Consider the following 72,089-nt stretch of genomic DNA (forward strand, 5'->3'; position numbering starts at 1 on the left):
GGAGCAAATATAAGCACAAGAATTCACCAGAAACTCTTATCCTCCAAAGCACAGATAAACATATCAGGCAATAGCTCACCCCCCCACCCCCCACCCCAGAATGTTTGTTTAAAGGTAGCCCTTGGGATATTGGATAGACAAATGATGGAAAGGAAGGATATCATAGCGAACAAGTACACAAAGACCATCCGGTGTAGTCCAGAACATGTAATTTAAGCACCAGATGATTCACTCCTTAATGTTTTTATCGTGATGCAAGATTTTTTGGTAAGCAGAAAAGATTTTAGACCATAAATGAGCTCACTTTGTCTCCCCAGAGAGATGTTTTGCTCCTCTTTTCTTTGTATGTGTGTGTGTGTCCTTATGTGGGTTTCTACGATTGTTGTGCCACTTTGCTTCAGTGGTTGTGGTACTTTAATGACAGTAACACCGTGCTGCGGTGTTATGATGTTACTTGTTGCCCAGGACTACATTTCCACTCTTGCATGATGATGTCATTGTCCACAGAGTTTCCACCACAGCAAAAGGGCCTGCGGAGATGAAGCGAGTGGGTGTGTGAGTTTGTGACGTGCAGTCAGACCGGCTGCGTTTGCACAGGGAAGAGGGTCGTGCTGAGCAGAACCACAAGAGAGAGGTGCTGTTTTCTTTGGTCTAGTCTTCAGGGACTCACCGTCTGGGTCAGTGTTATTTAAGTCAATAATGAACTCTGTAGCACACACGAGCAGCTCTCCATTTTATGGTATATTTACTCTTCGTCCTTTAATTTAGGGTTACATAAGTTATTCTTCCTCCCAAAATGGCAGTATGGAGATGTGAATAGTTCACAGTGCATGGGAAACAGAAAGAATTGCATAAGTGATGATGAATGCTGTCTTTAATATTTCTATTGTATTACATTCAGTGGTATAGCACAAAATTGTGGGCCCCCTTCTGTACTTTTTACTGTTTTATGTGCAGAGTTAAGGTGAATTCGTTTCCAAGTGCTAGTTGAGTCTGCGGTAGCACATAAGTTGCATAATAAAACATTAGATAATAAAGCATTTGATGTAAAGGCACAATCCATATATCCATATATACAGAGGAGGTAGATTCAAATTGGGCTTCAAATTTTTCTACTTTTCCGACTACAATCTAACATAAATTTTAAAGGAGCATAGTGCTGCAGTCTTGCATAGCTACACTGCAGCACTATAGCATAGCTATCTGTGCTTTGCATATACACACTTAATGATATAAAACCATAGGTTTGCTTTGAATTTCTACATTACATGTTTGAGGTACTGTATTATTCCATAATTCTGCCAAAATTATTCATGACAAGAGTTAGCTTTGAGGAAGCTTAAACCTTTTGAAAAAATACAGGTGGAAAATTGGGTCAGACAGACCCCCTGGTTTACCTCCACCTCTTTCCTGTGAGTTGGAAAACAGTGCCAAGAGAATCCAAAATGTCTGCTCAGGAGAATTTATTAGCCTAATATTTCTGCCAAATAATGAGTCTGAGCCACTAGTGAATATTTTGGATGATGCCAAAAGTAAGATGTCTGTGCAGTTCAGAGAAACAATTTAGAACAATTTCATCTGACAGAGAGAAAAGATTAGATTGGGTTAGAAAAGGCTGAACAACTCTGAAATCCGATCAGTTTGACACATTCCTACTGCTGAGGATAAAACTGATTACTTCAGAAACAAAGAGTAATTTACTTAACCTCTGATCTCCTGCTCCTTTTTTCCCTGAACTTCAGTTTCGTTTCCCAGTTCCCTGTTCTCTGTAGGTGCCCAGTATTTACAAGAAAACTAAAAGCATAACCTTTTTCTCCTTTCCTCTAAAATTTCCAGTTGTTACTCCTTTGTTCCCCATTTCCTTCTTTTCTTTGTACTTTCATTGAAGTACCAGTAGGAAGTACTGAATATTTTATTTGTACCTGATTCATAGAATGATATTACACTGTATTATAGTGTTACCTTTGACTCTTTTTACTTGAACTGTTGTGGACTGTATGTATATGTTACATTTCTATTTGTTGGCTGGACTACACCTTCGCTCCAAACTAAAATATCTCAGCAGCTATTGAATGGATTGCCATGAAATTATATACAGACATTCATGTTCCCAGAGGACGAATCCTACTTCCTTTGGAGAACCCTCTCATCAATTCGCTGGTACCACCATGAGGTCAACATTTTTAAATCTTTTTGAAAAATCCCAACAGTCGTTGAAATCATTGCTGTAACATTTGGTACAGACATTTAAGCTTCACAAAGGTGAATCTTGCTGACTTTGGTGATTCCCTAATCTTTCATCTATCACCACCAGCAGACCACATTTTCATTTTGTCCAGTACTTTATTTATGAACAAATACCTTCAAACTAATGACGCACACCCCTAACTCGCTGCATAGCTGTGTGGCTACATTCATAGTGAGGGAAGATTTTATCTATAAAATCTGAAAAGAATAATATATAATAACATTTTGGGAGGACTCCATAAGACAGTCTTAATGATGATAGTAAATTCTTGTCTTCAGATGTGACCACATTTGGCTGCATGGCAGTTAGATTGCATTTGTGCACAAAACTGCAAATTTAGATTTTTTTTTTTTTTTTAACTTGGAATCGATAAAAACTGATTTTCTTCTTAACTTCCTATTTTCACAGAGTTTCACAAAGTCCCCTCAGAAACGTCTAGACATCCTCTTTGGTAATAAGACCAAAGCATCTCCACAACAAACAAAAGCGCTCACAATGCGTCACCATGTCATTTCTACATTTGCAACAGCAGAAGTTGTATTTAGATTGCACTGTATGTGATTCACATACTTTGGTGTCTAGAGGCCTTTTATTTCATTTCTGCAATGTAAAGTTCAACTATAGTTCAACCTGATATACTGTTTCTACATAAATATCAAGAGAAAAGTTGGTTTTACATACAGGTAGGCATTGAGAGGTGGTTAATCACTGATATGTTACTTTCTTTTACTTGTGCATGCACTTCATACCTCTTGTTGTGTCAGAGTCTCCAGTGAGTCAGATGACCTACAGATCACATAAATCTCTATAATGTGCGAACACGTTTGGATGTTCCAGCTTTACACCTTTAAATAACCAGCGGACTTGTGGTATGTCTGATGTCATCTGCTGGATTCCTTCAGGGCACGATGAGCTGTGTAATTAGATGAGATTAGAAATGGAGAGAGACATCAAACACATAAAGACGCACAAACACACACATGTATGAACATACACACTGTGATGATGTCATGCTTGTTTCCTAGGACCTTCTATCATCTGTTTATTGGTCTTCAAGGCTGCAGGACAAGACAGATTACCCAGAGCTGGCAGTTTGTATTTTGTCTGACAAATAATTACAAAGTCAGCCAAAGTGGATGTGAGACAGAGGTCAGATGTTTCAAAGAAGGTCTTATTGTTTTGGGCCGCAATTCCTTTGTGGTTTTTGCAGCTTTGTTGTCCTCTTGTTTGTTGCTTTTTCTCGGCACAGATCAGAAATTTCAGTTACCGGCACAACTGAGTAATGAAATACTAAGTCATACATTAACTATTCTGGCATTACAAGATCATTTTGTTTCCAAGAGTGTGGAGGTTTTTTTTTTCTTTTTTTTTTTTTAACAGGCTTGTAACTCTGTGTGCAGTGGTGAGCTGTAATGGTGTGCCTTCTTTGCTACTTAGAGGGGAAAACTTCAGGAAACTCCTTTCAGTTCATTCTTTCTCCAATAAGAAAAGTTTTTTGCTGGGAAATAATGTAATACGTTTTGCCACTGTGCCCATCCACAGACTGTGAGTCATTCTCTCACAGTTTGCTTTTTATGTGCTGCCTTGCGATACATGTAAGTCACAGGCAACCTGGAGTATTGTTAGAGCCATGGCCAAATGAGCCCTGGAGTTCATTGGTACAATAATTTTTGCCTTATTCGCCTGTCAGTCTGAGAAGTCAAAGATGCACTCCAGCAAACCATTAACAGTCACATTCAGGTAGCAAACAGCTACTTGAATGTAGCTTAAAGTGTTGTGGTTATAGTGCTTGGCTCTCTGTGGCACAGCCAGTAAAACATTCTGGCATTTCCCTCGGAAGGAGCACTGTGGCAAATGGTCTAAGGAGGGCTGCAGTCTCACATGGAGCCAAATGGAGAGAAGTGTTCAGACTGAGACCAAAAAAGGTAGTGGAGTGGAGTGCGGGGGATGGTGAAATGGGAACCAAAGGAAGAAAGTATAATACAAGACAAAGGTGGAATGATATCCTCACCCACGTGAAATAATTCTTTGATGATGCTGCTGTCATGTAACTGCCTCCACTTTCTCCTTGCCTTAACACTATTTAAATCACTGCCTCTTAGTTTAAAGACCAATTCACTACAAGTCATGATTATTCTACATGAATGGCAACTTTTTTTCCCAAATCCCAACCATTTTAAATGTTCTTTTTAGTGAAAATCTGAAAATAAATGTCTATAAAGATTCTCAGTGATACATGAGGGCGTAATGTGACAACTATGTGTGAACGGCCCATAAAGTTATAAATGTCTGGGAACTTACCCCCTTGTCAGAAGACTGTGGCAGCTAAAACATTCTGAGATTTTTCTGAGGGATTTTTTTGCATTATTTTATATAATGGAAATATGTAATTGTTATAATATAGAGGTCCTAGCATTTAGCCTTGGGGAACTCCTTGCTTGATGAGACAAAGTTCCTGCCCCTTAAATAGGATTCGAACCATTTTACGATTGTGTCAGAAAGTTTAGTCTTGTCTTCCACTCTGTTAAGTGCTTATGCAGTGTGTGCAAGTGTACCTTTATGTAGCTTAGGAGAAAGCAAGGACATGGAGGTCAGCTTGATGGGTAGGCTTGTAGCTTGAGAGACTGGAGTTTGTGCCCTGCCACAGACTTGCAATTAACAGATGCCTTTTAATTAACTGTAACCACAATCTTTCCCTATCCTTAACCAAGATTTTTCCTGGTATACCTAAAACATAGTTCTGCCATAACCACCACCTTTCCTTTACCTTAACTGAACAGAAGTTGACATGAGTAGATACTGAAGGAATAAAAGAATGTTGCGGTTAAAATAAAAATAAAAACAACAAATTAAACTTTGTTAATGTTATCCAGGGTTTAGTTCAGTTTTCCAATATCACTGTTCTTGTTTGCTGAAAGGGTTGTAATATCAGCACTTGATGTCTTGGCAGCAGAGATCATACTTAACAGCTCCAACATCATCACCACCCTACCAATGCTGAAGAAATGCCATTATATCCCTCCTGTTAGCCACTGGTAGAATCATTGTCTGGGTGTGAACTGTGACCCAAGCTTCACTCAGCAGCTACAGCTGACTGCTCATCCACAGGTCTGCCCATCTTCCACCATTGCCCCCTCTGAATCAGGCCTTCCCATCCCTGCTGTGCTCATGTTGGCACGCCTGATATGGAGGCCAGTGTATCATTTCTAGTAGTGGTGTCAAAACAGAATCTTAACACAAGTGTGTCTGCAGAATCAGAGCCAGGGAATAAAGATTTTGCTGTGGTAAGGGTTACGCTGAAGTGCTTCTTGAATTCCTGTTTCATTTACAAGATCCTTTGGTGACCTCAGGCAACGCACAAATGTGACGGGCTGTGAACAAACATTGCCGCACTTTGCAGACTGTGTTTATTGAGGTGTCTGTATTCCTGTGCATGTGTATATTTGTGGCGGTGTCTAACTGTGTGTTCGTTGAGGGGGCTGTGGTGGTCAGTACATGAGCACTTTCAGTACTACGCCACTCAGACCACTGTCGGTGCAAGAGAGCAGAGCTTTTCCAGGAACGTGCCACACTGGTCGCCAGTGTTTCCTGAACTTGACCCTCAAATGACAGAGGTTTTCTTTCTCTTGATCATTAATTCCCACCGACCCATGCCATATAATGTTAATAGAATCAGTGGGACTTGTCATGCATTTCCCGAAACAGGCACCTGGGATGGGGGCAGGTAGGCGTCCCTTTCCTCCTGTATGGCCCCAGGTGAGCTGGCATGTCCGTGTCATCTAGACGGGAATGGGTGAGTAATAGTGATGCTCACAGCAAGGTACAAAGAATGATATTTTCCCTCACTTGTTTGGAAAGTATATCTCCACAAACAGGGCTCATTTGCAGAACATATTTTGGGGTGACACTCTATGTAAGGCTTAACGAAATCGCATTTTTGTGAATGTGGGTGGGTTTTGACAAAGGATTGCTGCTTTGGCAGGGAAATAAATTTGCTTTTTATTCCTTACATGTACACACTGGCAGAGAGAGAGGGAAAGTGCCGACAATGAGAAAAACACATGGCAGAGAGAGGGTGAGACTCCAAATTAAATTTTTTCACTTGCTAGAGTCTCATAAACCTTCATTCTTCTTCCCTTTGGGCTTGGAGCTGGGAAAGTCTGCTTTACGTCGGTTGTGTCGTCAGGAAGTTTTAGGAGGCAGGCAGGAGTGCGGGAATATACCCTCCTCTGACCTGCTGTGATCTAGAGAAAACAGTCTATTGTCTAATAAAACTTAGTGAAACAGAGCATAATGGAAATTGCTCACTCATTAAGGCTTAATGTTTTAAAACATGGGGGAAAAATACCACAAGTAAAACAGCTAGGATGAGGCTCCAAATTGGCTCAGTGTTTCTGGCACAAACAGCTTGTACTGCAGAATGGAATTAATGTATTTTCTAGTCAACAACAGTATCTTTATGTTTCCCTGCATATATTTTGTCTGATTGCTTTACATTGGACTGTTGCAGACACTTGTCTGATGGCCAGCAAAGGGTCTGGCCACTCAAAGCCCCTCTTTGTCTGCTTCCTCCAGGAGCTTTTGAGGACAACCTTGTCAGTGAGAGATGACGAGGCAGGCAGGTTGTGGCGAGGGGGGGCGGGGGGCTGCGCATAAACGCACGTCGCAGACACACACCAAAAGTGTGAGTAAGAAGGTTGACCAAGGTCAAGGCAGAATGATTCTCCACCTCAGTGCCTTTGGAGCTTACTGTAAGGCTTTTGGAAATGTGCCCTGTGTGTGCGAATATCAACACCTTTCCACTGGCAGCTTAATCAGGAATTCATTAATGAAATGAACTGTAGCCTCTGTTTCATAAGACAATCAGTCCTAGTTAGTGTGACAACAGGAAAAGGCATAGACGTTTTCACAAGGGTCCCAAATTCTGTGCACGTCTGTGAAGCTCATTTTGCAACACTAACAAAGTGGCTATTTTTTCATTCTGGTGGGTAAACAAGATGCAGACTTTATTCCTCTACTTTTCCCAATGGCCTTCTTAAAACCACGATGCAGTCTGGGGAAATAACCCCACAGGAAAAGGACAGCTCCTCCCTTCTGTGTTGGGTGAATATACTACGGTCATACTGTGGACCATGTGTGAGAGGGCATATGTTAAAGAAGAGTCTCACACAAACACTCCAACACACAGCAGAAAAGGGAACACACATGCTACCCTCTTAAGGTCATGCTTATTTACACCTCATGTCACGGTGTGAAACCCAGACAAGGTTTCCACATCCCTGACTGAAGGAGAACTGCCTTCCAGGAAGATGCAGCACAGCTACTGTCAGGTTTGACTGGTGGAAGTATAAACAGTGACTGAACTGAGGACACACAGCTGTCTGCAGAGGTGGAGGGCGTAGGTCAGCATTCACAAAGCTTTGCAATGGGAGTGTCGTTCTTGGATCAGGATGACCCCTAAAAAAAGGGTCAGAGAGGTGGAAGAGGTTGGAGACTTCCATTGATATTCCAGTGATGAAAAAACTACCTTTTGAGGTTGAGACTGTTCATCAAGACTTGAGGAAACATTGATGTTAAAGAGCACTGATGGCCACATTCAAATTCTCGAGTCTTGATTCTAGAAAGTTAAATAAGACAATGACCCATCAGGTCCTGCAAGCTTTCACTCACTGGGCCTGTGCTTTGCTTATGAACTGGCTTGTGTATTGACTTGAACTTGCCCACTATGGACAACATACTTGACTTCAATGTCAATTCAAATGATCTGTAATGATCTGTGTCTGATCCCTTTGCTCCTCTGCTGGTCTGCTGACACTGAGGTTAGCTCATCTCAAGGGTGTGAGAGTGTCTTGTGTGACTCAACACATAATTCAGTCGATGCGGCGCAGCCATCAGCACCCCTCACTTGTCAAGTTAAACCGCTGTCACTCTCTAAATGACCCCACCCGATCTGGTTTCCAGGGTAACTCTGTATTGTAGCACTGTGTTGTGGAATCTTGGAGAAGTGCTGCGTCAGAGTGCTCGTCTCTGCATGGGCTGCCCGCTCTCAGCCACCTCTAGCCTTTGTCGTCAGCAGAGCAGCAGATGCTCTTCACATCCTGTGCATAAAGTTCAGGCTGATTCAGACTTGAGCGATGACGAGGACAGCTGAAAATGCTGACAACCTCAAATTATGTTGCTCAACCATTTTACATTCTTCCCGTAGGTGTCTGGAATATGAACTTTTGCATAAATGCATGTTTCCTATGGCATGTAGTGTGCAGTGCATTCTTCTGTTCATATTTTTACTGCAGAGCTACAAATCCCACCACTTTTACTGCTCCAGCAGGAGAACAGCCAGACATGGGTGTGACAGACAGGCGGTCATGGTCCCACTGCTGCTCATGTTGCTCTCCACCCTTCTAGTATATATAATCCAGCCACCTTGCCTTCTCACTTTCTACCTCGATTCTAAACCCTCTCAACTTTCTTTTCACCTATCACTTCACACATCCCCCGGTCCTCCACTCCCCACCCCAATTATTCCATCCAGCTGTGGCCACCTGGCCCTCACTCTCCAAACTGCCCTTCCACAGTTTGGTGAAGCCAAGGTGAAGAAAACACACGTGTTAAAGCTTGGCACATATTACAAAAGCTTTTTTTAGGTTTGGAAATTGTAGGAGACTCCACACAAAACATTGCTGTTATATCTCTTTTAGTACCTGAAGCACTAAACACATGACTCATATGGCTAATCTAACTCTTGACAAGAAAGTAAATGTTTCCTAACAAAAAATGTCTTTTAAAATTACAAATGCTAAAAAAAAAACTTTTTTGCTTCTTTTTTTCAGCTTGCAGTAGTTCAAATAATACATGCAGGTGAACATCATTCTTGCTTTCAAAGATGCATTATTGTTGCTTGACAATGCATTGCAGGCTTTTCAAATCAATCTAACTTAGAACTTCATGTCCATCCAAATGAAATGCAACTTCGACAACAACAAATACAGACTGCAATTAACTGCAAGTCAAGCAATTTTCAGTGATGAAATTAATGGAAAATGATGACTGACGGAAAAGTAGGAAAACCAAATCTAAAACACATCGTGCTTTAGAAAACGTTAGAAAACAGTAATATCTTTCCCAGTTCTCAAAAATGATCAGATCAGGTTTTCAATCAAAAATCACCCAGGGTAAACAAAGGAAAATAACTGCTAAAACATATTAAGTATGGAAAAGAGAGAGAGAAAGAGAGAAAAATAAGAGGTGAAGTGAATCACTTTGATATAAGCCAGGCTGCCTTCCAGGGGCTTCGGCGGAGACAGCTCATAAATCTGACAGTGAGACCTAACAGCCCAGGAAATTAAGTCATACCCCAAATACACCATTCTAGTAAGAACTGAATGTCTCTTTTGTTCACAAATATTTATTCCTTCTTTTACACCAGTTTCACCACTATTCTGCATGAGTGCACATTTCAGGAAACATCCATTAATATAGGAGGTATACTTTTTTTTTTTTTTTAAAGTAGCTGATACTTAAAATCTTGCGGCTTGAAACTGTCCTGTGTTTTGATCCTCCACGCTCTGGTGCTGTTTCATAAGTGGAAAGTATGTGGCGGCTGTTTCCACACGGGAGAGATTGGTGACTCAGTTTCACTCATTTTAAAAACAAGGACAGTGTTTTTGCTGTGTTCTTCCTCTGTTTCCCCAAAACCGTCTGCTCACTGTTTCTGCCCTCAGGCACAACTCGTTCTACGAGCTCTGTGACAGGAATTATTAGACCACAGTCTCACACACTGTAGCTGCTCTCCAGACCAGACCTATGAGTAAGTTTGGTGCAACCAGCAGCTCCTTTCCTGCACCATAACAGGATGAAGACAGCATGCTGTGGTTGGGTTTACTCTCATTTTGCACATTTCATGTTTTTGAAAGTATTTTATTTCTTGGCAGAGAAATTAATTTTCCCACAAATTAACCCCACAGACCCCTTGTTGGTATATAAGTGTGACCAACCAGTCATCAACCATATTATGTGTAGTTTTCAAAAAATACAAAATACAATGTTGTTTTTGGGGTTAATTACAGGATGAAGTGATGTAACCTGGAATTATCCACTTGATGCAAAGGTGCAGCCTACAAGTAGCATATAGAATATTAATATTTCACTCATATTATGTGTAATAAAACTTCAATTGTGAAACAGGGGAAAAAGCCGTTATATAGGATGTGTGATCAATGTTATTTAACTTTGAGGTCAGTTAAGGAGATATTTGGGCGATTAGGTGCCATGATGTGACAGTTTTTTTCATTACAAAACACATATTAATTTGATAATCAAGGCATATTTAATATGACAAGGCATATTTAATATACCAGTACTGAATTTATGAGTGGAAATATCTTTTTTTTTCCCCCGGAATGGTGGCTACCTGGCTTTAAAATGGAATATTGCTCTGTCCATTAAACCTTGAAACAGATCATGTTTGCTGGGAAAAGTTATGCAGACTGAATGTGAATTACAGACAAAGGAGAAAACACTTTGTCTTTTTCTCTCAGTACACACTCACACACTTGGCTAAACCAGACAGATGACAAATAAAGAAAGGAAAAACGCTATGATGGATGTAGAACAGGTGGAGGGGAAAGAGAGAGACTGTGTGTGTGCCTGTATATGGTGGATAGGATTGAGCTCAGACTGGTGGATTTGTTAAGTCATGGCAATTACAGCATGCACACATTCACTTAACAGATTTTTGTGCAACACTTTTAACAGTAGACATTAGTTCTAGTGGTATCCAGAAGATCTAAACAAATTTTTTAATTGAGGAAATGGTGGAAAAGTGGCTGTTAAGCAATGACTCAACAGACAGTATAAAAACAAAAGATGATTGTGTATTATTTCTCAGCATGGACAGAACGGTTAGCTCCTGTCTGGACAGCAGACACTCTGGCGTTTGGAGTCTTCATTATTTAGTAACAAGCTGCTGTGTTCTGCCCCTGGATGTTTTTGCTCATTTAGGACACAACAAAGTACATGTACTGTAATAACCAGAGCAAATAATTTTTAAAAAATCCTTTGTTCTTCTATTCAGTGTTTAATCATAATTTATTGTTAATGAAATATATACTCCCTGACCTCGTTATAGCTCCCAATGGACCACAAATCAGTAATTTGTAATTTGACTATAACAGATTTGGGGGCTGTATATATACAATATCAACATCAATATCTCTTACTCTGATGTTTTTACGTTACATCAACTATTACAATCCTTGATGGAGAGAGAGAAAGAGTGTGACATGCAACAAAGGTCCATGGCTCGAAACCAGCCATGGTTATGTGGCATGCGCTGTAACCATCCAGCCACCAATGCGGTCAGACATTATCTAAGATTTGTTTTCATTTAATGCAGGCCCCTGACCTTCTGTGTCACAACTTTCCATCCGGTCACAGTGGATGGGATCCCGGTGATATCTCACCTGATGCCATTTTACCCATCTAATCTCTGAGTTGAACAGTTTTGAAATGGTCATCCATCTTCATAACTTAAGGTTTTTTTTTTCTTGTCTTAAGGCTTTTTTCGTTCCTTGAGAGTTAAGTGTCGAATGTCAGTATTGCTCACACTAGGGCGGCTTATCCCATCTCCAGTTAAAGCCCTCCCCTTCAGCAGGCTGCGGCCGTGTGTATAAATCCAGTGAGCTTCCCTCTCCTCAGTCTGGTGCATCAGCTGCGAGGCGGCAAACCGGTCCGCCTGTAGGAGCAGCAACGGGGAGCTGATAATAAGGGACTCCAATCTCTCCAAGCAAAACTTAAATTCTGCGCTTGCTTCTTGTTTTAAAGTTTGCTTTATAACTGTACCATTCTCTGCTTTACCTTAAAGTCCTTATTTTTCCACAAAATGACTGGTAGCCCACTGACTGGGTTGCTGGTGGCGCTGTGCGTAAGCAGCGCAGTCCACGGCTTGCCAAAGAAGAGCAAAAGGCAAACTGGCCAATATCAGGTGTATCCTGAGCTCCACGACACAGCTGCCCTTACTCCAGGTTGGTATAAGGACTTTCATGACCATTTAAAAACATTCTCTCCTTAATGCGTAAAATCAAAAAGGATTTTATTTCTGCATTAGAAAGTGATTTCTAGTGCGTGTTGTGTGTGTAAATGCAGTGAGTTTACAGTAACTTATGTCGTGATTGATGATTTTACTCTGCATTCATCTGGTCTAACATTTCCTCTGAGGTGAGCCAAATCAGCCAAAACGTTAATGGTAATTTAATGGTTCAAAAGTTTGATAATCTTTATGTAACAGTGTTCCTATTATGTGATTTCTAGTCGGCTGTGAGGAAAACGGCCGCTCATTCAGACCGAACGAGCAGTGGGAGAAAACCTATCTTGGTAGTACACTGGTGTGCACCTGCAATGGAGCAGCAGGCATCAAATGTAAAACTAAGCCTGAAGGTCAGTGAGAGACCCACCGGTTTAACACAGAAATGTCTTAGCCATTAGGCCATTTCTTCCCAGGCTCACTTTTCACATCTGGAAACAAGCAGCCTGAAAAAACAAACAAACAAACAAACAACAACAAAAAAAAAAACCCTGTCTTTGGTTTTGAGATAGTTGCCTCCCTGCAGTTCAGAACCATTTGTTGCAGAGCTATTGTGTCAGTGTTGCTTCTTTACGCAGCAAGAGAAATACCCACAACAGGTTGAACGATAACAGCCTCTTAACCTTTTTGGCGTTTCCTCTGTTTTTCTCTCAGTGGAGTCCTGTTACGACAAGTACAATGACCGGACATACCAGGTCGGTGAAACCTATGAGAGACCAAAGGACGGGATGATGTGGGACTGCACCTGTATTGGTTCTGGTCGGGCCAAGATCAGCTGTACCATCGCAAGTGAGTTAAAAAAAAATCTTACTTTAAAATTAAAAACAGTGCATTTAAGTGGTTTTTAGTTCAAATTAAATTTGATTTGTGTGTAATTTAGAAAAGTTATATTCCTTGCTATGCTGTTATCCAGATAATCTCCCTCTTTGTTTCATGCATTGGGGAAAAATAGTTATTAAATCATGTTTTTCTTAAATTGTAATGACTGAAAATAAACGTTGACTGATGAGCATGTATTACAGTGTATATGAATATTACAGCCATCTTTTTTAAAGACAGTGGACTGAACTTTAAATCTTTGTCATTCACAGACCGTTGCCATGAAGGTGGGAGGTCTTATAAAATCGGGGACACATGGCAGAGACCTCATGATACTGCTGACTACATGCTGGAGTGTGTTTGTCTTGGAAATGGCAAAGGAGAGTGGACCTGCAAACCTGTGGGTGAGTTACCTTTACCTCATATATTTAAGCCTGCAGGGCAACCAGGATGTCAGTGCTTTCCACATGAGCTCTGGAATGCAGATAAATGTGAAAATACAACAACTTAACCATGCAAGCTTGGATTTTCAGCTGGCACCACACACGCATACAAATACACACACTTACAGCAGGGTAATTTCCCAGAAGCATGACTGTGTATGCTACTATTCTAAATATTTGACAACAGTGAAGGCAAACAAGATGTGTGAGAGAACACCCCTCTCCTCTTTGCCCAACTTACGCCACAGCTATTGATTTCCACATGGTTTATTTCTCGTGGAAACATCTGGAGTGATATAGATGATGTGATTTCAAGCCGGGTCTTACAGTATTATAACTGCATATGCATTAAAATAATGATTTGCTGTGTCTTCTGTGCAGCTGAGCGTTGCTATGACAATAACGCTGCATCATCTTATGTCGTGGGGGAGACCTGGGAGAAACCGTACCAAGGCTGGATGATGCTGGACTGTACCTGCCTGGGAGAGGGAAATGGACGCATTACATGCACCTCGAGGAGTAAGTGGAATATAAACACACACACTTTTACATACCCCAGTGGCAGCTCTTGACCACTGTTGTTCTGCCACCAGATCGTTGTAACGACCAGGACACCAGGAGGTCCTACCGTATCGGAGACACGTGGACGAAGACGGACACAAGTGGACACATCCTGCAGTGTCTGTGCTTGGGAAATGGTCGTGGAGAATGGAAGTGTGAAAGACACAACGCAGGCCGAAGTGAGGCTTAAAATATAAAAATCTTGCTCAAGTTCAGTTTTGCTAAAAGTGTTCACTAAATGTCAAAAACTTTATACTGATCTTCCCAGCATTCACAGTGTTGACGTTAATCTTTCTTTCAATCTGCTTGGTGTTGTACAGCCACAGGTACCGTCATGGTGACCCCCGTGACCCGGCAGCTTGAGCTCCCTGCCGAAGGAACTTGCCGTACAGACTCTGGAGCCACCTACTACGATGGACAGCAGTGGTTCAGAAGCCAGGGCAGCAAGCAGATGCTCTGTACCTGTCTGGGCAACGGCGTCAGTTGTCAGGAATGGGGTGAGCACAAGGAGGGAGGGAAGAAAATCAGGGGTGTCAGTGAGAAAAAGGAGTTTATTTTATTTATTTATTTTTATTTATTTTTATTTATTTTATTTTTTATTTTTTGCTCAAGATGTAACTTTTGCTACTCTAAACAAAACTCCAACCACTTTCCTCACTCTCCCCTCTCTTGTCTGTGTAGAGGCCAGGAACCAGGTGTATGGTGGTAACTCTAACGGCCAGCCGTGTGTTTTCCCCTTCGTCTTCATGGGGAAGACATACTACTCTTGCACTTCAGACGGACGCACAGACGGGCAGCTCTGGTGCTCTACAAGCTCAGACTATGAGAGAGACCAGCAGTACTCTTTCTGTACTGAGAGGAATGGTGAGTTGTAAACTTGGACTTGACCATTTTATTTGGTTTATTGTTGCTTTGGACTGATATTGGCCTTCTTATTAAGTAATGGCTGTGGGCATCCACAAAACAAGAACAGAAATAGTTACCACCCAATTTCTTACTTGTGCTACCATTTTACACTTAATCTTAATGTATCTCTGTGTTTGGTGCAAGTATTGGCAGATGTTTCAGACATCACAGTCTCCAAACTCAAATGAAGACATGGCACGGTTGAACTGTAAGTAGTGGCAACCAGATCAGAGAAGAATAACTATTGTGTCTCCTTCATAATTCCAGCCATTGTGGCAACACGAGGCGGAAACTCCAATGGCGCCCTGTGCCACTTCCCCTTCCTCTACAGCGGCCGCAACTACACTGACTGCACCTCTGACGGGCGCCGCGATGGCATGAGGTGGTGTGGTACTACCCACAACTACGACACAGAGCAGCGCTTTGGATTCTGCCCCATGGCTGGTGAGTGTGTGTGCACTGCTGTTACTTGTTCCACCCCATGCAGTTACTGTGAAGATTGTCAGTTAAGTGTCTAATAATGTTAATTAATTGAATATTTTTTCTGGAGCAATGGCTTTGAAATGATTCCAAATGTTTATATACACAATAAAAAAAGGAAAATGATTACATAAGTGAATATATCTACAGAACAGCCACCTGAAGTGCAATTAAAGCATCTGTCAAATTATTATGGAGGCGTAACTTTTTGTTTTTTGGTTTAAAAATGTGACAGGTTGCAGTCTATGAGTTCCTTTCAGCCCATTTACACCCAGTGAACCTGGGTCGTATGGCCAAAGTCAGAAATGTTCAAATGCTACACTAACATGGTATAGATGTCTTGCTTTTGAAGGGCATTAGACTAAATGCTTTGGGCCTTATCTTGTTCTCACAGATGATAATGACTGTCGGTTGCATGGGCCACTTGTAGACAATTGGGAACTAAATAAGTGGCTTTCAGAGGAGAGGGGGTTTATGGTCATGGGAGAGGAATGACTCTATCCAGGCAGTTACATAACACCATTACAGTACAGAGTCTTGGCTCTGAGCTGGACTGGGCCAAGGAGAATTCCATGTTTGAACACACACAGCAGCATGTGAACGCACAGTGAGATGCATCAGAAACATGTGCGTGGCAAGCACACAGAGCAAAGTATTCTTTGTTTTTATTTTTTATTTTTTCCTGTCTTTCTTTATGTAGCACATGAGGAGGTATGCACCACCAATGATGGAGCAATGCACCGTGTAGGCGACAAGTGGGACAAACGCCATGATGTCATGGGTCACATGATGGAGTGCACATGCCTGGGTAACGGCCGTGGAGAGTGGAGCTGCATTGCTCATTCACAGCTGCGAGGTCAGAGAGCTAATTCCATTCCAGTCACAGTCACAGTCACAGAAGTCACACAATTTGACATTAAAGCATAAAAGGCATATTTTTGTCTCTCTCTTGCCTTTGCATATGCAGATCAGTGTATTGTTGACGGCTTTACCTATGAGGTAAATCAGGAATTCTCCAAACGCCACGACGAGGGCTACATGATGAACTGCACCTGCTATGGACAGGGACGTGGGCGCTGGAAGTGTGACGCTATTGGTGCGTTCATAGTTCAATAGCTCAGCTGTTGGGGAATTAAATACTCAGCCCTTTGCAGCTGAAAATTACAGCCCCACCCGCCTCTGCCACATCCTATCATCTCTTGTGTTGTCTTGTGTTTTCTACAACAGATCAGTGTCAGGAGCCACAAACCAGGGCGTTCTATCAGATTGGAGAGACATGGGACAAAGTCATCCATGGCATCCACTACCGCTGCTATTGCTACGGCAACGGGATTGGAGAGCTGAGATGTGAACCTCAGCAGACCTATCAAGGTAGGAGAAATAATTTTCCCAATATCACATTGAAGTCAACTTCAAAATAAAGCTCTGTAGTACACAGGGGGTAAAGTCGTACTCCGATCAGCTACAACATTAAAACAAGCTGCTGGTGTTGATGTGGTGGCTGAATGATGTATAAGAACTCGAATGGGAAAGTGGCTTCAGAGTTTTATTTATGGTGCAAACAGGAATTGAGAACAACTAATCTGACATGACCTTTCGTGGTACAAATCTGCCAAAATGTAAACAAATATAAGCAAACGTTCCCCCGCCTGGTGCTGAAAGTTGTTGTGCTGACCTGCTGGCAGGAAAGGGATGCTGGGCTTAGTCGGGGGGAAGGTAGCCTTAAACACACTTCCTGTCTCTCCCTCTGGTTGGGTAAATGTTGCTTAATATGATACTTTGTTCTGTAGTGCACTGAATGTCCTAAATCAAACACTGACCTAAAATGTTACAGTTCTTACTTTTATCTCTCCTTGATCAGTGGTAGAGGAAAAGGGTGTTGGTGTGTGACCGTAGCAGGGAGTGTGAAGCTGTTTTGTGTGTGTGTGTTTGTGTGTGTTCTTGAGGGTACAGAGGCTAGATAAACTGTGATGAATATAGTACTCCGGTGTTATGTGAGACTGTAAGTTGTCAGTGGGTGTTTGAGATGGTTTAGCACCATCTGGTATCTTGGCTTCTTCCCAAAACAATGAATCCGTCCGACAGAGCCTCACCGAAAAGTAGCCAAATTTCACCCACACTCTCTCCAGGTAACACTGTTATATTAAATGTCTCTGACAATGTGTGAGTCTTTTTTTCATTTGCTAACGGCATCTTTGTTCGTGTCTCTCCTACTCTCTCCTGATGTCTTCTCTTAAATCTTTTCCTCCGCCTGCTGCTCTAACTCCTCAGATGGCTTCAGACCTGTCCAGGTGATCATCGCAGAGGCAGGAAAACAACCAGACTCCCACCCCATTCAGTGGAACGCCCCTTCATCTGTTTCCATTACCCAGTACATCCTCAAATGGAGAATTGTGAGTGATTGTTTTGGTTCTTAATGTAGGTTGGAACTCGCCTTTGTAAATGCAAGTGAGCTTTTTTTTCTGAAAAGGGTGTTTTAAATTTGCTGTCCGGTAGCATTGGCAAAGGTAGGAAAACAGTCTGAATGAGGTCAAGTGTTTTGGGTAATGTTGACTGAAGTTTGGACAAACAAGATGATTAGAGGATACATGAACTCCATTTTACAGTCTGCGGTTTTTAGATATTCCAAGGAAAATATCCCCCTCCATGAGATTTTTTTCTCACACATTTTTTTTTTCCTCTGAAGACTTCAAAGACTGACAAGTTGGTTGAAATGTTTATGAAACTTAACTCAAGTGAAACATATTTCCTCTGAAGGGGTTTGTGTATTTAGGACAGCAAAGTCACTCAAAGTCCTCATCTGGCCCTCCTGCTGAGAAAGGCTGTACTTTTCCAACAGCGTGCAAACCCAGTCTAAATACTTTTTAAGCAGGATATGGCGGTAAATGTGTCTGAGCCGGTGTCCAGGACAAAATATACAGGATACCATATAAGGTCTTAATTTTCTAAATTAATGAATGATTCCAATAAATCCTCAGTCAAAAAATGCTGTCAAAACATGTCATTACTTTAAGGATTTTACAGGTAAGAAATCACATTATCTCTTTGTGAAAATAATTTCACCACAAGGTCCATTTATTAGCTATTCTAGAGCTTTCACTCGTATATAACATGATCTTCAGCGGCAGATGGAGTTTGCCTAGTTAAAATTTAATTGTAGATACTCAAATTTTTAGAGCACTTTAAAGTATTCTTGCCCATGCTTGATTAAAAGCTGAAGTTCAGAGTTCACTCTTGAGCTTGGAAACAGAAGTTGAGCTTTTGATCATATCACATGAACTTCATCAGCAGATGACGATTATCCACTTTTCAGTTTGTGTCTTACATTGTTGAATCTTGAATTAAAACCCATTAACTTTTTTTCCTTTTAACCCCTTCTGGCAGAAAAATGCCCGATCACCCTGGAACGAGGTCACCATCCCAGGCCACCTCAACTCCTACACCATCAGCGGTCTGCGTCCGGGCATAACGTACGAGGGTCAGCTGATCAGCGTCCTACGCTATGGACGCCGCGAGGTCACACGCTTCGATTTCACTACTACCCATGGCTCTTGTGAGTAAACATGAGCTTTAACATTCTGTTCAATCAGTTCCACAAATCTAAAGAAATATTCATATGAACATTATATCCCCTCATCTTTAAAGTGGAAACATCAGAGGGAGAGACGACCCAGCCTCCTCCAGTGGTGGACACTTCTGAATCGGTAACAGAAATCACCTCAAACAGCTTCGTTGTGTCCTGGACATCAGCCTCTTCTACCATCTCTGGCTTCAGGGTGGAGTATGAACTCAGTGAGGAGGGCGCCAAGCCGAAAGTGCTGGGTGAGATTCTTTGACCATCACTGAGACATTCATAATGGCTCCATAAGCTCACATGCAAATAATTGCATTGAATGATTAATTGCGTAGTTTCTCTATTGAGGTTCTGATTGATGTGTCTCAGGTCAAAGGTGATCAACAGAGTATAAATATTAAAATCATAGAATAAATGGTACAGCAAAATCATACTATACATAAAATAGCTATACTGGTACTGTATTAACTAACCTTTTGTCCGCTTCTCCAGATGTTCCCCGCACAGCCACCTCTGTTACCATCACTGATCTCCTGCCAGGACGTAGGTACAACGTCAACGTCTATGAGCTTCCAAATCAGGGACAGCCAAACCTCATCCTGTCTACCTCACAGACTACAGGTAGAAGAAGCTCTCTCCCCAACTTTGTCATGACAATAATCTCAGAATCATGCAAATCTTCTAGGTTTTTGCACAGGATATGTAGCATTCCCATTGTTTTCCTTTTTTCCCAGCTCCTGACACACCTGCTCAGCATACCGTCGATAATGTGGAAGAGACCTCCATTAGAATTAGCTGGTCCAGACCTCAGGCTCCTATCACTGGTAAGAAACTACTTTCTGTATGTGTCTATATGTAATTTAAAGTACGGTTCTGATACAGAAATCTGTTTTTTTCTGGCTGTGTGTAACTGTATGATTGTGGCTGCCAGGTTACCGTGTGGTGTACACGCCGTCAGTGGAAGGCAGCAGCACTGAGCTGACCCTGCCAGAGTCTGAGACCTCCGTGACCCTGGTTGACCTTCGCCCTGGTCTGCTCTACAACATCAGCATCTATGCTGTAGAGGAGAATCGGGAGAGTGAGCCTGTTTTTGTACAGGTCAACACCGCTGGATCCCCTCTGCCTGGTACACCCTTTTTATCAGATACTATTTCTTTTTGTAAACAAAGGAAGCAGAACTTAATGTAAATGGCTTCATAAATTATGTAATGTAGTACTTCATAACTACATTACATAAGTTGGTTTATTAAAACATCCGTAGTATGTTATTCTATGCTTTAGATGGTAAATGTTTCTTCTCTTTTGGCTGTCAGTGAAAGCTGAACAGATTAGGTTTATACTCACAGCTGAAGATTCCTTATAGGGCCAGGGAGCTTTAGGAAGGGGTTTTCAGTGTTTTGGGAAGACTGAGCATGTCAAAACATTGTTTTGTGAAAACATACTTACACAGCTATAGCTATACCATCACAATATTTAAGGCTTCTTATCTTTGACTTAGTCGATTGTGGCCCCTGAACGACCTCTCTTTAATTCATGATGGGCTCAGGCACCTGTTCAGATGTAGTTAAAACACTTATGAAAGCAAGCATGCATGTACAGCCCACACCCATACAGAGGCACACACACTTCATAAATCCTCAGTATATCTTAAGTGGGATTTCCATTTATGACTCTTTCCTCCTTGTGCCTGGCATGGCAGAATGTACTGTTTTATTATACTCAAAAAACAAACCCAGATGCTGTAGAAAATGTTTTTCACTGGTTTGGAATTTCTCTGCATCATCTGAGCCATTATTGTAGAGATCTGTAAATATCTCTTGTTAAAGCTTTTTATTGAACTGTTGCGTTTAGTTTGCAAAGTTGCCATAATGAAGACAAACAGATTTTTAGGTTATTTTACTATACTTAGCACTTGTTAATCTAAAGGTGTCCCGTGTGTTTTTTGTCAACAGAATTATGTTTACATACATTCAGTGATTTTCATGTGAATATATTGTCTGTATTCTCGAGCCCTGACAGATATGTTACATGCATTGCGTTTCTCCAAAAAAATGGGGACCCGCTCAATAAAACATTATTCCACAGTGTTACCAGTGGTCAAAAACTCCAAACAAAACTTTAAAGTGTGGTTCTGATGATCTTCCCTTCAATTTACCACTTCCTGTCCACAGAGGAGGTTCCGGCACCCACAGACCTGCAATTCTATGAGGTGTCAGATGTGAAGATCACCATCACCTGGACCGGTCCACCCAGGGAGGTGACTGGTTACAGGGTGGTCTTCTCACCTGTTAGCCCTGAAGGCACAGACATGAGGGCCATCCAGCTGCCCGTCTCACCCAACGCATATGCTGAGATCACCCACTTGCAGCCTGGCACACTCTACCGTTTCTACATCTATGCCATCAGTGGTGGAGTGGAGAGCAAGCCGCTTGTGGGAGAAAAGACTACCAGTAAGTATCACCACGGACAAAGGAGCCCAAACTAGACAAAGGGACGTGACACCAACTTCTCCCTTAAATGTTTTATATTGTCTAACCCTTCCAGAACCTGATTCACCCACCAATGTGCAGTTCACTGACATCGGCCCCGACGCTGCGATGGTCACCTGGGAGGCTCCCCACGCCATTGTCACTGGTTACCGCCTTTTCCTTAGCATTGGGGGCTCTAGCCCTATCGAGAAGAGGATCCCGGACAGGGTCACCCAGTACCCTCTCAGGAATCTGCGTCCAGACACTCAGTACACTGCCACCCTGCATTCTGAGCTAGACAATGTGCTTAGTGAGGCCGTCACTGCATCTTTTACTACTGGTCAGTATTGAGAGAAGCATCTGCAGAGACTAGAATAAATGGTGATAATGAATTAAATTTTTTTTGCCATTCTGCTCTCTTCCCAGCTCCCCAGATGGGAAATGCTCCACCTTTCAGCACCGAGGTCACTGATACCTCTATCATCATCACCTGGATACCTATCCGCAGATTCAGCTATAAGGTAGAAACTTGCCTCAGCTTTCAGTTCATAATCTAGAGACACAGCTGTTCATAATCAAATCAAAATAAACAAAGAAAGGCCACTCTAATAAATATTTTAATACTATCAATGGGTCATATCCCTAGTGACAAACCCAACTGAAACATTGTTGTCTTGATTCAGTCTCATTACTCAGACATATCACTCTGTTGGTGGAGAAGCAAAACAGAACTAAAAGGAGAGTGAATATTGGAAATAAATTCTTTTGGTGGCCTGACACATGACTCTAAATTAATGCTAATATTGCCTTGCATCTGCCAGATACGCAAATAGGCAACAGTTTGCTAACTTATTCTCATATCAGTAAGAATATGTCAACGTTGTGTGTACAGCTTGTTGTTCTGCCCCCATGTGTCCATTGATCCAGAGTATTTTATAGGTTTCTGATCTTTCCATGTCTGCCTCCTTCTTCCCAGCTGTCTGTGCTCCCCAGTCAGGAAGGCGAGTCTCCCAGAGAAGAGACCTCTGACTCTGGACGTATTCATATTCAAGATCTGATTTCTGGAAATCAGTATACCTACCGTGTTCAGCCCATCTTCAATGGACGCAACCGTGGAAACCCCATCACCCGCACCGTTGTCACATGTGTGTATCTAATTCACTTTAACTGAGAAAAAGACAGCCACGGTGATGACTGCTACACAAAAGACACTTAAAAGAAGCTGCATGAATAATCACCAGATTGATTTAATACAGCTCTTTGCCCACAGAACACTCCTTAAACCATTTGGCATAAGTTTGTGTAAGAAGTTACTGCTGCATGGAATCGAGTTTCTCATGCTTGTATCATGGTCCACTTTTCTGTCCTTGCAGCTGTGTCTCCTCCCACTGACCTTAGAGTTGAGTCCAACCCTAACACAGGAGATCTCACTGTCCACTGGGTAGCCTCCAAAACACCAGGTAAATATTGACTGTGCTCCCTACGCACTGCCAGGCCATTGGATCACGGCAAGTCTAGACCTTGGCCTTCAAAGGGGTTTTTTATTTTTCACCCGGACAAACGTCTCTTCCTGGTATTTCCTTTTCATTTCTCACAGTGACTCATAAATTGCAAAAATCTCTTGACATTATGTTCTGTCTCTTCCATATTTGTCATGTTCCCCCACCTTTTGCAGACACCACAGGCTACAGAGTGACAAGCACGCCAACCAACGGCCAGAGAGGAAACTCACTGGAGGAGTTTGTCCGACCTGACCAAACATCATGCATCCTAGAGAACTTGAATCTGGGGGTGGAGTACAACGTCAGTGTCTTCTCTGTTAAGGGCCATTTGGAGAGTGTACCTTTGTCCACTATTGTCACACCAGGTACGAGCCACGAGGAAGGCATTCAAACACACAACTGTGCACACGTAAAAAGACCAGTGTCTGTGTGTGAAAGAGAGGGAAAGAGAGAGAGAGAGAGAGAGAGAGAGAGAGAGAGAGAGAGAGAGGGGAAGGAAGGAGGATTAATTTGCCCTTAAAGGCTGGGTCCATGTAAAACTAGAGCCAACTCCAATATTTCACCACATTACTGTAATATTTTCATTTCTTTTCATTATTCCCACCCATACACTGTATTGCTCTTCATGCTGGAACTTAAATACAAATATGTTCTTTTTGAAATTGGCATAGCTTGAAAATGAAGTCTTTTCTCAAAGCTGCATTAATGGACTTTTGGCTGACAAACACATACCTGTGACATTACCACCTTCTAATGCTGGTATGGCTAATGGGTTAGCAGAAAATTGCCTTTTTGTACATTCAGCAGGCACAGCTGTCTGCTTCTGCTGGAAATGAGGTTAATGAGAGCAGTAAGACCGAACCAAGCAGTAAATGATGTGCAATAAAACCAAAACAATGAGCTGAAAGAGGCCAAAATGTTCAGTCAGCTCACACACTGTTTAATGCAGCTTAATTAATATTATCTACTACTAACAGGATCATGGGCTAACCTGCCATGCATGGAAATCATGTTTATTACTTGGGATGGTGCATTAATATATTTTTGCATGCCCAGAACAGTAGTATTAATCACTGCTTTAATTACAAAATATTTATAATATTGTAATTCTGAATGTTTATTGACTAAAGTAATTTGTAATTATCTTTATCTAGCATGGCTACTATTACACTCTGGACCCCTGACTGATTTTCTGGGAATGAAATTAATGTTACTGATAGAATCAGTGTAATTATTATGGCTTTTAAGTCTGTCTGTCTGTCTAATTTTGCTTGCGCTTTATAACCGGCCTAACTCTTTCAGACATCCCCACACCAAGTCACATTGACTTTGTCGACATTACTGACACCACCATTGGTCTGCGCTGGATCCCTCTGAACTATTCTACCATTACTGGTTACCGGATAACAGTAGTAGCATCAGGCGAGAGCTTGCCAATTTTTCAAGATATGGTGGAAGCAGCTGCTGGTTATTACACCATTCATGGTTTGGAGCCGGGCGTGGACTATGACATCAGTGTCTCCACTGTTACAGAGGAGGGGGAAAGCCAGCCGACCACACACACAAAGCAAACACAAGCTGGTGATTTCACTCTTTCACTCCATCAGTGGAAAGGGCTTGGGTTTTAATCTGAGAGGACTGATAAAGGCACATAAATGGCACTTTTATTAATTTATAACATACTACAGTAAACTTCAAAAATGTATCATGTCATTGCCATCGTAAATTTACTTTTATTTAGATAACATCTTTGTTAGTGTTAGCTATAACTTTTAACCCTTCGTTCTTCCAGCTATTCCACCTCCCACCAACTTGCATTTTGGGGGGGTGGGTCCGGACCACATTAGGGTGACGTGGACAGTCCCTCGTGTTGCCACACCAAGCGACATCTCTCGGTTTGTCATCCGTTACCACCCTGTATCCACAGACGATGACATTAAAGAGATTAATGTTGGCGGAGCCACCAACACCTTCCTGCTGCAGAGTAAGACGACATAAAGATTGTGTTAGAAAATGTTTGACAAAATGCTGAGCTTAAAGGCCAAAATGATTTGTTTTTCTTTGCATTGCTTCACGTCATTTTATCTGTGTAATTATCTTATCATCTCATTTAGACCTGCTGCCCAACACTGAGTACCATATCAGTGTTGTGTGTGTGTACGGTGAACGAGAAAGTGAACCAGCTACGGGCACTCAGAGGACAAGTAAGTATGACAGAGATTTACATAAATGTGTTTCTTGAGGAAGGGTCAAGGGTGCTGCAAGTTTTGTTCATGTCCATGTTTTACTGTACAATTCTAATAATATTTAATTACACAAAAATCTCTAATATTTACACTGTTGCTTTCAAATCTATCAAAACAGAACTGATAAACAGCAAGATCATCAAATCACTGTTTTAAAAACCCTTTTAAATATTATACCAATTATAACAATATTTGACTGCGAATGTGCACAACTGCAGCCTTCTTTTGTTCCTGAGTTATTTATTAAAAAGTAGACCTGTATATTAGACTATATATTTGACTTATATTAATGTTAGTTCATACAAGTCACTTCTTTACATTGTCATTTGTTTTGTGGATCATTTGTGTTGCCTTGCCAATTTTGCAATTGCCATTATCACTACATGCAATTTTAAATTTTTCTTCATCTCCACTACCTCTCCCTCCAGCCCTGGACTCCCCCACTGGCTTGGACTTCTCCGATATTCAGACCAACTCCTTCACTGTTCACTGGATAGCTCCAACTGCTGCTATCACCGGCTACCGCATCCGCTATCAGAAGACGAGCGGCGGGCGGACCAAGGATGAGAGGCTGCCCCCAACCAGGAACTACTACACTTTGACAGGACTGACACCAGAGACAGAGTACCTGATACACGTGTATGCTGTCAGCCGCAACCAGGAGAGTCAGCCTCTGACTGGCACACAGGCCACGAGTAAGTTTCCATACTGGTTTCTTTCATCACCTCTCCTTTTCTTTTCTTAGTCACTTTCTACAGCTGAATCTTGATTTTTTTTTCCTGTTTCTTCCAATCATTTTCAGTCTCTGATGCTCCCACTGATCTGGAGGTAACATCGTCCACCCCCACCAGCATCACCATCCGTTGGGATGCCCCCTCAGTCTCAGTGAAGAACTACAGGATCACCTATGGAGGGACAAGTGTGTACATGTGCTTTAATTCACAGCTTCTTCTAAACCTCAGCCATATTCTGAGTTCAACACTTGGCTCCTCTTTTCCCTTTCTAGGTGGTGAGTCTCCTCAAGAGTTCACGATCCCAGGCACTCAGACCACTGCCACCATTACGGGATTGAAACCTGGTACTGACTACACCATCACAGTCTATGCTGTCACAGGACGAGGGGACAGCCCTGCCTCCAACACCCCAGTCTACATCACACACAGGACTGGTAAAGCAAATGGAAGAAAACTGTTCCTGAAAAAAACCTGACTGTTGAGGGCTTAAACTAAATCTAAAGCTCGTTATGTATCCATCTCTCCTTCAGATACCGAGCCCCCCACTGACATGAAATTGACTGATGTGAGTGACAACGCCATCACAGTGCGCTGGTCTCCTGCTCAGGGACCAATCAGAGGCTACAGAATCACCAGTGTACCCAAGAATGGACAGGGACCTTCTTACTCTGAGGTGGTGGCCCCTGGTAAGATAGGACCCAAAAAAAACCAGCTGTTCAGAACCAGGCTGTAATCTTTATTTTATATAATTACATTTACAATAACATTTTTCCAATACAGTATCTTCTTTTCATTGGGGTCTTTTCTGCTTGTTTGAAACAGATCGGACAGAGATGACATTCACAGGTCTGATGCCCACTGTTGAGTATGTTGTGAGTGTCTATGCCCTGGGCAATGACGGACAACCCTCTTCCCCTGTGGTGGAGAATGCCATCACTGGTTAGTTTGACTCAGTTCAGTCAAATAAAGGCTTCATTTAGAAACTGTTTTGGCATAACTGGTGTGAGTTACTCTGCCAGTGTTATTCACTGTGTATACCTGCGCTTAAGTAGCCATGATATGTGTGTCTTTCAGCTGTAACTTTATTTCTTGTTAATGAGAAACCCGAGTTCCATAATTGGGATATGGGATTAGGTAAACTTCATTTCCCCAGCTAGATTTCTCCTGGGGAAAACCACGTATCAGCTGTGCATGACAAAGACTGCAGACAGAGAAAGTATCACTGTGACAGCAGAGTCTCCCCTCAAACGTCTATCTTGGTTTTGTTTGTTGAAAAATGCCAGTGTATTACTATGCATTGGAGCCAGTTTGCTAACCTGGCACCAATTCTGATGATGTACAGTATGTAAATGAGGTATTTTATGCAAACAATAATAATATACCTGTGTTTATTAGACAAAACAGTTATAGGAGAGGTCTCAAGAGGATGGTTGTATGGTTCAAACTTCCTTTTGCATGCTGTTTGCAGAGCCCAAAATGATTTTAGGCTCAAGTTTATTTATATAGTACCTATTAATTAAAATTAAATTCAAAGTGTTTTCACTACCAGAGTAACTCACAACAATTGAGACAAAACAAATCTGAAGTGTCACTTTAAGATGTATTTATAGCCTTAGATGTGAACATTCTTAAAAAAAAAACATACTGCTTAGAGCCAAAAGGAACACCCCCACCCACCTGTTTTCCTCCTTTCCTGCAGCTATGGATCATCCCAAGGACCTGACCTTCTCTGACATCGACTCCACCTCCATGCGCATCACTTGGGACAGTCCAGACGGCACAGTGACATCGTACCGTGTCCTGTACTCCAGCTCAGAGGAGGGCGAGAGGGAGCTGCGCCCAGCCCCCAGAGGAGACCAGGACAGTGTGGTGCTGACAGGCCTTCGCCCTGGGACAGAGTACACTGTTAAAGTCATCGCCCTCCATGGCCGCACACCCAGCACACCCTTGACGGGAACCCAGGCCACAGGTAGAAATACAGTACATATCAAACATCAAGACATTCATGACTTCATTTATGTGTTCCCTGACTCAAATTCTAAACATGTTTTTGCTTTCAATTGTGCCTTTCTGCCTCAGTAATCCCTGCTCCGACCAACCTGGTGATCTCAGAGGTCAGTCCCTCTGCCTTCACCGTGTCATGGCAAGCCCCCAACGCACGCCTGACAGGCTACCGTGTGGTTGTCATCCCTAAGACCATCAACAGCCCTGCCAAAGAGATGAATGTTGCTCCGGACACCACACGTGTCGTTGTACCAGGCCTCATGGTAAACAGGAGTTCTTGTCGCAGTATTTACATGGATTCATAGTAAACCAGTGAATAAATATCAACTATATTGTGTCTGCATATTGTAGGTGGCGACCACATACCAGATACATGTCTACGCTCTGAAGAACTCTGTCACCAGCAGACCACTGCTGGGAGAGACGACCACCCTGGAAGGTAAATGGCTGCACGATAAATTGTACACATTTCCAGTCATCACCAATTATCATTCGCTGCTCGGTTTTATGTCGGTTTTCTCTCCTCCTCAATGCAGATGTGAGCCCTCCTCGCCGTGTGCGTATCACTGATATGAAGGACACTTCTTTCACACTGAACTGGCGCACCAAGTTAGAAACCATTACTGGTTTCCTCATTGATGCCACACCCTCCAGTGGCTCGCGCCCCACTATCAGCAGGACCATACCAGGAGAAACACGCACCTACACTCTCACAGGTATACCACACCTTCTTGCTAAAACAAACCTTTGAAAAACTGGAAATGGTTTACGGATGTAAGTTTTGGAAGTGTGATTTTGGTGTTTCAGTCTTGCTTCAAAATGTTTGTTTGTTTATTTATTTATTTTTTCATTCATTCTAAGGTTTGCAGCCAGGCACCACGTACACTGTTAATCTGTACACTCTGAATGGCAACACAAGAAGTGCACCATTTACCCTCAGCATTCAAACAGGTAAAATGTTAATACAAGCAACGTAACAAAGAGATGTAAAAAACTAAGGCACACAATGAGCCATATTAGATGCATCCACTTTCCAAATATGGACAAAATGAAGAACAATACACTTTGGTCTTAAACTGTAACTAGACTGCAGGGACACAAATCACAACTATAGCCCTACAGTACACACAAAGATGCAACAAGCAATCAGATGATCTAACGTGATATTTTTCTTCATAGCTCAACCAGCGGTCCAAGCTCCCACCAAACTCCATTTCACATCTCTGACCCCCACCTCCATCTCCTTCACCTGGCAGCCACCTGCCACACACATCACAGGATACTACGTCACCTACGAGGAGTCAGGAGGAGCACCACGGGAACTCATCCCACAGCCACATGCCGGCCAAAACTACGCCACCATATCTGGTATGCACTTGTCATTTGGTCTGTTTTCACGACAGAGAATATTGCCAGCACATTTTATTTTTCATTTGTGCAACCTACTAATTCCATTATGTGATAATTATTCCTCAGGCCTAAGACCAGCCACAGAGTACATCATCAAGATCATTGCCATCCAGAACACACAGAGGAGCACACCTCTGGTGGGCAGAATCAGAACTCGTAAGTATTATGTGACTTCTGCTCTGTATTGTGACAAATGTGATGGTAAAAGTTATGCATTCAAATGATAATGATGTAATGAAGTGCCAACATTCAAATTAGTTACGGTTAAACATCTGATAAAATGTAAGTACTTGAATGGCAGCTTTAATTGGCTCAGCTGAATCAAGTAGTTTGGCTGTAACTGCTCAGAGGCCTTGTGATAAACTGTGCAATCAACTAGCATTAGTCTCTTAAAACAATAATACCCCTTCATATTTTGAATGCCTCCTTAGATGTCATTCAAAATATCTGGTGTGTTTGTAATCCTGCATTATGACACACTTTGCCATGAAGTAGTCCCCAGCATTGCTGCATATCTGTCACCTCCTGCTGGCTGAGATATGTTACAGCCCCGCCGCCGCCCCCCCCCCTAACCTGCTTGCTTCCCTAACCCCATCTCTCCTGCCCAGACCCAGATACCGTGCTTCCCCTGCCTCTGCCACATCGCCCTGGAGGTGTTGGTGACAGGCTGGATGTGCCTGAAACTGACTTGGACAACAGAGTCCAGGTAGTGGGCAGCAATGGCCAGGATGGGGTTAGTGGTCAGAGCCAGCATGTGGAGTTCAGCAACAATGGAGACAACAACAGATATAATGGGAACAATGGCAACCCACAGTATCCTTCTGGGCAAGTTCGTGAGCCCCTGGTCTTTGTGTCCCGTCACAATGCAGAGGGCCCCATAGTGAAGCTGAATGTGCCCATTGGATCCACGTTTGGTAACGAGACAGGAGTGCCACAGGAGGCCCAAACTCAGACCACCATCTCCTGGAAGCCTTACAGACAGAGCAATGCCTACCTGGTGACATGCCATCCCATCACACAGTTAAACGAGAATATGTTCCAGGTAAGAGACAAGGGCCTGAGTTTCCAGTTCAGCCCATCGTGTGGTCTGAACATTATTTATCAGTCCTAGTAGATGAAATCTCTTATTTCATATGGATTCACTCTACATGTTCAGGTCAGCCTGCCAGGCACAGCCACCACTGCTACCCTGATAGGACTCACCCCCGGAGCGAACTATAATGTGATCGTGGAGGCTCTGATGGGGGCACTCAAACACAAGATACTGGATCAGGTCGTCACTGCTGGAAACACACGTAAGCACCCTACAGCAGCTACTGTTAAAGTGGGCTGAACTCTCCTCATTGGTAGGGTACTTCAAAACTTTTGTGTTTGTGTACATGTAATCTGTACATTACATACAGTAATTCAGTAAGACACGTCATAGTCATCACTCTGCTGCTCTGATTTCCCCCTCTCCAACAGAAATACTGTTTTTGTTTACTAAAAATCCTCAAATATTCACTTACTGTAGCTAATAATTAATCTTCAAGTAGTTTACACATTTTTTTTTGCCATATTTCAGTCCCAGAGGGAACGTCCCCCATAAAGGACTCATGTTATGATGCCTTTACTGCAACCCACTATGATGTTGGTGCTGAATGGGAGCGGATGTCTGAGACAGGCTTCAAGTTGTGGTGCAGGTGCCTCGGCCTGGGAAGTGGCCACTTCAGATGTGATTCATCTAGTAAGTTTTTGGGATATTTTTATCCAGGAGTTTACAAGAATATTTGTAATTTGAAGGTAATTCACTTAATTTTATTTTGTCCATCTTTAGAGTGGTGCCATGATAATGGCAAGAACTATCGCATTGGACAGAAGTGGGACCGCCGCGCAGAAAATGGTCACGTAATGAGCTGTACTTGTCTGGGAAATGGCAAGGGAGAGTTCAAGTGTGAACCACGTAAGGCTGCTTAGTACCCAAAGAAATGTTCTGTCTCAAAAAGATGTGAAGGAGTTACATGTGAATTTTAACATGTACGTACACCCACACAGATGAATCACTGTGCTATGATGACGGAAAAACTTACCAGGTGGGCAACCAGTGGCAGAAGGAGTACCTGGGCGCTATCTGCACCTGCACATGCTTTGGAGGACAACAGGTACGACTCATCAGCCTCCCTGGATTTGGGCCTGATGTTCATTATGACTCGTGTTCATTCTGTGAGTTACATGAAGCACATTTAAATATATGCTTGTGTATGTTTTTTGTCTCATCAGGGCTGGCGATGTGAGAACTGTCGCCGACCAGGTGCTGATGTTGATGCCAGTGTGCTGCGGCCCGTTAGATATGGAGACAACACATTAAGCAGATTGGTTAGTGGAATTAAGATAATATTATATTAATCGTAAAGATTACAGTTTGTCCTGTTTTAGATGTAGTGCTGATTGCTTAGCTTTTTTTTGGCCCTATTAGGTCCCAAGCTTGTCAAATTTCCATATAAATTTAAATAAATCATATTTGCAAGGGCATCAGATAGATCAAACAAAAAGGATGTTTCTCAAACCCATTTATTTTTGGCTATCTATATAATTAAATATAAATTTACAAGTCTTAGTAATCAATTGCAGTGTTGTGTGCACGTCAAATGACCCCTTTTGGGAAACTGATGAAGAATGTGATCAAATGTAATGAAAATATAGGATTATTAATACCCAGGCATGAGATCTTACGTCTTCAAATCTTCCCCCAACTCTTCCTCCAGAATATTCATTGCCCCATTGAGTGCCTCCGACCTGACCTGCTGGCAGACGCACATGCTCCTCAAAATCCTCGGGAATAAAGGATCAGTCATCTGACATCTGCTTTGCTCCCTCGCCGTCCAATCGCTGCACTGTCTCACCCTGTAGAAGCCACACTGTCTGTGACTGAACCATACCCAAATGCCTTATCACCTTCTGACACGTTTAGCTAAAGATGTTACACCGCCTTGCTGCCTGATCAATCCCGATCCTTTTCTAAAGTCTTTTCACTGTTGACTGATTAAAGTCTCTAAATTCATGCTCTATTGGAAAATTAATATTCCTGACAACATAGTCTTCTTTTTTTTGTGTAACATGTCCTCCCACATACTTGTGCGTGGGCCTTAATGGAATTTTTTTTAGGGTTTGTCACCAGTCAGATTTAAATGTACACACTTGTCAAAGTGTGTGTACATTTGTTTTCCAATTAAAAATTCTGAAGTGTTTCCTAATCAAAGAGCAGAAACTGTCAGAAAGTAAGCACTGTGTTAAAGAATGTCAATGTAGTTATTAACAATGTCCATGAAAATGTGCTTCTCTTTTCTGTAGCCCCTCATCTGTCCCCGAGGGGTCGCACTGTGTGTGACTGACACATTCTGAATTCTGTGTCTTTCTACTAATTTATCCCTTAAATCTCAACGTGTGAATGTGTGAACCGGGATGTGAGAATTTGAACCATTCTATTTTTGTACTTTGTTGTCGGTGCCAAAGTTGTTTCTACCTTTTACAAAAAGAAGTCCCTTATTTTAATAAAGCTGGAGAAATCCTGAAACCTAAGCACAATGTTATGTTTATTTTTGGTAAATAAAAGGTTTCAGGACATGCTCTAGCTTTACACTGTGTATGAAAATGCTTAAAGAAGACTTCACTGTCAACAGCTTGACCCTGAATGAAGACCCATATTTGCTATCTCTCTCCTCCATCATTTCCATCTCTCTACCGCCCACTCTCAAGTAAAATATATAGATCTGTAGTAAATGGAATAACAAAGATCAGTAAAAATTCTGTTCAAAATTTCACAGCAATCCATAGTTCCAATCCATCCAATATTTGTTGAGAAATTACAACTATTTGAAAAGTTCTGGACCAACTAAAACAGACAAAACTCTTGAACTGTCATTTACTGTTTATTTCACACTGAAATGTGACTGACTTAGAGCTAACAGTTATTGTATTTCCCAGTAATGTTAAGATAACAAGTCAAGGAATCAGATATCTTATCTTATGACAGTTAATGCATTACAAAATAGTGTATTTGTGACGGCTACACTTCAGCTAGGGGAGGGTAGGAATGTTTTGACTCTAATGAAACAAAATTGAGTTGATTTTAAAGAACACCTGGAAAAATGCTAAGGTGCTCAGTGGTGGAAGAGTCGCAGGCTGGTGTGCACCAGAGTGATGCCTTGCTCGTTGCAGGCATTAATCACAACCTCGTCTGCAGCGGAGCCTGCCGGAGCTGCGATGTACTCAACGCCACTCTACAGACACACAGAGGGAAGAAAGGTTAGTAAAGGTGGTTGGAAAGCTTGTTGGTACACTGCTCTTCTTAGAGTCAATGGATTTCAAATTGTTGGTGGCCTTTCTCCATGTAAGAAGTTTCTTAACAAAAGTACATACGGTATGAGCCCATGCTTTTGTGAAAGGTGTGTGACATTTACCCGTTTTGCACGATCTATGTTATCTCTGAAGGGGAAGAAGGCGTCAGAGCTGACAGCCACGGCCTGCAGGGAGCTGATCCAGTTCTTCTTTTCTGTCTCTGACAGAGGCTCAGGTACCTCTTCATACATTGACTTCCAAACTGCCAAGTCTGGACCCTATCAACACACAAAATACAGGACTTTTTATGTATTTTCAGTGTCCCGAGAATGGCATATTTTGTTATATTTGAGACGGACTGTGTACCACTGTGGCCACATTTTTAACTGATCTAACCAAGTTAATAAATACAGTGGAATCTAGCTAGCTTAGTGTAGCGAGTATTTATCTCGTCTCCCTGTACATGTCCATACATATTTAAATTTCCCAGCAACCACTAGTGGAAAGCAAATACAGAAGAATGCAAATATACCAAATGTCAGTGAGGGAAAAAAAAAAGTATAATTACAGGTATTTTATGAAAATAATACATCTGCAACTTAACGCTTAATCTCAAAAGTGACTCTTTCCCATTGTTGCCTCCTTACCTCTCCAATAGTGTCGCTGACATACTGGTCGATTGAGTTGGCCATCTCCGCTCGTTTCACACCGCTGCGAAACTTCATGTTCAGGACACGAGGGTGGTGTCTCAGCCACCAGTTATCAGCTTTGTCACCTGCCAGCCGTGTGCAGTGGATACGAGACTGCTGACCTGCTCCGATACCAATGACCTGTAAAACACAGACAGGAGAAAGTATTAGTGAAAAACTTATGGCTCATCCAGAATCATTTCTCCTCCATTTTACCTGCCTGTTCCTACCTGTCCATCTTTAGCATAGCAGACGGAGTTAGACTGAGTGTACTTGACAGCGATGGTGGCCACGATGAGGTCACGCACAGCTTCCTCAGAGAGCTTGTGGACACAGAAACAATCAAAGGGTGAACACAGGATTGTGTCAGTAATTAAACAATTATTTTAAATGACAAAGCAGGACAAACCAATACGAAAGTCACCATAGCGACTCACCGAGCCCTTGGAAACAACATTGCTGAAGAACGCCTTGTCGATAAGCGCTCCATTCCTCTTCTGTTTGAGATAGAGACCAAACAACACTCTCACCTCCGCCTCATCAGGCTCATAGTCTGGGTCCATCTGGGACAAAAAAAAAAAAACACATGAAAAAAAATGTATAGAAATTTGATATAAATGCTTCTAATCATCCTTATTTAAATACAAAAATTATGACTGAAAAAAATCTCTCACCTGAAGTACACAATAGTTTCCATTTTTCTTTTTGGAGAGTATCTTGAGTGCCTCTTCATCATAACCAGGAGCAACGATACCATCAGACACCTAAGAGCATTTAAATCATAGTTAGGAAAAAAAACCAAACTTTTTTCTTATCTATATTTGTTCTTTTACACAAGACTTTACCTCTCGTGATATAATCCTGGCAGTGGGAACGTCACACACATCAGACAAAGCAATGAAGTCTCCAAAAGAAGACATTCTGTCTGAACCTGGGGATGCAGTGTTAAGTGTTAATACAGCTTCATTTAAAAAAAAGCTAAAGATATAAAACACTCCAGGTTATCCACGGTATTATTCATTGTTATAGACCTCTTGCCCTGGCATAGGCTGTGGCCAGTGGGGTAAGATCCTTCAACATGTCGTGCACCATGCACACTTTGGCTTCGTCCTCAGTCAGAGGAACTCCTACTGCAGCTCCTTCAGAACAAAGGTGAAAAAAAAAGTAATTTCAGATTTAAGGCATTTATTTCCAGCTCCACATTTGTACTGTGAAGAGTGTGTCATTGTGTCTCTTTTTGTCTTACCTGCAGGGCTGACATGTTTGAAGGAGGTGGCAGCAGCCATGCCGAGGGCACCCTTTAACTCTCTGACCAACTGCCAGGCGTTCAGAGCGTCACACAGGTTTATAAAGCCGGGGGAACCATTGACCACTGCAAAACAGTAGGAAAAAAAAAAAAACAAACAAAAAATAAATAAAATATTTTTAGAAAATCAATAAGCAGTAATGTTGTCTTAAGACAAATTAATTGTAGTTTTCTGCATTTCCATGGAAATTAGCAACATCTCTCAAACACTGCTCCTTGTAATTGATTAATCTCATTGATTAAACTCCTGGCTTTACTCTTTGAGGTTAACAGAAATATCTTCTACCTTTGAGAGGGAGGGCTGGGCGCAGGGTGTAGAGTTGGGCAGGTGCTTGGTGGGGGTTCATGCCATAACGCAGAGGCAGCTGGGAAACACCACGGCTGTACTGTTTACGAAAGTAGTCCGATATGGCCTCATCATACTGTGCTGTGTGCGTGAAGGCCTGAAGAGCATAGAACACAAAATACACTAGGAAGAGAAAACACATAAATGCCTTCTGATGTGTACCAAAGCCTAAAACCTAAAGCATTTACAACTGATCACATTACAATTGTGTGCTCCTCCTAAAGCAAAGCAACACAATTTATGAGCTAGAATCTATTTAAGTCAACATGTAGTTCAGCCTGAGTACAGGGTGAAAGTTCACCAGGTTGTCAAATGTTAAACTCTGTAACCTAAACACATATTTCAACACTTATGATAAAAATCCTGTGCTGGACTTTGTCTTGACCCAACCCTCACCTCTGAGCAAACACAACAAAAACAGAACAGGTGAGGACAGCAGCAAAATTTCCTTGGTGACCATCCTCATGTCTGACACCATCCTCATGACCAAGCTCCGATCAGTACTAAGAAAGATATAACTTAGTGACCATCATGGAGAATGAACTAAACGAAAGAGTGATATGGGCATTTATTGTATTAAGTGACTTTTTCCTCTTGGCCCGTAATTTAATTTCGTAAGAATCTGACAGCGCAACAGTTGTTACTATTATGCAACCTTTATTTTAAGACTGAGGCCGACTCACTGGAACAAGTCTCAACAGTGACAGGGTGGGATTAAAACATGTCTCGAGGTAGATGTGAAATGTGTGTTGAAGATCAGAAAAAGCTGATAGTAACACACAACCTTGACAAAGTCCTGCCATCTTTAAAATGGCCCTCAGGATACTGACAAAGCAAATCAGGAAACAAACAGTCCTGCTCCTTTTAAAAAAATAAAAAAAATTCTTATTTCTGTTATACTTAAAAAAAGGACATCAACAGGTTTTAGAGAACAAATTTTAAGAGTACATACTGTAATGTAGGGCTGCAACTAACAATTATTTTCATCATCAATCGATCTAACAATTATTTTTTGATTACTCTATTCATTATTTTGTCTTTAAGAGGTCAGGAAATAGTTTTAAAAAATGTTGTGTGAAAGTGAAAATATTCAAGCAGCTTGGTTTGTCAGTCCCACATTACAAACCCCAAAGATATTCAGTTTATTATCACAGACAACAGAGTTCTGAATTCAAGGGCTGAAAATATACACAGGAACTTATTTTTTTTTATAAAGGTACAGGAAAGAACATAGTTGCAACCCCTTAATGTTTTTTTAAAGCTTTAAAAAAATAACCCCAAAAAACCTTCAGATAACTAAAGCAGCCAAAACAGAGTTGGTTCTGGGAAGAGTAAGTTTCTCCAGCATACAAATTAAAAGGGTTGGGAAAGAAACTTACTTTGAGGGCCAGAGTCCTGCGAGTATCCAGGGTTGTGTCTTTTTCTCCTGAACTCTCCATCTCCTTGGCAACCAACGAATAGTCATCAGGATCACATACAATAGTGACTCGAGCATGATTCTTGGCTGCTGCTCTCAGCAGAGTTACTCCACCTGTGAGGAAAGAGAAAGAAAATAAACATGCTAATAATCACAGAAATTTCACTATTACTGAGGTGGAGAATAATTTAGATTTTTTTAATGCAATTGGAGGCACAAATGCTCTGGTACTCTCTGCATTACAAGCATTATTTAAGCATTTACTAAGTATCATTGATTCACTATTCTGAATCTACAATTCAGCTTACCGATATCAATCTGCTCCACGGCATCCTCCACTGTAACATTCGGGTTAGAGACAGTCTTCACAAATGGGTAGAGGTTGCACACCACCACTCTTGAAAAGAGCAAGCAAGGAAAATAAATTCATACTCAAATCAAATTCTGAAAACACACATCACACACACAGATAAAAAAAAAAAATCACACACCACATACATATGCTCACAACCACACTTTTATGAATTTTATTGTTCTGTCACATTTTTTCCCCCAAAACGTGTCCTTAATACTTCATTATACTTCTCTGTTGACAAGGAAGGGTTTACATTATTTACGTTTCTGAATATTATTTAGCTTTGTTAAAATGTGGACAGATTTAGGTCCAACAGTGGTGCAGCTCCTGTTTTCATCTTCAAGGGACTAGCTATAACTTTGAGATAACTGAGACGGACTGTGAATTAAAAATGGCTAGTATATACTAACATTAGTGCAAACTATGTAAAGCCATTTATGTCATTAACAAAAAGATGTTTTGTGCTTTTTGTTACAAATCAAAGAAGAAAAAAGTACTATGAACTATACAAACTCAGGCTTAAATTCAAGTGAATGCCTCTGAGTAATTATAAAGAAGATGGATGTCATGAGGATCCATGTGCTTGAGTTTAAGTAAGTGACCTGATGGTCGGTGTTAATTTTGTGCTAGAGACTTTTCAGTCTCTGGAACTACATATCTTGCTCTCTTTGTGATCCCCTGAACAAATAAAGTCTTTACATAAAGTCTGTAAATTAATCAACCTGCCAACAGAGTAGAACTGCAAAGGTTAGTCAATTAATTGATTAGGTGATCAACAGGCAGACACTGTGAAATCTGTGATCCAATCACATTCTTCTAGCCCTGAACAAACAAGAATCACGAGACAAGCTTGTAGCAGGGAGCAGCAGTTTTCCAATTAACCAGCTGCCAAATCGCCCACACGTGCTTCCTAATGGCACAATACAAGTCTATATCTAACCATGTTAGCTTGTGATCTGCCTGATAGTCACAGGTCATGCATGCTCTTTGATTTAACCACGCTTTGAAGATATACCCACCATGGTGTTACAGAGCTGAGACTGCACAGATGAGATTTTAAAATATGAATTTCTGTGTGTTTAAATGTTTTAGACTTTTCCAATAACTTGCTGTGCATGCTTGCTTACCTGACCAGGCTGTAGCCCAGCTTCTCCATGTCTGCAGTGTCCGTGGGGGTTTTCCTGGCCAGGATGCCTCCATGGACAGCAGGGTGCAGGGTCTTCACTCTGCCTCCCAGCATCTCCGGGTGTCCAGTCAGCTCAGACACATCCCTGACACACAGCACAGACACTGACAGGTTAGAGAGGGACACCCATAGCCAGCTACTAGTCTTTGTGGATGTGGGGGAAACAAACAGTGCTGCACTGAATTTAACTTTGTTAAAAAAAACAAAACAAACAAAAAATAAAACTACTTGAACACACCAACCTGACAGCCAGTCCAGCATCGCGCAGGGCTTTGGCTGTGCCACCAGAGGCGACCAGAGACAGTCCCACATCCACCAGCCTTTTGGCGAAATTCACAAGTCCAGTTTTGTCTGACACACTTAAAAGCGCTGCAAGCACAGATACAGGGGAGACATGTCAAACCTCTTGGACTGTTTTTACAGACACAAAAGAGAAGCCATGCTTCAGCTGACCACGCTGGCTAACGTTAGCCAGTGAGCTAGCCTCCTGCATGTGGCAGAACAGAACTTTATAATGGCGATAGATAATGGATTAGAAAAAACATAGACCAAGTCTTACCAAGCTCTGAGGAGGCCATGTTCTGAGTCACAGCGTCAGTCCGCAGTCTGTCCGGATGTCAGGCGGGTTTCTGCTCAGTCTTCTCCCAGTTTAATCTGCAAACGTTGCAGGAGGGAAAGCCCGTGGAGATCAAATGAAACAAATGTACAAGCTTTTCGTTGCTTCATCATGTGCTTCAAAACTAGAAAGACCCGCCCTGCTGAGGCCGGCCCACCCCCTGCACACGAACGTACCCATGAGAGCTGTGCGGCGCGGAAAATGCGCATTTTCATCCGCAAAGAGGAGCGAAAATGTGTAGTATATCATCAAGTATCGGTTTAGCAGCGCAGGTGTAAATGGATTCCTGGACTGGTCTACCTCTTAAATGACGGTTGAGGTTTCCTGAATGTTAATCAAACGACCTGTTGATGCAAAACTACAACAAACACAAAACACAGGCACAAAATATGACCACACAGACACAAAACGACAAAGAGACAAAAAAGTGACCACGAAGAAATGCAAAATTATATCAAACAGACAAAAATGTCTACAAAGAAACACAAAAGAAACCAAAACTACATTGAAAGCACACGAAACAACTACAAACACAGAACGACTACTGAAAGATGCAAACAACTAGAGACACAAAATGACTACAAAGAGATGCAAAATGTCTACAAAGAGACACAAAATAACCCAAAACTACTTGGGTTATCTACGTGTTGTTTGGTGTTTGTTTTGTGTCTTTCAGTCTGCATAGGTGTCTTATGTAATGGATCTAGGGGCCTTTTATGTATAAGCCACATTCATTCTACACTTGCATTTTACCTAATGTCCATTAAAGTCTATTTTAAGGGGGTGTAAGACTGAATTTGAACCCTGACAGGCAAGAACCTGTTGTCTCATCGTCCATCCACGGGTGTAGGTTGTCTATTGTTTTCTACAGCTACAGAAGCTTTTTCTTTTTTTCTTTTTAAATATCACATATTATTTCACTTAGTTTTTGTAGTTTTATTTCACACATCATCAGCTTTTTACAGCCACTACTTGATGTGCAAACATCCATATACATATGGACATGTCTCTTTTTGCTTGTGTGTATAAGTCTACTTTTTCTCAAACTTGAAGTGAGGTGAAGTGTCTTCTTTTATTTAAACACTAGAGGGCAGACATGAACCTTGTTTGAACACAGGTCTGCTTACTAAAGCAGATGTTTCTTTTCCCTAAAATGTTCCTGGTGGTGACATTTGTATATAACAGCTTCATATTTCAGATCCATAATTTGTCTTTGACTATACCCACAGTTTAAAATGGTAAATTTCAGTAAAAGTGTAGGCCAACTGAGATGTGTGTGCTTAGCTGTTTCTAAGCTTTTTATTTTTTATTTTAATTTTTTATCAGAGGCCTTGGGGTCTCCAGCTATGCTATGCATGTTTTTTGTGCACTCTTCATTTTTTAGATAAAATGTAAGATTTATTTGATTTAAACTACAGTAAAACAGCCCAGACTGCCAGTGTCTTTTGGTTGATACAGGTTAAATCTATTTTGCTGATCAGCATGAACTGAAGGTTACACTGACGCCATGTAGGGCTGCGAACATCACTGGGCCCACCGCAGTTGGTGAAACACCTGTAACATACATTTCCTGCAACAATAAATGACGCCCATGAATACATTCTCTCTGGCCACGCCTTTTCAATAAACTTTATTGGCAAAAACGGTGCCTTTTTCATGCTTTAGAACAGCGTTTTAAGTCGGACAGATGTGAATTTATTGGGCCCCGTCACTCACTCCCTTACTTGCCCATTAGTTAAGTGACAGGACAGGGCCCCTGGAAACCTGCACCAATACATGTGATTACGTTAAAAGATCGCGCAATCTGTTCATATTTACGTAATGAGCTCGACATTTTGCTGATTGATTAAACTACAGGGTGTAAATATTTTAAGGGGTCCTTGATTTATCATCCAACAAAGCAAAAAGAGGCCGATTTATTTGTCTTACTATGAAAATGGGGGATTCTGGTAACCGTTCTGTGTTTGAGGGCTGAACTGACATCCCAGGGGTGACTTGAGTGATTCAATGGACAGTGAAACATTTTTATAGAAAGACACAGGCTCTCTGTGCATTATTGGTTAAAAAAAATAGGAAGAGGGAGGAGGCTGTCAGCACTTTTGTTGGGCTGGCTGTTGAGAAAACTGACAGCATTATCAGCAGTAACTAATTTATGCGGGGAATTTTTAATCAGCACAACTGGTGTATTCAGATTAAATTAGAAGAGAAACAGAATCAATGACCTCCATATATTGCTCTGCTGCCTTATCAATTAGCTGTGATTTTTGTACTGTGTCAGAGAGGCCTGTGTCATAAAACAGGCCAAATGGCATTTGTCATACAGCTGACAAGTCACACAACTAAATGAGGTCCTATTGATTCGCATGATTTTTCATCAGCCAAATTAAAAGCTGCAGTTTGATAGAGGTTCAGTCTGCAAGCTTGTTATGTATTCTATTCTCTCCTATTAAACCAAGTCCAAAAATGTCAATGAAAACTCCTTTTAAGTCCTTCAAGTGAAACAAGTAACTTGGGGGATTCATTTGGTGAATTGAATTAGGTTCTTTGATACTGCTGCACGTGTTTGCAGCTTCACATTAATCAACAATTAGTGATAGGCCTTCACCAGGTTGGTTAGCTTTTCACAAAACTGCATGTTTAGCTTTTAAACTGCAAACACGTTCCTCTTTAACATTTGACATGGTGTCGATCTTCATTTTCTCATCCCCCTGCTGCTCTGCTCAAAGGTGGACTATCAACCAGACAAAGCATGCAACTGCCGAGTGGCTCCAGACCCCCAGGTTTCTGTATCATTTAAATTTACATAATTTGAATAATCAAACCTTTACTGGGAATTTGCCACTCTAAAGTAAAATATCAGCTATATCGGGTCCATCCTCCGACTTGTGTGTCTGGTGTATTTTTATGAAAACTTACCTAAATTATTAATTAATTAGGACCCGAGCACAAAACTCGTGCAAAGCCCTATTGAAATTAAAGGGATGATTATTCTTTCTTTTATTTTTCTTTTGCCGATTGTCGGCAGTATGACGCGTTTCATTTTGAGGTCTTACAAAAATATAAGTATTTTTGAAATATTTTGAGGTCTTATGGCTGTTTGACGTGTTTTATGACATTTTGAGGTCTTACCAAAGTATGACTTTTTTTGGCATATTTTGACGTCTTACTATAGAATGACGTTTTTTATGACATTTTGAGGTCTTACAAAATTATGACTTTTTTTGACATTTTTTGACGCCTTACTATACTATGACGTTTTTTATGACATTTTGAGGTCAAAAATTTTTTTGACTTTTTTGGTCCGATTTTGACGCCTTACTATAGTATGACCTTTCTTATGACATTTTGAGGTCAAATTTTTTTTTGACTTTTTTGGTCCGATTTTGACGCCTTACTATACTATGACGTTTTTTATGACATTTTGAGGTCAAAATTTTTTTTGACATTTTTGGTCCGATTTTGACGCCTTACTATAGTATGACGTTTTTTATGACATTTTGAGGTCAAAAAATAATTTGACTTTTTTGGTCCGATTTTGACGCCTTACTATAGTATGACGTTTTTTATGACATTTTGAGGTCAAAATTTTTTTGGACTTTTTTGGTCCGATTTTGACACCTTAGTATAGTATGAGGTTTTTTATGACATTTTGAGGTCAAAATTTTTTTTGACTTTTTTGGTCCGATTTTGACGCCTTACTATAGTATGACGTTTTTTATGACATTTTGAGGTCAAAATTTTTTTTGACTTTTTTGGTCCGATTTTGACGCCTTACTATACTATGACGTTTTTTATGACATTTTGAGGTCAAAAATTTTTTTGACTTTTTTGGTCCGATTTTGACGCCTTACTATAGTATGACGTTTTTTATGACATTTTGAGGTCAAAATTTTTTTTGACTTTTTTGGTCCGATTTTGACGCCTTACTATAGTATGACGTTTTTTATGACATTTTGAGGTCAAAATAAAATTTGACTTTTTTGGTCCGATTTTGACGCCTTACTATAGTATGACGTTTTTTATGACATTTTGAGGTCAAAAAAAAATTTGACTTTTTTGGTCCGATTTTGACGCCTTACTATAGTATGACGTTTTTTATGACATTTTGAGGTCAAAAATTTTTTTGACTTTTTTGGTCCGATTTTGACGCCTTACTATACTATGACGTTTTTTATGACATTTTGAGGTCAAAAAAAAACTTGACTTTTTTGGTCCGATTTTGACGCCTTACTATACTATGACGTTTTTTATGACATTTTGAGGTCAAAAATTTTTTTGACTTTTTTGGTCCGATTTTGACGCCTTACTATACTATGACGTTTTTTATGACATTTTGAGGTCAAAAAAAAATTTGACTTTTTTGGTCCGATTTTGACGCCTTACTATAGTATGACGTTTTTTATGACACTTTGAGGTCAAAAATTTTTTTGACTTTTTTGGTCCGATTTTGACGCCTTACTATACTATGACGTTTTTTATGACATTTTTAGGTCAAAAAAAAATTTGACTTTTTTGGTCCGATTTTGACGCCTTACTATACTATGACGTTTTTTATGACATTTTGAGGTCAAAAATTTTTTTGACTTTTTTGGTCCGATTTTGACGCCTTACTATAGTATGACGTTTTTTATGACATTTTGAGGTCAAAAAAAAATTTGACTTTTTTGGTCCGATTTTGACGCCTTACTATAGTATGACGTTTTTTATGATATTTTGAGGTCAAAAAAAAATTTGACTTTTTTGGTCCGATTTTGACGCCTTACTATAGTATGACGTTTTTTATGACATTTTGAGGTCAAAAATTTTTTTGACTTTTTTGGTCCGATTTTGACGCCTTACTATACTATGACGTTTTTTATGACATTTTGAGGTCAAAAATTTTTTTGACTTTTTTGGTCCGATTTTGACGCCTTACTATACTATGACGTTTTTTATGACATTTTGAGGTCAAAAAAAAATTTGACTTTTTTGGTCCGATTTTGACGCCTTACTATACTATGACGTTTTTTATGACATTTTGAGGTTAAAAATTTTTTTGACTTTTTTGGTCCGATTTTGACGCCTTACTATACTATGACGTTTTTTATGACATTTTGAGGTCAAAAAAAAATTTGACTTTTTTGGTCCGATTTTGACGCCTTACTATACTATGACGTTTTTTATGACATTTTGAGGTCAAAAATTTTTTTGACTTTTTTGGTCCGATTTTGACGCCTTACTATAGTATGACGTTTTTTATGACATTTTGAGGTCAAAAAAAAATTTGACTTTTTTGGTCCGATTTTGACGCCTTACTATAGTATGACGTTTTTTATGATATTTTGAGGTCAAAAAAAAATTTGACTTTTTTGGTCCGATTTTGACGCCTTACTATAGTATGACGTTTTTTATGACATTTTGAGGTCAAAAATTTTTTTGACTTTTTTGGTCCGATTTTGACGCCTTACTATACTATGACGTTTTTTATGACATTTTGAGGTCAAAAAAAAATTTGACTTTTTTGGTCCGATTTTGACGCCTTACTATAGTATGACGTTTTTTATGACATTTTGAGGTCAAAATTTTTTTTGACTTTTTTGGTCCGATTTTGACGCCTTACTATACTATGACGTTTTTTATGACATTTTGAGGTCAAAAAAAAATTTGACTTTTTTGGTCCGATTTTGACGCCTTACTATACTATGACGTTTTTTATGACATTTTGAGGTCAAAAAAAAATTTGACTTTTTTGGTCCGATTTTGACGCCTTACTATAGTATGACGTTTTTTATGACACTTTGAGGTCAAAAATTTTTTTGACTTTTTTGGTCCGATTTTGACGCCTTACTATACTATGACGTTTTTTATGACATTTTGAGGTCAAAAATTTTTTTGACTTTTTTGGTCCGATTTTGACGCCTTACTATAGTATGACGTTTTTTATGACATTTTGAGGTCAAAATTTTTTTTGACTTTTTTGGTCCGATTTTGACGCCTTACTATACTATGACGTTTTTTATGACATTTTGAGGTCAAAAAATAATTTGACTTTTTTGGTCCGATTTTGACGCCTTACTATACTATGACCTTTTTTATGACATTTTGAGGTCAAAAAATAATTTGACTTTTTTGGTCCGATTTTGACGCCTTACTATACTATGAGGTTTTTTATGACATTTTGAGGTCAAAAATTTTTTTGACTTTTTTGGTCCGATTTTGACGCCTTACTATACTATGACGTTTTTTATGACATTTTGAGGTCAAAAATTTTTTTGACTTTTTTGGTCCGATTTTGACGCCTTACTATAGTATGACGTTTTTTATGACATTTTGAGGTCAAAAAAAAATTTGACTTTTTTGGTCCGATTTTGACGCCTTACTATAGTATGACGTTTTTTATGATATTTTGAGGTCAAAAAAAAATTTGACTTTTTTGGTCCGATTTTGACGCCTTACTATAGTATGACGTTTTTTATGACATTTTGAGGTCAAAAATTTTTTTGACTTTTTTGGTCCGATTTTGACGCCTTACTATACTATGACGTTTTTTATGACATTTTGAGGTCAAAAAAAAATTTGACTTTTTTGGTCCGATTTTGACGCCTTACTATAGTATGACGTTTTTTATGACATTTTGAGGTCAAAAATTTTTTTGACTTTTTTGGTCCGATTTTGACGCCTTACTATACTATGACGTTTTTTATGACATTTTGAGGTCAAAAAAAAATTTGACTTTTTTGGTCCGATTTTGACGCCTTACTATACTATGACGTTTTTTATGACATTTTGAGGTCAAAAAAAAATTTGACTTTTTTGGTCCGATTTTGACGCCTTACTATAGTATGACGTTTTTTATGACACTTTGAGGTCAAAAATTTTTTTGACTTTTTTGGTCCGATTTTGACGCCTTACTATACTATGACGTTTTTTATGACATTTTGAGGTCAAAAATTTTTTTGACTTTTTTGGTCCGATTTTGACGCCTTACTATACTATGACGTTTTTTATGACATTTTGAGGTCAAAAAAAAATTTGACTTTTTTGGTCCGATTTTGACGCCTTACTATACTATGACGTTTTTTATGACATTTTGAGGTCAAAAAAAAATTTGACTTTTTTGGTCCGATTTTGACGCCTTACTATAGTATGACGTTTTTTATGACACTTTGAGGTCAAAAATTTTTTTGACTTTTTTGGTCCGATTTTGACGCCTTACTATACTATGACGTTTTTTATGACATTTTGAGGTCAAAAATTTTTTTGACTTTTTTGGTCCGATTTTGACGCCTTACTATAGTATGACGTTTTTTATGACATTTTGAGGTCAAAATTTTTTTTGACTTTTTTGGTCCGATTTTGACGCCTTACTATACTATGACGTTTTTTATGACATTTTGAGGTCAAAAAATAATTTGACTTTTTTGGTCCGATTTTGACGCCTTACTATACTATGACCTTTTTTATGACATTTTGAGGTCAAAAAATAATTTGACTTTTTTGGTCCGATTTTGACGCCTTACTATACTATGAGGTTTTTTATGACATTTTGAGGTCAAAAATTTTTTTGACTTTTTTGGTCCGATTTTGACGCCTTACTATACTATGACGTTTTTTATGACATTTTGAGGTCAAAAAATAATTTGACTTTTTTGGTCCGATTTTGACGCCTTACTATACTATGACGTTTTTTATGACATTTTGAGGTCAAAAATTTTTTTGACTTTTTTGGCCCGATTTTGACGCCTTACTATAGTATGACGTTTTTTATGACATTTTGAGGTCAAAAATTTTTTGGACTTTTTACGTCCGATTTTGACGCCTTACTATACTATGACGTTTTTTATGACATTTTGAGGTCAAAAAGTTTTTTGACTTTTTTGGTCCGATTTTGACGCCTTACTATAGTATGACGTTTTTTATGACATTTTGAGGTCAAAAAAAAATTTGACTTTTTTGGTCCGATTTTGACGCCTTACTATACTATGACGTTTTTTATGACATTTTGAGGTCAAAAAAAAATTTGACTTTTTTGGTCCGATTTTGACGCCTTACTATACTATGACGTTTTTTATGACATTTTGAGGTCAAAAATTTTTTTGACTTTTTTGGTCCGATTTTGACGCCTTACTATACTATGACGTTTTTTATGACATTTTGAGGTCAAAAAAAAATTTGACTTTTTTGGTCCGATTTTGACGCCTTACTATACTATGAGGTTTTTTATGACATTTTGAGGTCAAAAATTTTTTTGACTTTTTTGGTCCGATTTTGACGCCTTACTATAGTATGACGTTTTTTATGACATTTTGAGGTCAAAAAAAAATTTGACTTTTTTGGTCCGATTTTGACGCCTTACTATACTATGACGTTTTTTATGACATTTTGAGGTCAAAAATTTTTTTGACTTTTTTGGTCCGATTTTGATGCCTTACTATACTATGACGTTTTTTATGACATTTTGAGGTCAAAAATTTTTTTGACTTTTTTGGTCCGATTTTGACGCCTTACTATAGTATGACGTTTTTTATGACATTTTGAGGTCAAAATTTTTTTTGACTTTTTTGGTCCGATTTTGACGCCTTACTATAGTATGACGTTTTTTATGACATTTTGAGGTCAAAATTTTTTTTGACTTTTTTGGTCCGATTTTGACGCCTTACTATACTATGACGTTTTTTATGACATTTTGAGGTCAAAAAATAATTTGACTTTTTTGGTCCGATTTTGACGCCTTACTATACTATGACCTTTTTTATGACATTTTGAGGTCAAAAAATAATTTGACTTTTTTGGTCCGATTTTGACGCCTTACTATACTATGAGGTTTTTTATGACATTTTGAGGTCAAAAATTTTTTTGACTTTTTTGGTCCGATTTTGACGCCTTACTATACTATGACGTTTTTTATGACATTTTGAGGTCAAAAAATAATTTGACTTTTTTGGTCCGATTTTGACGCCTTACTATACTATGACGTTTTTTATGACATTTTGAGGTCAAAAATTTTTTTGACTTTTTTGGCCCGATTTTGACGCCTTACTATAGTATGACGTTTTTTATGACATTTTGAGGTCAAAAATTTTTTGGACTTTTTACGTCCGATTTTGACGCCTTACTATACTATGACGTTTTTTATGACATTTTGAGGTCAAAAAGTTTTTTGACTTTTTTGGTCCGATTTTGACGCCTTACTATAGTATGACGTTTTTTATGACATTTTGAGGTCAAAAAAAAATTTGACTTTTTTGGTCCGATTTTGACGCCTTACTATACTATGACGTTTTTTATGACATTTTGAGGTCAAAAAAAAATTTGACTTTTTTGGTCCGATTTTGACGCCTTACTATACTATGACGTTTTTTATGACATTTTGAGGTCAAAAAAAAATTTGACTTTTTTGGTCCGATTTTGACGCCTTACTATACTATGACCTTTTTTATGACATTTTGAGGTCAAAATTTTTTTTGACTTTTTTGGTCCGATTTTGACGCCTTACTATAGTATGACGTTTTTTATGACATTTTGAGGTCAAAATTTTTTTTGACTTTTTTGGTCCGATTTTGACGCCTTACTATACTATGACGTTTTTTATGACATTTTGAGGTCAAAAATTTTTTTGACTTTTTTGGTCCGATTTTGACGCCTTACTATAGTATGACGTTTTTTATGACATTTTGAGGTCAAAATTTTTTTTGACTTTTTTGGTCCGATTTTGACGCCTTACTATAGTATGACGTTTTTTATGACATTTTGAGGTCAAAAATTTTTTTGACTTTTTTGGTCCGATTTTTACGCCTTACTATACTATGACGTTTTTTATGACATTTTGAGGTCAAAAAAAATTTTGACTTTTTTGGTCCGATTTTGACGCCTTACTATACTATGACCTTTTTTATGACATTTTGAGGTCAAAAAATAATTTGACTTTTTTGGTCCGATTTTGACGCCTTACTATACTATGAGGTTTTTTATGACATTTTGAGGTCAAAAATTTTTTTGACTTTTTTGGTCCGATTTTGACGCCTTACTATACTATGACGTTTTTTATGACATTTTGAGGTCAAAAATTTTTTTGACTTTTTTGGTCCGATTTTGACGCCTTACTATAGTATGACGTTTTTTATGACATTTTGAGGTCAAAAAAAAATTTGACTTTTTTGGTCCGATTTTGACGCCTTACTATAGTATGACGTTTTTTATGATATTTTGAGGTCAAAAAAAAATTTGACTTTTTTGGTCCGATTTTGACGCCTTACTATACTATGACGTTTTTTATGACATTTTGAGGTCAAAAATTTTTTTGACTTTTTTGGTCCGATTTTGACGCCTTACTATACTATGACGTTTTTTATGACATTTTGAGGTCAAAAAAAAATTTGACTTTTTTGGTCCGATTTTGACGCCTTACTATAGTATGACGTTTTTTATGACATTTTGAGGTCAAAAATTTTTTTGACTTTTTTGGTCCGATTTTGACGCCTTACTATACTATGACGTTTTTTATGACATTTTGAGGTCAAAAAAAAATTTGACTTTTTTGGTCCGATTTTGACGCCTTACTATACTATGACGTTTTTTATGACATTTTGAGGTCAAAAAAAAATTTGACTTTTTTGGTCCGATTTTGACGCCTTACTATAGTATGACGTTTTTTATGACACTTTGAGGTCAAAAATTTTTTTGACTTTTTTGGTCCGATTTTGACGCCTTACTATACTATGACGTTTTTTATGACATTTTGAGGTCAAAAATTTTTTTGACTTTTTTGGTCCGATTTTGACGCCTTACTATACTATGACGTTTTTTATGACATTTTGAGGTCAAAAAAAAATTTGACTTTTTTGGTCCGATTTTGACGCCTTACTATACTATGACGTTTTTTATGACATTTTGAGGTCAAAAAAAAATTTGACTTTTTTGGTCCGATTTTGACGCCTTACTATAGTATGACGTTTTTTATGACACTTTGAGGTCAAAAATTTTTTTGACTTTTTTGGTCCGATTTTGACGCCTTACTATACTATGACGTTTTTTATGACATTTTGAGGTCAAAAAAAAATTTGACTTTTTTGGTCCGATTTTGACGCCTTACTATACTATGACGTTTTTTATGACATTTTGAGGTCAAAAAAAAATTTGACTTTTTTGGTCCGATTTTGACGCCTTACTATACTATGACCTTTTTTATGACATTTTGAGGTCAAAATTTTTTTTGACTTTTTTGGTCCGATTTTGACGCCTTACTATACTATGACCTTTTTTATGACATTTTGAGGTCAAAAAATAATTTGACTTTTTTGGTCCGATTTTGACGCCTTACTATACTATGAGGTTTTTTATGACATTTTGAGGTCAAAAATTTTTTTGACTTTTTTGGTCCGATTTTGACGCCTTACTATACTATGACGTTTTTTATGACATTTTGAGGTCAAAAAATAATTTGACTTTTTTGGTCCGATTTTGACGCCTTACTATACTATGACGTTTTTTATGACATTTTGAGGTCAAAAATTTTTTTGACTTTTTTGGCCCGATTTTGACGCCTTACTATAGTATGACGTTTTTTATGACATTTTGAGGTCAAAAATTTTTTGGACTTTTTACGTCCGATTTTGACGCCTTACTATACTATGACGTTTTTTATGACATTTTGAGGTCAAAAAAAAATTTGACTTTTTTGGTCCGATTTTGACGCCTGACTATAGTATGACGTTTTTTATGACATTTTGAGGTCAAAATTTTTTTTGACTTTTTTGGTCCGATTTTGACGCCTTACTATAGTATGACGTTTTTTATGACATTTTGAGGTCAAAAATTTTTTTGACTTTTTTGGTCCGATTTTTACGCCTTACTATACTATGACGTTTTTTATGACATTTTGAGGTCAAAAAAAATTTTGACTTTTTTGGTCCGATTTTGACGCCTTACTATACTATGACGTTTTTTATGACATTTTGAGGTCAAAAAAAAATTTTGACTTTTTTGGTCCGATTTTGACGCCTTACTATACTATGACGTTTTTTATGACATTTTGAGGTCAAAAAAAAATTTGACTTTTTTGGTCCGATTTTGACGCCTTACTATAGTATGACCTTTTTTATGACATTTTGAGGTCAAAAAAAAATTTGACTTTTTTGGTCCGATTTTGACGCCTTACTATACTATGACGTTTTTTATGACATTTTGAGGTCAAAAAAAAATTTGACTTTTTTGGTCCGATTTTGACGCCTTACTATACTATGACGTTTTTTATGACATTTTGAGGTCAAAAATTTTTTTGACTTTTTTGGTCCGATTTTGACGCCTTACTATACTATGACGTTTTTTATGACATTTTGAGGTCAAAAAAAAATTTGACTTTTTTGGTCCGATTTTGACGCCTTACTATACTATGACGTTTTTTATGACATTTTGAGGTCAAAAATTTTTTTGACTTTTTTGGTCCGATTTTGACGCCTTACTATACTATGACGTTTTTTATGACATTTTGAGGTCAAAAAAAAATTTGACTTTTTTGGTCCGATTTTGACGCCTTACTATACTATGAGGTTTTTTATGACATTTTGAGGTCAAAAATTTTTTTGACTTTTTTGGTCCGATTTTGACGCCTTACTATAGTATGACGTTTTTTATGACATTTTGAGGTCAAAAAAAAATTTGACTTTTTTGGTCCGATTTTGACGCCTTACTATACTATGACGTTTTTTATGACATTTTGAGGTCAAAAATTTTTTTGACTTTTTTGGTCCGATTTTGACGCCTTACTATACTATGACGTTTTTTATGACATTTTGAGGTCAAAAAAAAATTTGACTTTTTTGGTCCGATTTTGACGCCTTACTATACTATGACGTTTTTTATGACATTTTGAGGTCAAAAAAAAATTTGACTTTTTTGGTCCGATTTTGACGCCTTACTATAGTATGACGTTTTTTATGACACTTTGAGGTCAAAAATTTTTTTGACTTTTTTGGTCCGATTTTGACGCCTTACTATACTATGACGTTTTTTATGACATTTTGAGGTCAAAAAAAAATTTGACTTTTTTGGTCCGATTTTGACGCCTTACTATACTATGACCTTTTTTTATGACATTTTGAGGTCAAAATTTTTTTTGACTTTTTTGGTCCGATTTTGACGCCTTACTATACTATGACGTTTTTTATGACATTTTGAGGTCAAAAAAAAATTTGACTTTTTTGGTCCGATTTTGACGCCTTACTATACTATGACGTTTTTTATGACATTTTGAGGTCAAAAAATAATTTGACTTTTTTGGTCCGATTTTGACGCCTTACTATACTATGACGTTTTTTATGACATTTTGAGGTCAAAAAAAAATTTGACTTTTTTGGTCCGATTTTGACGCCTTACTATACTATGACGTTTTTTATGACATTTTGAGGTCAAAAATTTTTTTGACTTTTTTGGTCCGATTTTGACGCCTTACTATACTATGACGTTTTTTATGACATTTTGAGGTCAAAAAAAAATTTGACTTTTTTGGTCCGATTTTGACGCCTTACTATACTATGACGTTTTTTATGACATTTTGAGGTCAAAAATTTTTTTGACTTTTTTGGTCCGATTTTGACGCCTTACTATACTATGACGTTTTTTATGACATTTTGAGGTCAAAAAAAAATTTGACTTTTTTGGTCCGATTTTGACGCCTTACTATACTATGACGTTTTTTATGACATTTTGAGGTCAAAAATTTTTTTGACTTTTTTGGTCCGATTTTGACGCCTTACTATAGTAAGACGTTTTTTATGACATTTTGAGGTCAAAAAAAAATTTGACTTTTTTGGTCCGATTTTGACGCCTTACTATAGTATGACGTTTTTTATGATATTTTGAGGTCAAAAAAAAATTTGACTTTTTTGGTCCGATTTTGACGCCTTACTATACTATGACGTTTTTTATGACATTTTGAGGTCAAAAATTTTTTTGACTTTTTTGGTCCGATTTTGACGCCTTACTATAGTATGACGTTTTTTATGACATTTTGAGGTCAAAATTTTTTTTGACTTTTTTGGTCCGATTTTGACGCCTTACTATACTATGACGTTTTTTATGACATTTTGAGGTCAAAAAAAAATTTGACTTTTTTGGTCCGATTTTGACGCCTTACTATAGTATGACGTTTTTTATGACATTTTGAGGTCAAAATTTTTTTTGACTTTTTTGGTCCGATTTTGATGCCTTACTATACTATGACGTTTTTTATGACATTTTGAGGTCAAAAAAAAATTTGACTTTTTTGGTCCGATTTTGACGCCTTACTATAGTATGACGTTTTTTATGACATTTTGAGGTCAAAAATTTTTTTGACTTTTTTGGTCCGATTTTGACGCCTTACTATAGTATGACGTTTTTTATGACATTTTGAGGTCAAAATTTTTTTTGACTTTTTACGTCCGATTTTGACGCCTTACTATAGTATGACGTTTTTTATGACATTTTGAGGTCAAAAAAAAATTTGACTTTTTTGGTCCGATTTTGACGCCTTACTATACTATGACGTTTTTTATGACATTTTGAGGTCAAAAAATAATTTGACTTTTTTGGTCCGATTTTGACGCCTTACTATACTATGACGTTTTTTATGACATTTTGAGGTCAAAAAAAAATTTGACTTTTTTGGTCCGATTTTGACGCCTTACTATACTATGACCTTTTTTTATGACATTTTGAGGTCAAAATTTTTTTTGACTTTTTTGGTCCGATTTTGACGCCTTACTATACTATGACGTTTTTTATGACATTTTGAGGTCAAAAAAAAATTTGACTTTTTTGGTCCGATTTTGACGCCTTACTATACTATGACGTTTTTTATGACATTTTGAGGTCAAAAAAAAATTTGACTTTTTTGGTCCGATTTTGACGCCTTACTATACTATGACGTTTTTTATGACATTTTGAGGTCAAAAAAAAATTTGACTTTTTTGGTCCGATTTTGACGCCTTACTATACTATGACGTTTTTTATGACATTTTGAGGTCAAAAATTTTTTTGACTTTTTTGGTCCGATTTTGACGCCTTACTATACTATGACGTTTTTTATGACATTTTGAGGTCAAAAAAAAATTTGACTTTTTTGGTCCGATTTTGACGCCTTACTATACTATGACGTTTTTTATGACATTTTGAGGTCAAAAATTTTTTTGACTTTTTTGGTCCGATTTTGACGCCTTACTATACTATGACGTTTTTTATGACATTTTGAGGTCAAAAAAAAATTTGACTTTTTTGGTCCGATTTTGACGCCTTACTATAGTATGACGTTTTTTATGACATTTTGAGGTCAAAAATTTTTTTGACTTTTTTGGTCCGATTTTGACGCCTTACTATAGTATGACGTTTTTTATGACATTTTGAGGTCAAAATTTTTTTTGACTTTTTTGGTCCGATTTTGACGCCTTACTATAGTATGACGTTTTTTATGACATTTTGAGGTCAAAAAAAAATTTGACTTTTTTGGTCCGATTTTGACGCCTTACTATACTATGACGTTTTTTATGACATTTTGAGGTCAAAAAAAAATTTGACTTTTTTGGTCCGATTTTGACGCCTTACTATAGTATGACGTTTTTTATGACACTTTGAGGTCAAAAATTTTTTTGACTTTTTTGGTCCGATTTTGACGCCTTACTATACTATGACGTTTTTTATGACATTTTGAGGTCAAAAATTTTTTTGACTTTTTTGGTCCGATTTTGACGCCTTACTATAGTATGACGTTTTTTATGACATTTTGAGGTCAAAATTTTTTTTGACTTTTTTGGTCCGATTTTGACGCCTTACTATACTATGACGTTTTTTATGACATTTTGAGGTCAAAAAATAATTTGACTTTTTTGGTCCGATTTTGACGCCTTACTATACTATGACCTTTTTTATGACATTTTGAGGTCAAAATTTTTTTTGACTTTTTTGGTCCGATTTTGACGCCTTACTATACTATGACGTTTTTTATGACATTTTGAGGTCAAAAAAAAATTTGACTTTTTTGGTCCGATTTTGACGCCTTACTATACTATGACGTTTTTTATGACATTTTGAGGTCAAAAAATAATTTGACTTTTTTGGTCCGATTTTGACGCCTTACTATACTATGAGGTTTTTTATGACATTTTGAGGTCAAAAATTTTTTTGACTTTTTTGGTCCGATTTTGACGCCTTACTATACTATGACGTTTTTTATGACATTTTGAGGTCAAAAAATAATTTGACTTTTTTGGTCCGATTTTGACGCCTTACTATACTATGACGTTTTTTATGACATTTTGAGGTCAAAAATTTTTTTGACTTTTTTGGTCCGATTTTGACGCCTTACTATACTATGACGTTTTTTATGACATTTTGAGGTCAAAAAAAAATTTGACTTTTTTGGTCCGATTTTGACGCCTTACTATACTATGACGTTTTTTATGACATTTTGAGGTCAAAAATTTTTTTGACTTTTTTGGTCCGATTTTGACGCCTTACTATAGTATGACGTTTTTTATGACATTTTGAGGTCAAAAAAAAATTTGACTTTTTTGGTCCGATTTTGACGCCTTACTATAGTATGACGTTTTTTATGACATTTTGAGGTCAAAAATTTTTTTGACTTTTTTGGTCCGATTTTGACGCCTTACTATAGTATGACGTTTTTTATGACATTTTGAGGTCAAAATTTTTTTTGACTTTTTTGGTCCGATTTTGACGCCTTACTATAGTATGACGTTTTTTATGACATTTTGAGGTCAAAAAAAAATTTGACTTTTTTGGTCCGATTTTGACGCCTTACTATAGTATGACGTTTTTTATGACATTTTGAGGTCAAAAATTTTTTTGACTTTTTTGGTCCGATTTTGACGCCTTACTATACTATGACGTTTTTTATGACATTTTGAGGTCAAAAAAAAATTTGACTTTTTTGGTCCGATTTTGACGCCTTACTATAGTATGACGTTTTTTATGACATTTTGAGGTCAAAAATTTTTTTGACTTTTTTGGTCCGATTTTGATGCCTTACTATACTATGACGTTTTTTATGACATTTTGAGGTCAAAAAAAAATTTGACTTTTTTGGTCCGATTTTGACGCCTTACTATACTATGACGTTTTTTATGACATTTTGAGGTCAAAAAAAAATTTGACTTTTTTGGTCCGATTTTGACGCCTTACTATACTATGACGTTTTTTATGACATTTTGAGGTCAAAAAAAAATTTGACTTTTTTGGTCCGATTTTGACGCCTTACTATACTATGACGTTTTTTATGACATTTTGAGGTCAAAAAAAAATTTGACTTTTTTGGTCCGATTTTGACGCCTTACTATACTATGACGTTTTTTATGACATTTTGAGGTCAAAAAAAAATTTGACTTTTTTGGTCCGATTTTGACGCCTTACTATACTATGACGTTTTTTATGACATTTTGAGGTCAAAAAAAAATTTGACTTTTTTGGTCCGATTTTGACGCCTTACTATACTATGACCTTTTTTATGACATTTTGAGGTCAAAATTTTTTTTGACTTTTTTGGTCCGATTTTGACGCCTTACTATACTATGACGTTTTTTATGACATTTTGAGGTCAAAAAAAAATTTGACTTTTTTGGTCCGATTTTGACGCCTTACTATACTATGACGTTTTTTATGACATTTTGAGGTCAAAAATTTTTTTGACTTTTTTGGTCCGATTTTGACGCCTTACTATACTATGACGTTTTTTATGACATTTTGAGGTCAAAAAAAAATTTGACTTTTTTGGTCCGATTTTGACGCCTTACTATACTATGACGTTTTTTATGACATTTTGAGGTCAAAAAAAATTTTGACTTTTTTGGTCCGATTTTGACGCCTTACTATACTATGACCTTTTTTTATGACATTTTGAGGTCAAAATTTTTTTTGACTTTTTTGGTCCGATTTTGACGCCTTACTATACTATGACGTTTTTTATGACATTTTGAGGTCAAAAAAAAATTTGACTTTTTTGGTCCGATTTTGACGCCTTACTATACTATGACGTTTTTTATGACATTTTGAGGTCAAAAAAAAATTTGACTTTTTTGGTCCGATTTTGACGCCTTACTATACTATGACGTTTTTTATGACATTTTGAGGTCAAAAAAAAATTTGACTTTTTTGGTCCGATTTTGACGCCTTACTATACTATGACGTTTTTTATGACATTTTGAGGTCAAAAATTTTTTTGACTTTTTTGGTCCGATTTTGACGCCTTACTATACTATGACGTTTTTTATGACATTTTGAGGTCAAAAAAAAATTTGACTTTTTTGGTCCGATTTTGACGCCTTACTATACTATGACGTTTTTTATGACATTTTGAGGTCAAAAATTTTTTTGACTTTTTTGGTCCGATTTTGACGCCTTACTATAGTATGACGTTTTTTATGACATTTTGAGGTCAAAAAAAAATTTGACTTTTTTGGTCCGATTTTGACGCCTTACTATAGTATGACGTTTTTTATGACATTTTGAGGTCAAAAATTTTTTTGACTTTTTTGGTCCGATTTTGACGCCTTACTATAGTATGACGTTTTTTATGACATTTTGAGGTCAAAATTTTTTTTGACTTTTTTGGTCCGATTTTGACGCCTTACTATAGTATGACGTTTTTTATGACATTTTGAGGTCAAAAAAAAATTTGACTTTTTTGGTCCGATTTTGACGCCTTACTATAGTATGACGTTTTTTATGACATTTTGAGGTCAAAAATTTTTTTGACTTTTTTGGTCCGATTTTGACGCCTTACTATACTATGACGTTTTTTATGACATTTTGAGGTCAAAAAAAAATTTGACTTTTTTGGTCCGATTTTGACGCCTTACTATAGTATGACGTTTTTTATGACATTTTGAGGTCAAAAATTTTTTTGACTTTTTTGGTCCGATTTTGATGCCTTACTATACTATGACGTTTTTTATGACATTTTGAGGTCAAAAAAAAATTTGACTTTTTTGGTCCGATTTTGACGCCTTACTATACTATGACGTTTTTTATGACATTTTGAGGTCAAAAAAAAATTTGACTTTTTTGGTCCGATTTTGACGCCTTACTATACTATGACGTTTTTTATGACATTTTGAGGTCAAAAATTTTTTTGACTTTTTTGGTCCGATTTTGACGCCTTACTATAGTATGACGTTTTTTATGACATTTTGAGGTCAAAAAAAAATTTGACTTTTTTGGTCCGATTTTGACGCCTTACTATAGTATGACGTTTTTTATGATATTTTGAGGTCAAAAAAAAATTTGACTTTTTTGGTCCGATTTTGACGCCTTACTATACTATGACGTTTTTTATGACATTTTGAGGTCAAAAATTTTTTTGACTTTTTTGGTCCGATTTTGACGCCTTACTATAGTATGACGTTTTTTATGACATTTTGAGGTCAAAAAAAAATTTGACTTTTTTGGTCCGATTTTGACGCCTTACTATAGTATGACGTTTTTTATGACATTTTGAGGTCAAAAATTTTTTTGACTTTTTTGGTCCGATTTTGATGCCTTACTATACTATGACGTTTTTTATGACATTTTGAGGTCAAAAAAAAATTTGACTTTTTTGGTCCGATTTTGACGCCTTACTATAGTATGACGTTTTTTATGACATTTTGAGGTCAAAAATTTTTTTGACTTTTTTGGTCCGATTTTGACGCCTTACTATAGTATGATGTTTTTTATGACATTTTGAGGTCAAAATTTTTTTTGACTTTTTACGTCCGATTTTGACGCCTTACTATAGTATGACGTTTTTTATGACATTTTGAGGTCAAAAAAAAATTTGACTTTTTTGGTCCGATTTTGACGCCTTACTATACTATGACGTTTTTTATGACATTTTGAGGTCAAAAAATAATTTGACTTTTTTGGTCCGATTTTGACGCCTTACTATACTATGACGTTTTTTATGACATTTTGAGGTCAAAAAAAAATTTGACTTTTTTGGTCCGATTTTGACGCCTTACTATACTATGACCTTTTTTTATGACATTTTGAGGTCAAAATTTTTTTTGACTTTTTTGGTCCGATTTTGACGCCTTACTATACTATGACGTTTTTTATGACATTTTGAGGTCAAAAAAAAATTTGACTTTTTTGGTCCGATTTTGACGCCTTACTATAGTATGACGTTTTTTATGACACTTTGAGGTCAAAAATTTTTTTGACTTTTTTGGTCCGATTTTGACGCCTTACTATACTATGACGTTTTTTATGACATTTTGAGGTCAAAAATTTTTTTGACTTTTTTGGTCCGATTTTGACGCCTTACTATAGTATGACGTTTTTTATGACATTTTGAGGTCAAAATTTTTTTTGACTTTTTTGGTCCGATTTTGACGCCTTACTATACTATGACGTTTTTTATGACATTTTGAGGTCAAAAAATAATTTGACTTTTTTGGTCCGATTTTGACGCCTTACTATACTATGACCTTTTTTATGACATTTTGAGGTCAAAATTTTTTTTGACTTTTTTGGTCCGATTTTGACGCCTTACTATACTATGACGTTTTTTATGACATTTTGAGGTCAAAAAAAAATTTGACTTTTTTGGTCCGATTTTGACGCCTTACTATACTATGACGTTTTTTATGACATTTTGAGGTCAAAAAATAATTTGACTTTTTTGGTCCGATTTTGACGCCTTACTATACTATGAGGTTTTTTATGACATTTTGAGGTCAAAAATTTTTTTGACTTTTTTGGTCCGATTTTGACGCCTTACTATACTATGACGTTTTTTATGACATTTTGAGGTCAAAAAAAAATTTGACTTTTTTGGTCCGATTTTGACGCCTTACTATACTATGACCTTTTTTATGACATTTTGAGGTCAAAATTTTTTTTGACTTTTTTGGTCCGATTTTGACGCCTTACTATACTATGACGTTTTTTATGACATTTTGAGGTCAAAAAAAAATTTGACTTTTTTGGTCCGATTTTGACGCCTTACTATACTATGACGTTTTTTATGACATTTTGAGGTCAAAAATTTTTTTGACTTTTTTGGTCCGATTTTGACGCCTTACTATACTATGACGTTTTTTATGACATTTTGAGGTCAAAAAAAAATTTGACTTTTTTGGTCCGATTTTGACGCCTTACTATACTATGACGTTTTTTATGACATTTTGAGGTCAAAAAAAAATTTGACTTTTTTGGTCCGATTTTGACGCCTTACTATAGTATGACATTTTTTATGACATTTTGAGGTCAAAAATTTTTTTGACTTTTTTGGTCTGATTTTGACGCCTTACTATACTATGACGTTTTTTATGACATTTTGAGGTCAAAAAAAAATTTGACTTTTTTGGTCCGATTTTGACGCCTTACTATACTATGACGTTTTTTATGACATTTTGAGGTCAAAAATTTTTTTGACTTTTTTGGTCCGATTTTGACGCCTTACTATACTATGACGTTTTTTATGACATTTTGAGGTCAAAAATTTTTTTGACTTTTTTGGTCCGATTTTGACGCCTTACTATAGTATGACGTTTTTTATGACATTTTGAGGTCAAAAATTTTTTTGACTTTTTTGGTCCGATTTTGACGCCTTACTATAGTATGACGTTTTTTATGACATTTTGAGGTCAAAAAAAAATTTGACTTTTTTGGTCCGATTTTGACGCCTTACTATACTATGACGTTTTTTATGACATTTTGAGGTCAAAAATTTTTTTGACTTTTTTGGTCCGATTTTGACGCCTTACTATAGTATGATGTTTTTTATGACATTTTGAGGTCAAAATTTTTTTTGACTTTTTACGTCCGATTTTGACGCCTTACTATAGTATGACGTTTTTTATGACATTTTGAGGTCAAAAAAAAATTTGACTTTTTTGGTCCGATTTTGACGCCTTACTATAGTATGACGTTTTTTATGACATTTTGAGGTCAAAAATTTTTTTGACTTTTTTGGTCCGATTTTGACGCCTTACTATACTATGACGTTTTTTATGACATTTTGAGGTCAAAAATTTTTTTGACTTTTTTGGTCCGATTTTGACGCCTTACTATACTATGACCTTTTTTATGACATTTTGAGGTCAAAATTTTTTTTGACTTTTTTGGTCCGATTTTGACGCCTTACTATACTATGACGTTTTTTATGACATTTTGAGGTCAAAAAAAAATTTGACTTTTTTGGTCCGATTTTGACGCCTTACTATACTATGACGTTTTTTATGACATTTTGAGGTCAAAAATTTTTTTGACTTTTTTGGTCCGATTTTGACGCCTTACTATACTATGACGTTTTTTATGACATTTTGAGGTCAAAAAAAAATTTGACTTTTTTGGTCCGATTTTGACGCCTTACTATACTATGACGTTTTTTATGACATTTTGAGGTCAAAAAAAAATTTGACTTTTTTGGTCCGATTTTGACGCCTTACTATACTATGACGTTTTTTATGACATTTTGAGGTCAAAAAAAAATTTGACTTTTTTGGTCCGATTTTGACGCCTTACTATACTATGACGTTTTTTATGACATTTTGAGGTCAAAAAAAAATTTGACTTTTTTGGTCCGATTTTGACGCCTTACTATACTATGACGTTTTTTATGACATTTTGAGGTCAAAAATTTTTTTGACTTTTTTGGTCCGATTTTGACGCCTTACTATACTATGACGTTTTTTATGACATTTTGAGGTCAAAAAAAAATTTGACTTTTTTGGTCCGATTTTGACGCCTTACTATACTATGACGTTTTTTATGACATTTTGAGGTCAAAAATTTTTTTGACTTTTTTGGTCCGATTTTGACGCCTTACTATAGTATGACGTTTTTTATGACATTTTGAGGTCAAAAAAAAATTTGACTTTTTTGGTCCGATTTTGACGCCTTACTATAGTATGACGTTTTTTATGACATTTTGAGGTCAAAAATTTTTTTGACTTTTTTGGTCCGATTTTGACGCCTTACTATAGCATGACGTTTTTTATGACATTTTGAGGTCAAAATTTTTTTTGACTTTTTTGGTCCGATTTTGACGCCTTACTATAGTATGACGTTTTTTATGACATTTTGAGGTCAAAAAAAAATTTGACTTTTTTGGTCCGATTTTGACGCCTTACTATAGTATGACGTTTTTTATGACATTTTGAGGTCAAAAATTTTTTTGACTTTTTTGGTCCGATTTTGACGCCTTACTATACTATGACGTTTTTTATGACATTTTGAGGTCAAAAAAAAATTTGACTTTTTTGGTCCGATTTTGACGCCTTACTATAGTATGACGTTTTTTATGACATTTTGAGGTCAAAAATTTTTTTGACTTTTTTGGTCCGATTTTGATGCCTTACTATACTATGACGTTTTTTATGACATTTTGAGGTCAAAAAAAAATTTGACTTTTTTGGTCCGATTTTGACGCCTTACTATACTATGACGTTTTTTATGACATTTTGAGGTCAAAAAAAAATTTGACTTTTTTGGTCCGATTTTGACGCCTTACTATAGTATGACGTTTTTTATGACACTTTGAGGTCAAAAATTTTTTTGACTTTTTTGGTCCGATTTTGACGCCTTACTATACTATGACGTTTTTTATGACATTTTGAGGTCAAAAAGTTTTTTGACTTTTTTGGTCCGATTTTGACGCCTTACTATAGTATGACCTTTTTTATGACATTTTGAGGTCAAAATTTTTTTTGACTTTTTTGGTCCGATTTTGACGCCTTACTATACTATGACGTTTTTTATGACATTTTGAGGTCAAAAAAAAATTTGACTTTTTTGGTCCGATTTTGACGCCTTACTATACTATGACGTTTTTTATGACATTTTGAGGTCAAAAAAAAATTTGACTTTTTTGGTCCGATTTTGACGCCTTACTATACTATGACGTTTTTTATGACATTTTGAGGTCAAAAAAAAATTTGACTTTTTTTGTCCGATTTTGACGCCTTACTATAGTATGACGTTTTTTATGACATTTTGAGGTCAAAAATTTTTTTGACTTTTTTGGTCCGATTTTGACGCCTTACTATACTATGACGTTTTTTATGACATTTTGAGGTCAAAAATTTTTTTGACTTTTTTGGTCCGATTTTGACGCCTTACTATACTATGACGTTTTTTATGACATTTTGAGGTCAAAAATATTTTTGACTTTTTTGGTCCGATTTTGACGCCTTACTATAGTATGACGTTTTTTATGACATTTTGAGGTCAAAAATTTTTTTGACTTTTTTGGTCCGATTTTGACGCCTTACTATACTATGACGTTTTTTATGACATTTTGAGGTCAAAAATTTTTTTGACTTTTTTGGTCCGATTTTGACGCCTTACTATAGTATGACGTTTTTTATGACATTTTGAGGTCAAAATTTTTTTTGACTTTTTTGGTCCGATTTTGACGCCTTACTATACTATGACGTTTTTTATGACATTTTGAGGTCAAAAAAAAATTTGACTTTTTTGGTCCGATTTTGACGCCTTACTATAGTATGACGTTTTTTATGACATTTTGAGGTCAAAAATTTTTTTGACTTTTTTGGTCCGATTTTGACGCCTTACTATACTATGACGTTTTTTATGACATTTTGAGGTCAAAAATTTTTTTGACTTTTTTGGTCCGATTTTGACGCCTTACTATACTATGACGTTTTTTATGACATTTTGAGGTCAAAAATTTTTTTGACTTTTTTGGTCCGATTTTGACGCCTTACTATAGTATGACGTTTTTTATGACATTTTGAGGTCAAAAAAAAATTTGACTTTTTTGGTCCGATTTTGACGCCTTACTATACTATGACGTTTTTTATGACATTTTGAGGTCAAAAATTTTTTTGACTTTTTTGGTCCGATTTTGACGCCTTACTATAGTATGATGTTTTTTATGACATTTTGAGGTCAAAATTTTTTTTGACTTTTTACGTCCGATTTTGACGCCTTACTATAGTATGACGTTTTTTATGACATTTTGAGGTCAAAAAAAAATTTGACTTTTTTGGTCCGATTTTGACGCCTTACTATAGTATGACGTTTTTTATGACATTTTGAGGTCAAAAATTTTTTTGACTTTTTTGGTCCGATTTTGACGCCTTACTATACTATGACGTTTTTTATGACATTTTGAGGTCAAAAATTTTTTTGACTTTTTTGGTCCGATTTTGACGCCTTACTATACTATGACGTTTTTTATGACATTTTGAGGTCAAAAATTTTTTTGACTTTTTTGGTCCGATTTTGACGCCTTACTATACTATGACGTTTTTTATGACATTTTGAGGTCAAAAAAAAATTTGACTTTTTTGGTCCGATTTTGACGCCTTACTATAGTATGACGTTTTTTATGACACTTTGAGGTCAAAATTTTTTTTGACTTTTTACGTCCGATTTTGACGCCTTACTATACTATGACGTTTTTTATGACATTTTGAGGTCAAAAATTTTTTTGACTTTTTTGGTCCGATTTTGACGCCTTACTATACTATGACGTTTTTTATGACATTTTGAGGTCAAAAATTTTTTTGACTTTTTTGGTCCGATTTTGACGCCTTACTATAGTATGACGTTTTTTATGACATTTTGAGGTCAAAAACAAAATTTTTTGACTTTTTTGGTCCGATTTTGACGCCTTACTATACTATGACGTTTTTTATGACATTTTTAGGTCAAAAAAAAATTTGACTTTTTTGGTCCGATTTTGACGCCTTACTATAGTATGACGTTTTTTATGACATTTTGAGGTCAAAATTTTTTTTGACTTTTTTGGTCCGATTTTGACGCCTTACTATACTATGACGTTTTTTATGACATTTTGAGGTCAAAAAAAAATTTGACTTTTTTGGTCCGATTTTGACGCCTTACTATAGTATGACGTTTTTTATGACATTTTGAGGTCAAAAATTTTTTTGACTTTTTTGGTCCGATTTTGACGCCTTACTATACTATGACGTTTTTTATGACATTTTGAGGTCAAAAATTTTTTTGACTTTTTTGGTCCGATTTTGACGCCTTACTATACTATGACGTTTTTTATGACATTTTGAGGTCAAAAAATAATTTGACTTTTTTGGTCCGATTTTGACGCCTTACTATAGTATGACGTTTTTTATGACATTTTGAGGTCAAAAAAAAATTTGACTTTTTTGGTCCGATTTTGACGCCTTACTATACTATGACGTTTTTTATGACATTTTGAGGTCAAAAATTTTTTTGGTCCGATTTTGACGCCTTACTATACTATGACGTTTTTTATGACATTTTGAGGTCAAAAAAAAATTTGACTTTTTTGGTCCGATTTTGACGCCTTACTATACTATGACGTTTTTTATGACATTTTGAGGTCAAAAATTTTTTTGACTTTTTTGGTCCGATTTTGACGCCTTACTATAGTATGACGTTTTTTATGACATTTTGAGGTCAAAAATTTTTTTGACTTTTTTGGTCCGATTTTGACGCCTTACTATACTATGACGTTTTTTATGACATTTTGAGGTCAAAAAAAAATTTGACTTTTTTGGTCCGATTTTGACGCCTTACTATACTATGACGTTTTTTATGACATTTTGAGGTCAAAAATTTTTTTGACTTTTTTGGTCCGATTTTGACGCCTTACTATAGTATGATGTTTTTTATGACATTTTGAGGTCAAAATTTTTTTTTGACTTTTTACGTCCGATTTTGACGCCTTACTATAGTATGACGTTTTTTATGACATTTTGAGGTCAAAAAAAAATTTGACTTTTTTGGTCCGATTTTGACGCCTTACTATACTATGACGTTTTTTATGACATTTTGAGGTCAAAAATTTTTTTGACTTTTTTGGTCCGATTTTGACGCCTTACTATACTATGACCTTTTTTATGACATTTTGAGGTCAAAAATTTTTTTGACTTTTTTGGTCCGATTTTGACGCCTTACTATAGTATGACGTTTTTTATGACATTTTGAGGTCAAAAAAAAATTTGACTTTTTTGGTCCGATTTTGACGCCTTACTATACTATGACGTTTTTTATGACATTTTGAGGTCAAAAAAAAATTTGACTTTTTTGGTCCGATTTTGACGCCTTATTATACTATGACGTTTTTTATGACATTTTGAGGTCAAAAAAAAATTTGACTTTTTTGGTCCGATTTTGACGCCTTACTATACTATGACGTTTTTTATGACATTTTGAGGTCAAAAATTTTTTTGACTTTTTTGGTCCGATTTTGACGCCTTACTATACTATGACGTTTTTTATGACATTTTGAGGTCAAAAATTTTTTTGACTTTTTTGGTCCGATTTTGACGCCTTACTATAGTATGACGTTTTTTATGACATTTTGAGGTCAAAAATTTTTTTGACTTTTTTGGTCCGATTTTGACGCCTTACTATACTATGACGTTTTTTATGACATTTTGAGGTCAAAAATTTTTTTGACTTTTTTGGTCCGATTTTGACGCCTTACTATAGTATGACGTTTTTTATGACATTTTGAGGTCAAAATTTTTTTTGACTTTTTTGGTCCGATTTTGACGCCTTACTATACTATGACGTTTTTTATGACATTTTGAGGTCAAAAAAAAATTTGACTTTTTTGGTCCGATTTTGACGCCTTACTATACTATGACGTTTTTTATGACATTTTGAGGTCAAAAATTTTTTTGACTTTTTTGGTCCGATTTTGACGCCTTACTATACTATGACGTTTTTTATGACATTTTGAGGTCAAAAAAAAATTTGACTTTTTTGGTCCGATTTTGACGCCTTACTATAGTATGACGTTTTTTATGACACTTTGAGGTCAAAATTTTTTTTGACTTTTTACGTCCGATTTTGACGCCTTACTATACTATGACGTTTTTTATGACATTTTGAGGTCAAAAATTTTTTTGACTTTTTTGGTCCGATTTTGACGCCTTACTATAGTATGACGTTTTTTATGACATTTTGAGGTCAAAAAAAAATTTGACTTTTTTGGTCCGATTTTGACGCCTTACTATAGTATGACGTTTTTTATGACATTTTGAGGTCAAAAAAAAATTTGACTTTTTTGGTCCGATTTTGACGCCTTACTATACTATGACGTTTTTTATGACATTTTGAGGTCAAAAAAAAATTTGACTTTTTTGGTCCGATTTTGACGCCTTACTATACTATGACCTTTTTTATGACATTTTGAGGTCAAAATTTTTTTTGACTTTTTTGGTCCGATTTTGACGCCTTACTATACTATGACGTTTTTTATGACATTTTGAGGTCAAAAAAAAATTTGACTTTTTTGGTCCGATTTTGACGCCTTACTATACTATGACGTTTTTTATGACATTTTGAGGTCAAAAAAAAATTTGACTTTTTTGGTCCGATTTTGACGCCTTACTATACTATGACGTTTTTTATGACATTTTGAGGTCAAAAAAAAATTTGACTTTTTTGGTCCGATTTTGACGCCTTACTATACTATGACCTTTTTTATGACATTTTGAGGTCAAAAATTTTTTTGACTTTTTTGGTCCGATTTTGACGCCTTACTATACTATGACGTTTTTTATGACATTTTGAGGTCAAAAAAAAATTTGACTTTTTTGGTCCGATTTTGACGCCTTACTATACTATGACGTTTTTTATGACATTTTGAGGTCAAAAAAAAATTTGACTTTTTTGGTCCGATTTTGACGCCTTACTATACTATGACGTTTTTTATGACATTTTGAGGTCAAAAATTTTTTTGACTTTTTTGGTCCGATTTTGACGCCTTACTATACTATGACGTTTTTTATGACATTTTGAGGTCAAAAATTTTTTTGACTTTTTTGGTCCGATTTTGACGCCTTACTATACTATGACGTTTTTTATGACATTTTGAGGTCAAAAAGTTTTTTGACTTTTTTGGTCCGATTTTGACGCCTTACTATACTATGACGTTTTTTATGACATTTTGAGGTCAAAAAATTTTTTGACTTTTTTGGTCCGATTTTGACGCCTTACTATACTATGACGTTTTTTATGACATTTTGAGGTCAAAAATTTTTTTGACTTTTTTGGTCCGATTTTGACGCCTTACTATAGTATGACGTTTTTTATGACATTTTGAGGTCAAAAATTTTTTTGACTTTTTTGGTCCGATTTTGACGCCTTACTATAGTATGACGTTTTTTATGACATTTTGAGGTCAAAAAAAAATTTGACTTTTTTGGTCCGATTTTGACGCCTTACTATACTATGACGTTTTTTATGACATTTTGAGGTCAAAAAAAAATTTGACTTTTTTGGTCCGATTTTGACGCCTTACTATACTATGACGTTTTTTATGACATTTTGAGGTAAAAATAAAATTTGACTTTTTTGGTCCGATTTTGACGCCTTACTATAGTATGACGTTTTTTATGACATTTTGAGGTCAAAAATTTTTTTGACTTTTTTGGTCCGATTTTGACGCCTTACTATACTATGACGTTTTTTATGACATTTTGAGGTCAAAAATTTTTTTGACTTTTTTGGTCCGATTTTGACGCCTTACTATACTATGACGTTTTTTATGACATTTTGAGGTCAAAAATTTTTTTGACTTTTTTGGTCCGATTTTGACGCCTTACTATAGTATGACGTTTTTTATGACATTTTGAGGTCAAAAATTTTTTTGACTTTTTTGGTCCGATTTTGACGCCTTACTATACTATGACGTTTTTTATGACATTTTGAGGTCAAAAAAAAATTTGACTTTTTTGGTCCGATTTTGACGCCTTACTATACTATGACGTTTTTTATGACATTTTGAGGTCAAAAATTTTTTTGACTTTTTTGGTCCGATTTTGACGCCTTACTATACTATGACGTTTTTTATGACATTTTGAGGTCAAAAAAAAATTTGACTTTTTTGGTCCGATTTTGACGCCTTACTATACTATGACGTTTTTTATGACATTTTGAGGTCAAAAATTTTTTTGACTTTTTTGGTCCGATTTTGACGCCTTACTATAGTATGATGTTTTTTATGACATTTTGAGGTCAAAATTTTTTTTGACTTTTTACGTCCGATTTTGACGCCTTACTATAGTATGACGTTTTTTATGACATTTTGAGGTCAAAAAAAAATTTGACTTTTTTGGTCCGATTTTGACGCCTTACTATAGTATGACGTTTTTTATGACATTTTGAGGTCAAAAATTTTTTTGACTTTTTTGGTCCGATTTTGACGCCTTACTATACTATGACGTTTTTTATGACATTTTGAGGTCAAAAATTTTTTTGACTTTTTTGGTCCGATTTTGACGCCTTACTATACTATGACGTTTTTTATGACATTTTGAGGTCAAAAATTTTTTTGACTTTTTTGGTCCGATTTTGACGCCTTACTATACTATGACGTTTTTTATGACATTTTGAGGTCAAAAAAAAATTTGACTTTTTTGGTCCGATTTTGACGCCTTACTATAGTATGACGTTTTTTATGACACTTTGAGGTCAAAATTTTTTTTGACTTTTTACGTCCGATTTTGACGCCTTACTATACTATGACGTTTTTTATGACATTTTGAGGTCAAAATTTTTTTTGACTTTTTTGGTCCGATTTTGACGCCTTACTATAGTATGACGTTTTTTATGACATTTTGAGGTCAAAAAAAAATTTGACTTTTTTGGTCCGATTTTGACGCCTTACTATAGTATGACGTTTTTTATGACATTTTGAGGTCAAAAAAAAATTTGACTTTTTTGGTCCGATTTTGACGCCTTACTATACTATGACGTTTTTTATGACATTTTGAGGTCAAAAAAAAATTTGACTTTTTTGGTCCGATTTTGACGCCTTACTATACTATGACCTTTTTTATGACATTTTGAGGTCAAAATTTTTTTTGACTTTTTTGGTCCGATTTTGACGCCTTACTATACTATGACGTTTTTTATGACATTTTGAGGTCAAAAAAAAATTTGACTTTTTTGGTCCGATTTTGACGCCTTACTATACTATGACGTTTTTTATGACATTTTGAGGTCAAAAAAAAATTTGACTTTTTTGGTCCGATTTTGACGCCTTACTATACTATGACGTTTTTTATGACATTTTGAGGTCAAAAAAAAATTTGACTTTTTTGGTCCGATTTTGACGCCTTACTATACTATGACCTTTTTTATGACATTTTGAGGTCAAAAATTTTTTTGACTTTTTTGGTCCGATTTTGACGCCTTACTATACTATGACGTTTTTTATGACATTTTGAGGTCAAAAAAAAATTTGACTTTTTTGGTCCGATTTTGACGCCTTACTATACTATGACGTTTTTTATGACATTTTGAGGTCAAAAATTTTTTTGACTTTTTTGGTCCGATTTTGACGCCTTACTATACTATGACGTTTTTTATGACATTTTGAGGTCAAAAATTTTTTTGACTTTTTTGGTCCGATTTTGACGCCTTACTATACTATGACGTTTTTTATGACATTTTGAGGTCAAAAAGTTTTTTGACTTTTTTGGTCCGATTTTGACGCCTTACTATACTATGACGTTTTTTATGACATTTTGAGGTCAAAAAATTTTTTGACTTTTTTGGTCCGATTTTGACGCCTTACTATACTATGACGTTTTTTATGACATTTTGAGGTCAAAAATTTTTTTGACTTTTTTGGTCCGATTTTGACGCCTTACTATAGTATGACGTTTTTTATGACATTTTGAGGTCAAAAATTTTTTTGACTTTTTTGGTCCGATTTTGACGCCTTACTATAGTATGACGTTTTTTATGACATTTTGAGGTCAAAAAAAAATTTGACTTTTTTGGTCCGATTTTGACGCCTTACTATACTATGACGTTTTTTATGACATTTTGAGGTCAAAAAAAAATTTGACTTTTTTGGTCCGATTTTGACGCCTTACTATACTATGACGTTTTTTATGACATTTTGAGGTAAAAAAAAAATTTGACTTTTTTGGTCCGATTTTGACGCCTTACTATAGTATGACGTTTTTTATGACATTTTGAGGTCAAAAATTTTTTTGACTTTTTTGGTCCGATTTTGACGCCTTACTATACTATGACGTTTTTTATGACATTTTGAGGTCAAAAATTTTTTTGACTTTTTTGGTCCGATTTTGACGCCTTACTATAGTATGACGTTTTTTATGACATTTTGAGGTCAAAAATTTTTTTGACTTTTTTGGTCCGATTTTGACGCCTTACTATACTATGACGTTTTTTATGACATTTTGAGGTCAAAAAAAAATTTGACTTTTTTGGTCCGATTTTGACGCCTTACTATACTATGACGTTTTTTATGACATTTTGAGGTCAAAAATTTTTTTGACTTTTTTGGTCCGATTTTGACGCCTTACTATACTATGACGTTTTTTATGACATTTTGAGGTCAAAAAAAAATTTGACTTTTTTGGTCCGATTTTGACGCCTTACTATACTATGACGTTTTTTATGACATTTTG

The 72,089-nt window shown here is 37.0% G+C and overlaps 2 protein-coding genes across 4 annotated transcripts; one reads left to right on the forward strand and one right to left on the reverse strand.

The window, feature by feature from the left end:
* Nucleotides 1-11,945: 11,945 nt before the first annotated feature.
* On the forward strand, nt 11,946-33,034 carry fn1b (fibronectin 1b). Of its 3 annotated transcripts, XM_041043510.1 has the most exons (46): nt 11,946-12,270; nt 12,557-12,682; nt 12,984-13,118; nt 13,421-13,552; nt 13,973-14,110; nt 14,185-14,331; nt 14,473-14,649; nt 14,834-15,016; nt 15,326-15,502; nt 16,239-16,394; nt 16,506-16,634; nt 16,766-16,909; nt 17,810-17,931; nt 18,923-19,091; nt 19,184-19,360; nt 19,605-19,733; nt 19,847-19,936; nt 20,044-20,238; nt 21,284-21,562; nt 21,657-21,920; nt 22,007-22,101; nt 22,557-22,725; nt 22,954-23,040; nt 23,256-23,447; nt 24,385-24,663; nt 24,875-25,066; nt 25,197-25,286; nt 25,757-26,023; nt 26,131-26,247; nt 26,335-26,496; nt 26,593-26,748; nt 26,885-27,001; nt 27,762-28,031; nt 28,142-28,329; nt 28,418-28,505; nt 28,603-28,782; nt 28,928-29,017; nt 29,246-29,434; nt 29,543-29,632; nt 30,085-30,518; nt 30,633-30,771; nt 31,041-31,202; nt 31,293-31,418; nt 31,511-31,617; nt 31,736-31,831; nt 32,221-33,034. In XM_041043510.1, exons 1-46 carry the CDS (start codon nt 12,129-12,131, stop codon nt 32,296-32,298), a joined length of 7,371 nt encoding a protein of 2,456 aa, XP_040899444.1. In that variant the 5' UTR covers nt 11,946-12,128; the 3' UTR covers nt 32,299-33,034. The 3 variants fall into 3 exon arrangements, with proteins under 3 accessions (XP_040899444.1, XP_040899462.1, XP_040899454.1); XM_041043528.1 differs by lacking the exon at nt 24,385-24,663; XM_041043520.1 differs by lacking the exon at nt 12,557-12,682.
* A 337-nt stretch (nt 33,035-33,371) lies between these two features.
* On the reverse strand, nt 33,372-39,814 carry atic (5-aminoimidazole-4-carboxamide ribonucleotide formyltransferase/IMP cyclohydrolase). The gene is made up of 15 exons (XM_041043542.1): nt 39,652-39,814; nt 39,335-39,461; nt 39,034-39,177; nt 37,860-37,948; nt 37,514-37,665; nt 36,075-36,231; nt 35,729-35,854; nt 35,514-35,621; nt 35,328-35,413; nt 35,157-35,246; nt 34,920-35,045; nt 34,713-34,805; nt 34,441-34,623; nt 33,916-34,071; nt 33,372-33,735 (listed from the first exon to the last, which is right to left on the reverse strand). Exons 1-15 carry the CDS (start codon nt 39,668-39,670, stop codon nt 33,616-33,618), a joined length of 1,776 nt encoding a protein of 591 aa, XP_040899476.1. The 5' UTR covers nt 39,671-39,814; the 3' UTR covers nt 33,372-33,615.
* Between the last annotated feature and the right edge of the window lie 32,275 nt (nt 39,815-72,089).

Source organism: Toxotes jaculatrix, chromosome 1 (genome assembly GCF_017976425.1).
Source record: "Toxotes jaculatrix isolate fToxJac2 chromosome 1, fToxJac2.pri, whole genome shotgun sequence".
Lineage (NCBI taxonomy): Eukaryota > Metazoa > Chordata > Actinopteri > Toxotidae > Toxotes > Toxotes jaculatrix.

Coding starts and splice junctions, on each gene's coding strand:
- atic (XM_041043542.1), bottom strand. Junction 35,855..36,074: donor CCCAGCCCTCCCTCTCAAAG/GTAGAAGATATT, acceptor ACTGTTTTGCAG/TGGTCAATGGTTCCCCCGGC. Junction 33,736..33,915: donor ACATAGATCGTGCAAAACGG/GTAAATGTCACA, acceptor GTGTGTCTGTAG/AGTGGCGTTGAGTACATCGC.
- fn1b (XM_041043510.1), top strand. CDS start 12,129: ATGACTGGTAGCCCACTGACTGGGTTGCTGGTGGCGCTGTGCGTAAGC. Junction 29,633..30,084: donor GGTGGGCAGAATCAGAACTC/GTAAGTATTATG, acceptor TCTCCTGCCCAG/ACCCAGATACCGTGCTTCCC. Junction 31,832..32,220: donor ACAACACATTAAGCAGATTG/GTTAGTGGAATT, acceptor CTCTTCCTCCAG/AATATTCATTGCCCCATTGA.